The sequence below is a fragment of the Morus notabilis genome, unplaced genomic scaffold (genome assembly GCF_000414095.1).
Source record: "Morus notabilis unplaced genomic scaffold, ASM41409v2 Scaffold286, whole genome shotgun sequence".
NCBI lineage: Eukaryota > Viridiplantae > Streptophyta > Magnoliopsida > Rosales > Moraceae > Morus > Morus notabilis.
Window position 1 is genome coordinate 109,712 of NW_010365008.1, and position 71,212 is coordinate 180,923.

The 71,212-nt window shown below is 37.4% G+C and overlaps 7 protein-coding genes across 8 annotated transcripts; 5 read left to right on the forward strand and 2 right to left on the reverse strand.

The window, feature by feature from the left end:
* Positions 1–525: 525 nt before the first annotated feature.
* On the reverse strand, positions 526–1,802 carry LOC21393554 (peamaclein). Its single transcript, XM_010107173.2, has 2 exons — positions 1,627–1,802; positions 526–1,180 (listed from the first exon to the last, which is right to left on the reverse strand). Exons 1-2 carry the CDS (start codon positions 1,703–1,705, stop codon positions 996–998), a joined length of 264 nt encoding a protein of 87 aa, XP_010105475.1. The 5' UTR covers positions 1,706–1,802; the 3' UTR covers positions 526–995.
* Positions 1,803–16,808: 15,006 nt separating this feature from the next.
* Positions 16,809–20,266, forward strand: LOC112093365. Its single transcript, XM_024171595.1, has 3 exons — positions 16,809–17,615; positions 18,641–18,988; positions 19,088–20,266. Exons 1-3 carry the CDS (start codon positions 17,172–17,174, stop codon positions 19,709–19,711), a joined length of 1,416 nt encoding a protein of 471 aa, XP_024027363.1. The 5' UTR covers positions 16,809–17,171; the 3' UTR covers positions 19,712–20,266.
* An 8,850-nt stretch (positions 20,267–29,116) lies between these two features.
* Positions 29,117–31,483, forward strand: LOC21393555. Its single transcript, XM_010107174.2, has 2 exons — positions 29,117–30,928; positions 31,181–31,483. Exons 1-2 carry the CDS (start codon positions 29,119–29,121, stop codon positions 31,282–31,284), a joined length of 1,914 nt encoding a protein of 637 aa, XP_010105476.2. The 5' UTR covers positions 29,117–29,118; the 3' UTR covers positions 31,285–31,483.
* A 3,103-nt stretch (positions 31,484–34,586) lies between these two features.
* On the forward strand, positions 34,587–36,158 carry LOC112093364 (3-oxo-Delta(4,5)-steroid 5-beta-reductase-like). 2 transcript variants are annotated; one of them, XM_024171594.1, is made up of 2 exons: positions 34,587–34,779; positions 34,885–36,158. In XM_024171594.1, exons 1-2 carry the CDS (start codon positions 34,741–34,743, stop codon positions 36,013–36,015), a joined length of 1,170 nt encoding a protein of 389 aa, XP_024027362.1. In that variant the 5' UTR covers positions 34,587–34,740; the 3' UTR covers positions 36,016–36,158. The 2 variants fall into 2 exon arrangements, with proteins under 2 accessions (XP_024027362.1, XP_024027361.1); XM_024171593.1 differs by having other exon boundaries at positions 34,588–34,779; positions 34,882–36,158.
* A 12,913-nt stretch (positions 36,159–49,071) lies between these two features.
* Positions 49,072–56,556, forward strand: LOC112093367 (protein TRIGALACTOSYLDIACYLGLYCEROL 5, chloroplastic). The gene is made up of 4 exons (XM_024171600.1): positions 49,072–49,228; positions 49,358–49,402; positions 55,996–56,028; positions 56,147–56,556. The coding sequence occupies exons 1-4, from the start codon at positions 49,189–49,191 to the stop codon at positions 56,323–56,325; spliced, it is 297 nt and encodes a 98-aa protein (XP_024027368.1). The 5' UTR covers positions 49,072–49,188; the 3' UTR covers positions 56,326–56,556.
* A 1,732-nt stretch (positions 56,557–58,288) lies between these two features.
* On the reverse strand, positions 58,289–61,478 carry LOC112093366. Its single transcript, XM_024171599.1, has 5 exons — positions 61,103–61,478; positions 60,553–60,667; positions 59,780–60,433; positions 59,496–59,679; positions 58,289–58,770 (listed from the first exon to the last, which is right to left on the reverse strand). Exons 1-5 carry the CDS (start codon positions 61,177–61,179, stop codon positions 58,745–58,747), a joined length of 1,056 nt encoding a protein of 351 aa, XP_024027367.1. The 5' UTR covers positions 61,180–61,478; the 3' UTR covers positions 58,289–58,744.
* Positions 61,479–63,180: 1,702 nt separating this feature from the next.
* LOC112093363 lies at positions 63,181–65,309 on the forward strand. The gene is made up of 2 exons (XM_024171590.1): positions 63,181–63,226; positions 63,292–65,309. Exons 1-2 carry the CDS (start codon positions 63,181–63,183, stop codon positions 65,307–65,309), a joined length of 2,064 nt encoding a protein of 687 aa, XP_024027358.1.
* The last annotated feature ends 5,903 nt before the right edge of the window (positions 65,310–71,212 follow it).

Genomic DNA, 71,212 nt, shown 5'->3' on the forward strand with positions numbered 1-71,212 from the left:
TAATAATAGTTTTATTGTATTATATTAAATATAATAATCAATATACATTATATTGTAATTATATATATTATATTATAGTATAATATAATATAATATAATTGTTATTTTTAATTTTTTAGTTATTATTTTAATAATATTATTATATTCTATATTATAATTATATAATATATTATATAATAATAGTTTTTTTGTATTATATTAAAAAAAATAAATATATATTATATTGTAATTATATATATTATATTATAGTATAATATAATATAGTCGTAATTTTTAACTATCTACAGTAATTTAACTTCATAATTTACCAAACGCTATTACACTGATTTTGAAACTAACACAGCTACTATAATTATAGTTTACCAAACACTCAACTGCTTTTTATAACAACTATTTCTTTCTTCAGCACAGCTAAAAGTAATTTTTTCAAAGTCTACAGCACTACCAAACTAAGCCTACCAAACTAAGCCAGAGAGATAGAGAGTGAGGAAACGTTGTATCATGCGCTTTGAATTTGTTCAAATACCACAACGGCCGTGCCATCCACAAAAGTTTCATTTTTGGTTTTCTTTTACGTAAGATCATTCTGGATCCTGGTAGGTGTCACGCTAAAGAATCAAAGAGAAAGAGAGATCTATTGAAATACATCGCATAACATAGAATTTTAGTCGCGCCCAATATCACGTACATAAATTCATATCAGAATATTGATCATAATAATAATACAAACAAATAGGACCCCTTTATTCTCCCAATAGTATGTATTCTTTTTCATTTTGAGAATAATCTCTCTATATCCAATATTCTTGACCACAAAAAAAAAAAAAGAAAAAAAAAAGAAACACAATAATTTGGCAAACTACAACAGACAACATTTATTGTTGATACAACTTTTTAAATTGTATATAGGGTCCAATCCATTCTAGCTCCCAAACCAACATTATATATCAGCATATATATATATATATGAAGGAAGAATTAATGTAGAGATAGAATTAAGGGCACTTGGATTGGCCCTTGGAGTTCTTGAGGTCCCTGTAGCAAGGACACTCGTCCTTGTGTCCGTACGTCCCAGAAGGAACGCACTGACACTTGTTACAGCACAGCTTACAGTACTTCAAACAACGATCCTTTACTCCCGCCTTTGAACATCTTACTTCGCACTTGGAGTCACAGAAAGCTGCATATATTCCAACAATTTCTAACCAATATTATAACGTTCATCCAGCTAATCTTAAATATATAGCGCGATATTTATTTCACAAATTCAAATTTAAAATTCAAGTTTTACTACAGTAAAAAGCTCTTAAAATAATTACATTTACTTTTTTGCTATAATAAAAAACTCTTATATAAAATTAGATCTCAACTCGAATTAAAAACTCAAATCAGTGAACTAAACAGACTCTAAATATATTTATCAAACAGCAAAAAGAAAAAAAAATTGTCAAACTGCAAATTCAAGTAATATACATGGAATAATTTATGATGTAGGTTGCAAGTGTTCTACCATAATCAGTCCCAATGATCACCAGAATATAAGAACTTTGTTCTTCTTCCTGGTAAGCCAAATTACCAAGTACTATAAATATTAAATTAAGAAGTTAATACTATAAATATTATTACCTGAACCAGCCATTGTGGTCTCAACGAAAGAGGAGCTGAGGACAAGGCAAATAAGGAAAGCAGCGAAAACGAGCTTCATTTTTTGAAGGAACAAGTGTACAATTACAAGAACTGGCACAAAGGAGATGAATGTGTTGAAGATGATACAGGAAAAAAGGCAAGTTTTTGGATATCAAAGGAATTGATTTGGTGTGGGATACAAATGACTTCAAGTGGGGGGTATTTATAAGAAATGAAATGACGTAGGGTTGGTGAAACTTTGTAGATGTTTGGTAGAGGGATTCGTTCCCTGATTCAAATCATGATTTGTAGTTCGTTACAATATTTTCTCTCATAAAAAATATACGTAAATTGAAAATAGTTCTAATCACATAGTTCTAATCTATGAACTAAACGGATATTTTCTTTTTTGTTTTTTCATTTTTGCTGAACTCCTATTTATATTCCAGCGGATTACAGACTGTAAGTTGGTTTTTGCAATTTGACTGGATGATTCTCTATGAGGACTGTGAAAGACCAATCGGATTTTTCCTTTTCTTTTCTTTTGGTAGATTTTTCTTCTTCTTTTTTTTTTCCTTGAAGAGAGAGATCAATGGTGTTGCATCTTTTATGGTGACTACTTTGCTTTCGTGGCATCTAGTAATTGGACCTTCTTTGTAAATTAACAACGTTACGGGGAACAAAAAGAAAGCCGTTACGTGAAGCTAGATTTGTCTTATTTCAAAGCTGAAAGTTTGAAGGTTACGTGAAGTTTCCGAAGCTAATCTTATTGTTATCTAGAATAATTGTCCGCCAAACAAAAGTTCAAGTGGATTACCAGGACGAACATTATTCTCACAATTTTAGATCCCAACCTAACGTGCATTTGTATTCCTACCCACGTTAACCATTACGCTTTAGATACCGAGTTCCTCTTTTTTATTATTATTATTATTTTTCAATGCGTTTAATGGTATTCTATACGTATACGAGGTTTTTAGTAGGTTTTATCTTATTAACACCTACGAAATTAAAAATAATGCAATATGCATTAAGCAAATCGGAATTATAAATCATTCAATTTGCATGATTATTTCAATTTAATTTTAATTATTGACTTTTAAATTGCTCCAAACTTAACCGTGTTATCTCAATTTATTCATTTCCTCAATTAGATGTAAAAATCCATAAAAAGTTAGATGCTGAAAAAAGCACAAGGTATGAATGGACGGTTTTCTTTAAAAAATAAATAAATAAAAATAAGGATGGATGTTCCGTTTTTTTTATTTTTTGTAAAAATAAAGATTATTTAATATCAATATCATATATATTCCGTCATTCTTTTTTTTTTAACATCTAACTAAAAAAAGGGTTAAAAATAAAACAAAGTGATATATTTGAATTAAAATTAGCCAGAGACGTTTTAAAAAATTAGGAAAACAAATTGTAGAATTGAGGGTAAAAGTCCGAAGACCATTAGAGGATTAACCTAACTTCTAACATTACAAGACCTAGATGCTAGAAGGTTCCCGTTTTTGTCAATGAAACCAGAGGTTTCTTAATGTATTCCTATCTTCATTTATTTATTTTTTTTCCATTGCCACCAATCTTATCGCCAAACAATGATATATGCACAAAATAAATGTGTAGAGCTGGCCGGCTCCACGCGGCAAAACCAAATAAAGAGACCCATGATCTGTAAAGCCCCACTTCAAATATGCCTGACAACGTTATTGCATGAGCTATGATAGAAAGATGTTATACATCATCTTCTCTGTTTTTCATGAGTCCCAATTATGGTTTTGAGCTATTTCACATGTCTTGTAAAGTACTTCGTTAATGGCTTAGGTTGGTACACCTAAAACAAATAGATTACATTTTTCAAGTAATGGATTGGTTTAAGAACACTCTCGAAGAGGTAGAAAAGGAAAAAAAAAAAAAAAAAAAAGCAAGAAATAGATAAAAATAAGAAAAAAGAAAAAAGGGTTCATACATAATTTTAGTACATGCCATGAAATGTGGATGGTCGGCCCCGACTTTTGGTTTGCTACTTTTAAGTGTGCCTACTGCCGAGTCATGTGACATGTCGGTTCTCAAAATTGGCCTTACTGAATTAGACTTAGGATCAAATTTACTGACTCTCTTAGCCTTTACACTCTCTACTGTGCGGCTTCCTGGGGAGAAAGTGGTGGGAATAAATTTACTCAGCTTGCCACATTTTTGTGTGTTCGTACGTTTTGTTTTGTTGTTGAAGTATGTTAAATGTTTGGAATATTACACGGCTATAAGACTTCTTTAATTTTCTTACAACGTTGGAGACAGCTGCATATACATCAATTGTTTTGTCCCCATACTGTTGCTCAATAAATATCAAGCGCATGTGAGTATGATTACTTTTGATTTCTGATTTGGAGTTTTCTAGGGTACATACCATCGTTCGATAGTGCATATGCAATCTGATCAAAATAAACTTAAAAAAAAAAAAACAATTACAAAATCCCTTAAAAAATATGAAAAGGTTTATTTTCATACTACGTACTAGTACTCCTAGCTAATTTTATATTCGTTTACTTTTTTCTTTTCTTCTAACAAAACATTGGGTTTAGAAGAGACAAACTTGTTAATGAGCTATATAAATACATCCGTTCCGGCCGTAACTGAGGGATTTCAAATTTGAGAGCTCAAACGCTAGCTTTAGATGCACGGTGTTTATTTAATTGGTAAGTTTTGATTAACTAGTGCAATATTCTTTACTTTCTAGCCAAAAAAAAAAAAGTGCCCTAATTTTTACTTATTATATAGTTTTTTTTAGCCCTCATTATAATTAGTGCGTATGTATAAAGGAATTGTAATGGTTTAATAAGTTATAGGGGTTTGTTGCTTGAAACTTGAAAGAAACAGCTAGAAAGTTGTACAGAAAGAAATACAGGTAAGAATTAGTATCGATTTCATCAAAGTGGTTCCTATATTGGAATAAAATCAGAAAGTGACGCTAAAGAGTGCTTTCAGTACCCTTTTGTTTTTGTCCAGAATGCCGGGCCCGTTTCATTAATTGATTAGTACGGAGTTGTTTCTGCATGGTTTCTTTTTAGTACTATAATTAAAAATTTTCACATAAAATTATATCTCAATTCAAATAAAAAATTCGAATCGATAAACTGAAAAAGTTCTAATATTTCAAACACATAATGTGCTAGCTAGTATCTGCATTAATCCTAGCTAGATTAATGCATGGTATTAGTATACATAAATAAAGTCATACGATCGATAATTTATTTAATATAAGTAAATAAAAAGTATTCTTGTATGTTTCAAAAGATTTGTGTACTTTCAAAGCAAAATTAAAAAAGAAAGAAAAAAGATTTGTGTATTTGAGATGCATCCAACATTTGCTGGCTTGATCTGCAGGTTTACTAGATTTAAGTCCTTAGTTTATAATTTATATATACGCAAGCCTAGTAATTGGCAATAACTTTTGGATTATTTAATTGGTGGGTTCGTACCTTAATTCGAATCATAATTCATAATTTATTATAATATTTTTTTTCATAAAAAATATATATAAATTAAAAATAATTTTAAATTATAATTTAAAATTTATGAATTAAACATTCGCTTTGTGATTTCATAATACTGTACTTGATTATCTGAACCCATAGTTATCAAGCTCACTTGCGCCATTTCCAGTAAACATTCTCTTTTCTTCAAATGTTGTTCCCCAAAAAAGAATTATTAGCTCGTGGGCTATCAAATATTTAGCTATATAGTCTATACGCTAGCTGGCTACCTGGTCCATGCAAAACGTGTACGTACGACAACAAGTGTTTCTGTGATTCATAAGCTGAAAATTTTGTCTTCTTTATTACTGGAAAAATATTATTAGGATCTATTTGCCAGCTGGCGTTTCAGCTGATTATTAGAAAATATCTTTTAGTGAAAACTGTCGCCCAATAAAACTTAAGAATGTTTATGTTAAATCATTAAGAATTAATAAATTAATAAATAAAAATATATTTAAATTTATGATAATAAATTATTTTTTAGAGTTGTATGGTCTATTTTTATAGTAGTACGTTTTTCTAAAAAAAATTTTAGTTTTTTTATTGTTCTCTCTCTCATAATTAGATGTTAAAAAGAATAAAATGTCACATATAATATTAGGATTATAATCACTATATATAGATAATTTTTAATGTTATCTTTTGATATTTTTATTTTATTCTATAATAAAAATAAAAATTACTCTTAAATACTTACGCATTAAATGTTCACATCTTATTAAATACATTAAAATCTAAATAATTTTAATCTTAATTTATCACTTTTAAATGAATTTAATTTTAACATATAATTATTCATATATATATAAACTGAATGTTCTGATCTCTTGGGAAAATTTATTACCAAAGAAAAGATATTTTAAGCTTTTTTCCATTAGACTTTCAAGTTTCGGCTGAAGGTGACGATTGATCAGAACGGATATATATATATATATATATATATATATATATTCTTCTAATTTACTAAACACAGTACTTGACGAATAGCAGGATGAGGGGAAATGCGTTGGTCTTGTTATCATTTTTTTGTGAAGTGGAATAGTGGAGGGCCCACTGATATTAGTACTGAATCACAATCACAAGTCACTGTTCGACAATTATGTTTTTGAGTGAAAAATTTAAAAAAAAATAACTCGAGTTATAATTTTATTTGAGTTAATGTTCTTTTAAGTTTGAACTCGAGTTTAAATTTGAGTTCGAACTCGAGTTTAAAACTAAAACTCGAGTTCAAGTTTCCCCTTTAACTCGAGTTCAGAAACTCAAACTCAAATTAATGAACAGTATTTTTTCTATCTTTAAAAATGCTAAAACTTTTTTGTTTTAATTCTGATTGAGATGATTTTTTTTCTATGCGTTGACAACGAAAAGACGAATAAAACTATATCCATATACCCTATTAAAATTTTTCATCAGCATTGAGTTTTTATTAAAATATTATCTAAATACAAATTTAAGTTTTAACTTACTCAAACACAAACTCAAAAAGATTCTTATCTCAAATCATAACTCAAATGTACACAATCAAACGCAAACTCAAGTTACAACTTCAACTCAAGTTATAACTCAAACTCAACTCAAAAACTTAACTCAAAAATATTTGCAAAAGAACAAGCCCTAAAAATCATGTACTCTTTTCCAGTAGTCATATGAGAACTTGTTTATTCGAGTAGCACAAGTGTAGTTTGAGATTATAATATATCTTCGATAACTTACACTTATGTTAGTGATCTGGTTACAAAACAAGGTATATTCTTCAAGCCAATTCTCATTGTGCCGACATGAGTTAGTGGGAAATGGATACTCCAAGTATATAGTCAACTAAAAGTCAATCCCGTGTTTGCTTCTTTAAATAGTCTCTCTCTCTCTCTTTTTTTTTTTTTTTTTTTTTTTTTTCTTTTTTTGTTCTTTTTTTTAACTTGAATGATGTCAACATAAAAATAAAAAAATAAAGAGAGAGAGAGAGAGAAGAAAGAAGAGAGATAGAGAGAAGAAGAACGAGACCAACGGGCATTATCGACCCAAGATATATACAAATAAATACTAATTTGAGAACGTTAAAAAAATTAAAGAGCAAGCACCCTTGTTTTTGGTTGTGAAAGATGATTTTCCAACAACAACAGTGTCACCTCTTCATGAGGATCTTTGTAGTCGATCTACTTATGACTTTTGTGTGTTTGCTTCTATATGTTCTAAATAAAAAAAGAAAAAGAAAAAAAAAATCCCCACAGAAAATGAGGTGCATTTATGACATTTAAGTGCTCATAAGTTCCCTTCCAGTCATAATTTTCAGGATCATTTTAGATTCATTTATGGCAACGGTATTATCTCCTCATCTCTGTGTGCTGAAAAAAAAAAAAATATATATATATATATAACAACAACAACGGATCGTCTAATCTAATGAGGCTCTCAGTTGCTAATGTGACTAGTAACTCTGCTCTTAGTTGCTAATGTGACTAGTAACTCTTTTATTACAGAATTTACCTATGAGTTTAGATTTTTACCTCTTATTCTTGATAAATACACTTCTGTAATATAATTATTTGATTAAAAAAATTATAAATCAAGAGTAAAAAATAAAAATACTATTTTAAGAGGTATTTATTAAGATTATTCAACTGCAAAAAGGCTTGTTTTGGGCCTTAGTTCTGCCCTCCATCAAACCAGAGAAAACTGAAGTTCAAATTCTCGACCCAGGAATCGAATAATGTGTATTTGGATTTAAGATGGCCCAAAAGATGTGAATCAACAAATGTACTGCTCTTTTTTTTTTTCTTTTTTTTTTTTGGTACCCTTCTCGATACTAATTAATCAATAACTACTCGTATAAAACTCTTTCAATCTCTTTTTCAAAAAAAAAAAAAAAAAAAAAGGAACCTCTTTCGATCTTTACATATGTCTAGCTAAGAATGATTTGGCCAGCCTTGACTAAAACAAAAGTGGAAAAGCATTGGGGTTACGTTTTTTGAAGTCTAAAACTAGACAAATATTCAATTCTAAACTTTCTATATACGTTGTTGGCCACTCCTTTTGTACACCAAAAATCCTTTCGTATGACAAAGATGAGTCTCTGGCAGAGACTTTTTTTTTTTTTTTTTTTTTTTTTTTTTTTTTCTGGTAGAAATATGACTACATGGTTCCTTCAATATTAAGTGTGGTTAGGCAAGTCTTCAAAGGACAATTCAGGTATGCTAGCTAACTGAATCTCGTATATAATACTCTACCAGAACCGTAGTGCAAAACGTAGATTAGATTGGCGCATGACCTCCAAACGCCATTAGATTATTCGTCTCGTCATTGTTAATTATTTTTTTCTTTTTTGCCAACAAACAAAAGGATCGTTCATTTCATGCAGTTCCGTCGCGATCGTCTATGGAAGAAATTTATTTGACGTAATATTTATGTCTTTCTGAATGACCAAACAAGAACTTTGGGACTGTCAAAATTAGAACTTGATCATGACATATTCGGAGGAGAACATTTCGCCTTTGTTAGATTACTGATACCAATTTACGCCCGTCTTTCCTGCAAGCAGATCAACTCAACTTCAAAACATTAAGCATAGCCCAGAGTCATGCTAATTATGCATGTTAGTCAAGTCTGTTGCTCTAGTTTGTCCCTTTCCTTTATATATATATATATATATATATAATATTTCTTTATTTTATCTTTATATGAGAATTTCTTACTTTCTTTCACCCCATCTGATTGTGCATGATCTTTAACTGCACATAGATTCCGCTAATACTTCTTGAAAGAAAAATATTCCAGAAATATTAGCAGGCCAAAGATTGAAGTATATATATGAGTTATGCACACGGGTGGTATTATAATGGGCCCAATACCCAATTATAATAGCATGGTAACGAAGACTGGCCCGTACACCACTGATAAATGAGAGAATTAACGGAATTTTTCTTCTTAAACACAGTAGCTGTTTAGTTCGCAGATTTAAGTTTTTAATTTGAGTTGAGATATAATTTTATGTGAGAATTTTTTACTGTAGTAAAAAAGTTAGATGTGACTGTTTTTAAGAACTTTTTACTGTAGTAAAATTTGAATCGGTGAAATGAACGATGTCTAAGATTCATGACCAAAAGAAATTAGAAAATAGAAGCGTATCCAAAACTTCGGAATTAAGAAATTCAATCTTTAACCCAATTCAGAAGTTTACTCAATCTAATCTAATCCAAAAGTATTAGACTTGGGGGATTGGTTTGTACATATTTTGCGGAGTTGGCCTCTAAATTTAGGACTTGGATTTCTGCACTAAACTCCTAGAAACTACATTATAACATTACAACCATCAAACAAACGAACTTTAATAAAACAATAAGTACAGTCTTCATTATGAAAATTAATATATGTATACATAACAGAGATTTCAAGGATTGGGAATACTTAATTCAAAATTTTGGTTTGAGATTTTTTAACCTGTACTAATTCAAAAGTTCACCGACTCAATTCAAGTCATGCGAAGTGGTTTGATTATTATCATTATTATTATTTATTTATTTTTGCTAGGAAAAAGTGGTTTGATTTTAGTAGATTCAACATATGCACGAATGATAAGCGACGCTATTAAAAATTTACGTTCCTTCTTAAACATGTCTCCCTTTATGATCAAATCAACGGGGGCGTAATTTTTATAAGATGGTGCAAAACTAAAAACATTTCTCCCTTCATGATTATTGTTTTTTTATTAAGGAGAGAGAGAGAGAGAGAGAGAGAGAGAGAGAGAGAGAGAGAGAGAGAGAGAGAGAGAGAGAGAGAGAGAGGGCCAAAAGCATCATTTGTCCTCATCTGAGTTGCGTACGATCGTCCAATGCAACTGACAATCTGATGGCTAAGATCATATTGGAAAACCAATGAATCTCACCTCTTAATGCAATTTGTTTTCCTGCTTTAACCGAAGCCGCTTTGCGTGTAGCATGTGTTGGTGTATGAATCGAATCTCAAACATTTGCTGGCAAAATCGGCAACTGATGGATTTGCCATTGTATGAGACGTCCAATTTTGCCTTTTTCCTTTTACGTTTTGTTTTTTTCTTATATCTTTATACATTGTATTCTTCCATACAGACACAGGTCAGTTTCGATGCCATGTTGAATGTAACATTGCTTTTGTTAGTTGAGTGTTTGACTCGGACGTTAGATCTGTCATGTCATTTGAGTTAGATTACCGAGAGATTATAATTCCGTTCATTTCAGCGAGTCGAATTTATAATTCGAGTTTTGTTATAATAAAAAATTTTAAAAAACAGTCACATTAATTTTTTTATTATAATAAAAAATTCTCATATAAAGTTATATTTTAACTCAAATTAAAAATTATAATCAGTGAAGTAAACAGACTCAATAGATACTAACCTTAATTCTTTATTTATATATTGAAGTTTTTTACCTTGCCCTTTCTTATTTTTATTTTTATTTTTATTTGTTTGTTTCTCGTTCTTTTGCTGGGCCTAGGTTTGTAGGACTGCTACGAGTCCATGACTGATGACCCTCCCTAACTAACTTAGCGAGACTTGCGCTAGTTCCGAAAAAGAATCTTGTTAATTATTGCCCTTAAATTTGATACTCTGGTCGTTAATTAAGAAATTTGGAATCTTTACCTATTTCAGAAACTTCTTTAAGAGAGCAACAATCAAAGAAAAAACATAATTGAGTGAGTTTGCCTCTGACCGAAGGAAGTATATAAGGGTAGATACTTGATATGCTTTATTTGTTTGGATTCTCTATAACTTATTGCGATATAAGGTTCTGAGAATTAAGATTTCGGCTAAGAGATTTTTACTTGATTAATGAGGAATTATTTAATGCATTAAGGGCCCGTTTAGTTCGCTGATTCGAGTTTTTAATTCGAGTTGATATGTGATTTTATGTGAGAGCTTTTTACTGTAACAAAAAAGTTAGATGTGATTATTTGTGAGAGCTTTTTACTGTAGTAAAACTCGAATTCTAAACTCGAATTAGCAAAATGAACGGGGCCTAAGTGTATCATGTCATATTATTTATATACTATACATATCTAATGAGAATGTATAATTTAGACATTTTATTTATATTAGTTTTTTACTTTTATTTTTTTATTGTTGAGTCAAAAGCCTTTATTACTCAATTTCTTTATTTTAATACTTAACTTTAAATTATTATTTTATTCTTAAAATTACTGTAATCAAATTTCTCTGGAACGTCCCTTGCTGAACTTTTTTTTTTTAACTTAAGTTGCTAACATAAATTTTTTATATAAATGAGAAGAACAGAGCTACATTTCGTCATTTAAATAAATAAATAAAAAGACTTCTACGTACAGTCATGAGTCACAGATATTGTTCGAGCATAAATATTAATTGGACTGCATTATGTATACACAAGTACCACTCATGGTACCTTGTGTCAATATATATATATATATATATATTTATAACAGTATAGCTCTCTTCTTCTTATTTTAGAATATACGTTAGCAACTTAAGTTTAAAAAAAAATTAAAAAAAGAAAAGAAACAAAGTTAGAAGAGACGTTCCAGGGAAATTTGATTACAGTATTTTAAAAATAAAAATAATAATTTAAGGTTAAGTGATTAAAATACAAAAATTAGGTAGAAAAATAAGTGTTTTTGACTCAACAATTAATGCAAATACTTATTAGGAAAGAGAAAAATAAAAATAAAAAACTAACATAGATAAAATGTCTAAATAATACATTCTCATTGGATGAGTGTACCACATAAACGATCTGACGTAGTACACCCGGAGTACTGAATAATTCATTATTGATTAATATCATTTTAATTGATATAGTTATTTAATTAGAATGGATATTAATCAAGAGTAATGAGTAAAAATCCGATCTCATTCACTCTAAAAAGTATTTATCTCCTTTTTTTCTTTGGCCAAACTTCAAACTAATAGCCTCTTTTAATTTTTCTTTTTTAGGAGCTACAGAACGGAAAAAGTGTAATATTGTTAAGTAAAAGGGCAGTTAGATATGGAAATCCTCAATCCGCATCACTATCCAATGAATACAAGATTCATGCAGTTTCACATTTGAGGCAAATATTCTATAGGAGAGTATGAAAGAAAAATACTAATAGTAGCAATTTTATTTATACTTCTCAACCATAATTTCTTAGATATAAAAGTTTCTCCACCATAAACTTTTCTTTAGATTTTATTAAATTTGATCGATATTAAAATATTTGTGATATGAATTATTGCTTATTTAAAAAATTCACCATTTCTTCTTTTTTTTTGAAGAAATTCTCACCACTTTATGTTCCATTGAACACGACTATTTTTGTTCTCATCTCCTCTATAATACATGTTGCTTCTTACTTTCCCAGTTTTTCCATGTCCTGTGAGCCACAAGAAAAATCCAAATGGGAAAGACGAATTTAAAAAAGAATATTGCTTTTTAATATCGTTGGAAAATGCAATTGGTAGATAAACCTATCAACCCGTGATTGACGACGTGATTTAGAAGTAGTGCTGGCGGACCCAACCGTCTTTTGGTGCTTAGGTCGTTGGAAGGGTCAATGTTGTAATACACGCAAATAATATAAGATCTGTTTAGTTCGTTAATTTAAATTTTTAATTTGAGTTAAAATGTAATTTTATATGAAAATTTTTTACTGTAGCAGAAAAAAATTAAATTTAATTTTTTGTGAGATTTTTTTAACTATAATAAAATTGAAATAAAAAATTAAAGTTGATAAAATAAACGAGACTTAAATGTTTTCTGCGCTATCGTTTTTCTTTCTTTTTGTTTTTTGGTTTTCAAATGTTGTCTGCTCCAATAAACCTACCAACGACTTGGAACCTTAAAGCAGTGTAAGTCTTGAAAGATGAGTCAAATCTGTGCAAGTGGAGGCCCCCCTTCAGCTGGCGCTGGATATAACTGTTTGTCTAGCACATTTGAATAAACAATGATGTACATATATTTTATATGACATGCACATATTAATACAATAATACAGATATAAGTATTATGTTAAAATAAAACTAGTAATCTCTTGCACAAAGATTTCGTTTTGGCTTTGCACGATTCAATAATGTTCTTCACATGGCCAGAAAAGTCCACGAAGTGGCCCCACAAAATTGAAACACCAAGATTTCATTCCCTCACGCCGTCAAAAGTATGTAGTTCAACATGTAAAGCCGTTGGTTGGTGGCGCTTCTTCTCTGCACATGGGATGGACAGGGCAGCGGACTTGGCCACCTTAACTGAAATGAACACAACAAAAAAAAAAAAAAAAATAGATGTATATATTTGTTAAAAAAGAAATTTAACTACATTTGTAGCTTTTTTTTTTTTTTTTTTTAAATTTTAATGGCAGTTTGCTTATGACTTTTGAGAATGGGAAAAAACTAGATTGGAATTTAGCCATTCGAATTTTTAATTGCTTTAAAATATTCAACCATTCAATTTGGATAAACTCTTTGGCAAAGGATATATGGGCCTAAATTTGAGTTCTGTAGAAGCTTGAAAGCGTTTAAAATTATTTACAGGCTATCAATTCAATATTCATTAATTATTAAGATTTCGTTCATTTCACCGATTCGAGTTTTCAGTTTTAGGTTTCTACAGTAAAAAATTCTTAGAAAATGTCACATTTAATTTTTTTTTTGCTACAGTGAAAAGCTCTAAAAAAATATCACATCTCAACTCGAATCCGCGAAGTGAACGAGGGCTACTAAGATTGAGATGTTCTGTTGCCAGACACAATTGACCACATGTTTATAAAAGATAACTAAGAATATCGTCTCTTCTTATATTTCCGTCCATAAAAAAAAAATTTAATACTCTGTTGCAACCGTGTCGTCTTGCTTTGTTACACAGTTCCTCTAATTATTTTTAGTTAGCTTGCTCATCTTTTTTTTTTTTTTTTTAAATACCTTCGAAAATTCATCTTTCTTTGTAGTGAAGATTAATTGATGAAGGCAGGAATAGATAGAATGAAATCATACTTTTCTTTGTATTCATTTCACATACAATGTAGCTCATGATTTTCAATTATGGATCTTGTTTTACATGAATTAATTGCAAATACCTTTGCCCTCCTTTATTTTCCCTTTCCAATTATTTTTTTACTCAGAAATCTAAGTATTCTCTGGTGCGTGCTTAGCATGGTTATAATTGAGTATAAGACCCATCATAATGAAGTGTTTTTTTCTAATCATGTTCATACCCCGCGACCAAAAGACTAATTTATTCTTTTCCTTAAATAATATTAATTTTTATATGATTATTTTTATAAATGCCCTCAAACTATGTATCTTATGTCAAAACACCCATTGATTTTTCAAAATGCTTCAAAACACCTATTGATATGTAGAAAATAGATCAATATGCCCCCTCTATCCATTTTCGTGTATATTTAACATATTTTGCTGATATGGCATAAATATTAAAATATTAAAACTTAATTAAAGCCATTAAATCATATTTACATATGAAATGCAAAAAAAAAAAAAAAAAAAAACCTCATTTAATATGGGCCCTTGATCTAAGTCCACTGAATCTTAGCCATTATTTATATTAAGTTAAAAAAATGCTAGAAATTTATCTTTCCTTACCAGCCCCCCACCCATCATCTACGCCTCTAAGTTGAAGCTTTGTCGTTAGGGCCGGTAATATGAGTCACGATACGACAACACGACTCAAAAGTGACACGATTTTTATGGGTTAGGGTTGAGAAAAAAAGATGTTCGGGTCAGAATTGAGTCGGCCTGAAATTGACATGAAAAACACTGGTCAATTTCGGGTTGGACCCGCCTAACATGAACACGACACGAAACTCGTAAAAAACTTAAAATTACATATATTTTTCAGTACACATTTTTTATTTTATTATGAACTTGTGATATCATTATAGTTATACTCAAAATCTTATATTATTATTTGCTTAATTTCAATGGATGTTATTGTATTTTAGTGTGTTATGAATTTTAAGTTATTTCTAATATGTAAAAAACTAAATGAAATTATACAATTTTCGTGTCAATTTCGGGTTCACGGGTCAATTTCGTGTCATGGGTCATTTTCGTGTCGTGTCGTGCCAACTCGTAAAGTGGTCATGTTGTGTTCGTATTGCAGTTTTAAAAAATTTTGTGTCAGATCGTGTTTGGATTGACTGCAAATTTAGAAAGAAATGATCAAAACACAAAACGAACACAACACGTGACACGAATTGCCACTCCTATCTGTCGTTGCCAATTCTCAGTTACAATTTATCAGCGTTGAAGCACCGTGGTGAGTACCCCATCACACACCCCCACCCTTCGGCTCTACCCTCAATCGCATCTCTTTAACGCACCTCCTAGTTAGGAACTGAACTGCCGTCTTGCGCAATTCCTCGAACCCAGATCACCGCCCCTCAACCCTTCGATTCTGTCCCTCACCGAAGCCGGAGTAAGTGATGGTGGCGAAAAGCAAGTTGTCGAGTGGGAGGAGGGCTTACTAAATGTCGACAAGAGAATGGTGTGGAAGCTTTTGATCGCCATCTGAAGAAGGGATTGTCGACGTCAGGAGGAGAGGGTTGAGGGTTGGTTTGGTGTCTAGTTGTTGGGTGGTTTGAAAAATAATTTTAGAAAGTTTTTTCTTTTTTTTGTAAATCTTGTGTGGATTTTTGAAAAATAATTACATAAGGTCTCATCTGATATGATTTGAGGTTTTTTGGTCTTTACATCGCAACATAAATCAAGATTAGGAAGATAAAAGAATATTGAAATGCAAGGATGACATCCCCAGAAAATCTCGCTTGTTCAGGTTTTGAATGTGACAAATTTTTGTTGTTGTTGTAAATATAGCAAGAGAGAAGTTTTTTAATTTTTTTTATTGTTATTTTTTAATATGCAATCTTTTTTATATATAAAATTAGAACTTACTTGGTTTAGTTAATTTTTAATATATGCTACGTGAGCAAATCATTATTTAATGCCCTTAATTAATTTTTAACAACGTTTGAGGTCAGCAAATTCGTTAAAATTATACACAGAAGTGAATAGAAAAGGCATATTGATCTGTTTTTTTATATCATGGAGTATTTTAAAGCATTTTGAAACATCAGGAGGTGTTTTGACATTAGGTGTATAGTTTGGGGTATTTATAAAAATAATTCTTTTTGGATTAAAAAATTTGCCGTTTGACCGTACTTCGAGACCCTTGACCGTTGCTAACGGCGGTAAACACAGAGCTCTGGAGTCTGGCCTCTGCCATATCTTCTGGCTCCACGAGAAACGCTGCCGTTTCTACTTTCCGTCCAGAAATATAATAGAAAATTAAAAAAAGGAAAGCTAGAAATTTGTCTGAGTGGTGAATACAAATAAAAATAAAAAGGAGCCAAAAACACTCGAACCACCCAACCAACCAACCAAACATGCTCTTGTCCATCGGCCAAACCGCACCCAATAGAGCCCAATTTCCAATTACCAAACAGAGAAAAAGGGAATACCACACAACCACTAGTAGACAATTTCCTAATTTTTTATTATTATTAATTATAAATTATAGAAAAGAAGAAAAAACCTCATCAAAAAAGGGGAAAAAAAAAAAAACAGAAAAAACCAAAAAGGAGAAGAAGGAAAAAAGAAAAAGACTGAACTGAAAGAGAGAGGCTTCAGCGCATATATGTAACAACCGATTACTGTGCCGTAGCCAACAGTGTGGTGTGTCTCGCGGCAATATATCCCATTTGTTTAATCAAAATCACATATCACTCCATTGAAAATCCCATTTTCATTTCTTCTCTCCTCTCCTCTCCTCCTTTTGGTCTTTCCCTTATCGTTTTGGCTCTTATTTCAGTCGCTTTTTCAGTAAGTATAGTGGCCACTGTTTCACTCGCTTCAGTCGCTTCTTCTTCTCACACACCAATCCTCAGAGAGAGAGAGAGAGAGAGAGAGAGAGAGAGAGAGGCTTGGCCGAAGATCACTACAACACCAAACTAATCTTCTAGAAGCTTTCAGCTCAACGGAGAAGCCCACAGAGGAGCAGAGTTGTAAAAATGGAGAGAAAGCAGGGGTTCTTTTCGGCGCTGAAAGAGGAGGTGGTGAGGGGGCTGTCGCCGGGAAGGTCGAGGGCGAAAAGTCCGGCGAGTAGTGGGTCCCCCATGTCGAGCCTGCTCCGGCGGAGGAAGAACAGCGGCCACCACAACCACGTGGCGCCACCGGAGGTGTTGATCTCGAGATCCGGGAGTCTGAGGCCGGCGGAGGCGCTTTCGCCGCTCAAGGAAGGGCCCGACGGGACGGACGGCGGAGATTCAAAGATGGAGGGAAGGTGGGGCCACTGGATGAAGGGGCAGCTCTGTAGGGCCCCCTCCGTGTCGTGCTCCGCCTATAAGAGGTCCGATCTGAGGTTGCTGCTCGGCGTTCTCGGCGCGCCGCTCGCCCCGGTGCACGTTAGCACCACCGAGCCTTTGCCTCATCTGAGCATCAAAGATACCCCCATTGTTAGTAGTCCTTCTCTCTCTCTCTCTCTCTCTCTCTTAATATTTGTTGTGTTCTTCAATTTTTTGTGTCTCGATGGTATTATTGTCACTTAGTGCACAGCACTTTAATTAAGCTTCTCAATTACTAAGGATTAAGTGGTTCAATTGAGTTCTGAATTCTGATTTTTGCTTCAGCTAAAAGTCCTTCCTTTTTTTAAAGCGTTTTTAGTGTTGATTTGGGTTATGAAATACGGTTCGTCATGTTTTTTTTTGTTATGGGTCTAGTCTTGAAGATTTTTCTAAAATAAATAAATATTTTTCATGTTTAGCTGCAGCGCAGATAGAATAAACAAAAAGATGGAAAGGTGCATCGTGTATTCATGGGATTTCTTATGCATGTCGATTTCTTTTTATATTTTTATGAGAACATCTTCATGATTGCACAAGTCTTTATCAGAAAATACGTTACTTTAGTTTCACGCATGCTATCAATCTATGAGAACCAAAAAAAAAAAAAATGAAAAAGAAAAAAAGTTACGCGTGCTATCACTGCCTAAGAGGTGAGAAGACCCAAAAAAAAAAGGAAGGGAAAGTTCCTTGACTGCACCTTCCTCCCCTGCTCTCTATGATGTTTGCCACTGTTGCTTTGGCCTTTTATTTCTGTCGCTACACACTACATGAGAGGAGCGACTCTTCATTTTGTTAAACAATCAAGAAAGTCAAATAAAAATGGGCTTCTTTTGTATGTGTGATCGGGGTATAATAATGGTTTCTGAGTAGAATATCAAACATTTATTGTGCATGGCAGTTCCAAATTTCTTATATGAACATCTAATACCTACTGTATCTGCCATAGTGGTAATTTGGTAAATGCAGAACTACATGTTTTCTCAGAAATCACAAAAGTAGAGCTATCATTTTCATATACTTTTCAAGCAACAAAAAGATACCTCATTTTGGCTTGGTTCTAAAGGTTTCTTCTTTAATTCCAAATTCCAATCAACAACGAAGGCCTCTAAACAAAATCTTTTGGGATTCTTTTGCAGGAAACATCATCTGCTCAGTACATATTGCAGCAATACACGGCAGCATCAGGAGGACAAAAACTTCAAAATTCTATGCACAATGCTTATGCGATGGGAAAGGTGAGGATGATAGCATCCGAGTTCGAAACAGCTAATAGGGTTGTTAGGAGCCGGAATTCTTCCAAAGCAGCAGAATCCGGCGGCTTTGTTCTTTGGCAGATGAATCCAGACATGTGGTATGTTGAACTTGCACTTGGTGGCAGCAAGGTCCATGCTGGTTGCAACGGCAAGCTTGTGTGGAGGCACACCCCTTGGCTTGGTGCACATGCTGCGAAAGGACCTGTTAGACCTTTGCGCCGTGCCCTTCAGGTTAAACTGCTTTTCTGATGGACGGTTTTTCATGATTAATGGCGCTCTTGCCATGCACGGGATCTGTTTGCTAACTGGTTAGCTTTGTGATTGTCACAGGGACTTGATCCAAGAACAACAGCGAGCATGTTCACCAATGCCCGATGCATTGGCGAGAAAAAGATCAACGGGGAGGATTGTTTCATCCTCAAGCTCTGTGCTGATCCTGTGACGCTGAAGGCCCGGAGTGAAGGGCCTGCAGAGATCATCAGGCACGTTTTGTTTGGCTACTTCAGCCAAAAAACAGGGCTTCTTGTCCACTTGGAAGACTCCCATCTGACCCGCATTCAAAACAATGGAGGTGATGCTGTGTACTGGGAGACAACAATCAACTCATTCCTTGAGGATTATAGGCCTGTGGAAGGAATTATGATTGCTCACTCAGGGCGTTCGGTAGTAACCCTTTTCAGATTCGGAGAAACTGCAATGAGCCACACAAAGACTAGGATGGAAGAGGCTTGGACAATTGAGGAGGTGGCGTTCAATGTCCCTGGCTTGTCAATGGACTGTTTCATTCCTCCTGCTGAGTTAAGATTTGCGTCCATGAGTGAAGCCTGTGAGCTCCCTCAGGGCCCGACTGTTAAGACCACCGTGGCAGCAGCTGCATATCGAGCGAAAGTTGCTGCACTGGAGAAATCTCGAGACGGCAATGTCAATAATATCACGTGGAAGATGGATGTTTAGAGACACCACGCGGTCTATGGGTAGATTCTCTGCGTAAATTCTAGTTTTAAGAACTGACAAAGTCGAAAGTAGATTGGCAAAGTAGGACTATGGAATTTTTTTGCTTCCTCCTTTTCTACTTTTTTCTGGCAGAAATAATTCTGCATGGTTCAAATGTGTTTACAAACTTTGTACATAGAGCACAATCATTCATAGATTTTCTCGGGCCCGATCAAGTGTATTCAGCTTGTTCTCAGTCAGAAATCTACCGTGGATGCAGGCTCGGGGTTTTGATGGTGATTGAACTAACTGAGGTCTGTTCCCCATTACAACGCATAGACGTGAAATCAGGATTTTAAGGAGCTTTTCTCTCTCGAGATTCTTGTATACTTCATCTGTAAAAGGGTTTCAACCCCACATCTCAAGTCTTTAGATCAATATGTACTCATATGAATGACGTTTGTGGTGTTTCTTAGCAAATGCAAATTATGTCCTTAGACTTCTGTCAGTTCCAAGTTTTGGCGTTGTAGTTTTACATATGGTGTTTTATTAAAGAATTAAGTGAACTTGGCGAAATAGTTGGTTATAATCTTTTTTTTTTTTTCCCAAGTTGGGATAATACTTGTTAGAGGAAGTTGGAGAGTAGATGTTAATGCTGAGGTTTTCACAGGGAATTTCGTTATGTTTCTGACAGGTTGCGAAGTGTTCAGTGAGAAGTAATTAGTAGCGGGGTGTACTTGGGTTTGTTAAATAAGATTAAAGCTTGCATTGACTTCTTGTACTGTTTTGTCAAGTACGTTTTCACGCCCATAACTCGACTTTCTTTCAAATGCTGATAAGCTTTCAACTCTTTTTCGGCTCATTAATTGGAGTTGGCCAAAGCATTGAAGAACGAGAAATGCCCAGTTATTGTGTTCCTTCTCAATCATAATTGGTATCCCATGTGAGTTATACGGAAATATTTGTCTCGCCATTAACTATCTTTTAATACTTTTATGCCATGTGATGGAAAGAAAAGAGGAAAGAATGAAAAGTAAAATATTTGGATGAAAGAAATAAAATGGTAAGATTTAGGATTTTTTTCTCATGTTGTTTGATAGAAGAGAAAAAAAGTGAAAAAAATATTAAATTTAAAATATTTTACAATAATATTTCAATATAAATAAAAATATGATGAACGGTGAATGTTAAAATTGTTATGAAGTGTTTATTTGTTTGTTAAATTTTTTCTATCCTCTTTTTTTTTTTTTTTTTTTAAAGTTGGGAGGATTAAAAACTAATGGACCCATAAATTTTTATTTTCCTTTATTCTTTATTTTCTCTCTACCAAACAACCTAAAATTTTATTTTTATCTCCAAAATTCTTTCTCTATTTTTTTTTTCTCTCTTTTCCACCGTACCAAACATACTGTTAGAGAGAGAAACTCCACCACGGAGGAATTAGATTTCACTTTAGTTACCTTTTTCAAGTACAAAAGAGTTTCAGTCTAATTCTTTGGCACTAACTTCCTAAATAGAAGGGAAATCTATAAAATGAGAGCATTAAGATTTATACCATTTTTAAACACTAATATTTTTTTTTATCACCCTTTATTTTTTCAGGGAGGCAAATTTTTTTTTTTTTCTCTTAATTTAATTTACAATGCAGTTCACAAAAACAGGGGGTTATGAACTGGAGCACTTGAGCTGCGCAGCTTGTCATTTGGGTTGGGCTAACCTTGAAACTATGAATGTTTTGAACTGATTTTGGCCCTAACTTGATCTATGTTTTGGATCCTTAATACTGCAACTCTATTTGGACTTTTTTGCACGAATACTTCATCAACTTTATGTATTTGGTAAATTGGTCTCTCAATTTTTAATCTTGACAATTTACCCTTTAAACTTTAAAATTTGATGAAATTTGGCTCAAATTGAAAACTAAGTTGAAATTTTAAACGATTTCTTTCACGTGGACGTTTAATGAGATTAATTTTGATCTTTTATATTAAATTGGTCCTAATATGCACATCATGAGTGAAACATTCTTTGAAAATGAGGGTTACCATTTTTAGAGAAAATTTAGGGTTCCCCAATTTCAAAAATTTGTTTGCTCATCATCTGTAAATGGGGATCATTTCGATGCAAAAAGACCAGAATTAGCCTTATTAAATGTTTACGTGGAAGAAACCGTTCAAAATTTTAACTTTGTTTTCAATTTGGGCGAAATTGTAACACATTTCAAAGTCTAGGGGTAAATTATCAAGAATAAAAGTCGAGAGACCAATTTGCTAAACGCATAAAGTTGAGGGTGTCAATACAAAAAAGTCACTCTATTTGAGAAAATTGCTAAACTTATCTGAGAGGATCTGAATTTGTACCCTTACTATTGATAAGTATCATTTTCCCTATCATAGTTATTTGACTAAAAAAGATATTGATAAAAAATAAGAAGTAAAAATCCAGACCGACTCGAAGGGTATTCGCTCTTTTCTCCATTCTATTATCTTTGGGAAAAAACTAGCAATACCACCCAAGGTTAAGGGTACCTATTAAAAAGAATTATTTATGTCACTATATTGAAAAATAAACAATTGTCATTTAATTAATAAAAAAAATAAAAGGCTACAATTGCACGTAATTATTTAAAATAACATAATAGACTTATAGACAACCATGACAAACTCCCTAAAAAAGACAATGGTAAATATCATGTAGTTTTCTCAAATTTTTTTCCTTTTCTCTAACCAATTAGATTGGGTAATCTTGACAAATACCTCTTAAAAATGTATGAGTCATGATTTTTACTCTTTACTCTTGATTCATAACCTTTTTAGTCAAATAATTACATTAACAAAAAGGTATTTATCAAAAGTAAAAAGTAAAAGTTCAGATTCATATACTTTTAAGAATAAATTCTACGCCCACGGAACGACCCATGAAACAGCCCATTTCAAATGCTCTAGTGGGCCCTTCACGGGCCCAACGAGCGGCACGTGATGGGCCTCCCGTTTGGCCCATCACGTGCCTCCCGTTTGGCACGTGACGGGCCTCCCGTTAGGCCCGTCACTGGCCGCCCGGTAAGAATACGAAAATCCACCCAAAAATCCCCTATAAATACCCCTTAATTCCACCCTAAATCCCACACAACAATTCACTCTTAACTTCTCATCTCACTCTCATTTTGTCTCTCAACTTGTCTCTTTGATTTTGATTCTAAGCTTTTTTCTCGCGTTCATTCATTTTCTTGCTCTTTCATTTACAAAGTTCAATCAAGTTTTATCAATTTCTAGAAAATGGCCGCACCAAACTTCCCTGATTTCACTACTCTTCCTGAGCTTGGTGATGCAGCATTTTTTGAGGAAGAAATGATGCCTCCCAACCCCACCCCCACTGAACCAGAAAATGCTCCGGTGGATAATGCTTCAGTGCACAACGAGGAAGCTGGAGAATGCAGCAGGGGAAAAAGATCGCGAACTTCTCCGGCATGGCAACATTTCACCGAGGAGCCCCGACCAAATCTAAAAACAGGTGAGATGGAAATTTGTGCGGTATGTAAATATTGTAAAAAACACTTTTCTAATAAAAAGGGTGGGGGTACTGGTCATTTTGATAGACATTGGAAAGTATGTCTACCATTGCACCAAGGTGGGAGGGTGGACTCCCGCCAACAAACGCTATCACTCACATAACAGGGGTTACAAAATTTTACATACGATGCACAACGTGTTCATGAGGCACTAGCTAAATTTCTAGCTAGTGCCGAATTGCCTTTTTCTTTTACAGATGATGCGTTGTTCGAAGAATTCATCTAGACATCCTTTTGCCCACAATTTAAACGGGTAAGTAGGAACACAACTCATTCTGATTGCATGAAAGTGTTTTATGCAATGAGACAATCACTTGTTGATAATTTTAGGACTTTTAATGCTACTGTCTCTTGCACTTCTGATCTGTGAGAGGGGTGCAATAAAACTGGATATTTATGTGTCACAGCGCACTACGTTGATGGCGATTGGGTTTTACAAAAAAGAATAATTGGTTTTCGTTTATGTCCATATCCTCATAACGCATCATCTATTCTTAGTATAATAATAGAAATTTTTGAGTTTTATGGGATAGAAGATAAAGTTTTAACAATTACTTTTGATAACGCGTCAGCTAATACAGCTGCAATTAACATGTTTAAACGTAGTTTGAAACCAGCGTTTCGAGGGGAAATTTTTCATCACTAGTGTGCATGTCACATAATTAATTTAGTAGTTCAGGCAAGAATTGAACATATCTTAGCTAATCTTACAAATATTAGAGAATCATTATCATTCATATCTAGTTCTAGAGCTCGGCTCCAAGAATTCAAACAATATTACAGGAACAGTCATATGTGCCCAAGAAAGTTTCCAACTGACGTGAGACATAGGTGGAATTCAACATATTTAATGTTGAAGGCAGCAGTCTCATATTCACAGCTTATCACGAAATACGTAAACAGTAAGAACGATCAAATTTTAATTTTCGATCATGATTGGAAGATTGCTAAGTATTTTTTTAAATTTTTAGAAGTTTTTTACAATGCTACTGAATTACTTTCTGAAGTTTATTATCCTACTATAAATTTAGCTTTACATCAACTATTTAATATTTCAGAAACATTTTCTTATTATAGGGATACAAAACTTTGTGAAAATATAGTTAAGTTAATGGAAAATAAATTTAAAAGTTATTGATCAGGTTGTCCTATATTATATGCATTGGCAACCATTTTAGATTCTAGGTGTGGAGTAGATAGAACTAAATCATTGATGACTGCTACCGCAGAGAATTTAGAAATAGATATGCAACTAACTATTGCTGACGCTAAGAAAATGTTAGAAAATGTTTTTAGTTTGTATGAAGTAAAATACAACACAGGTAAAAAAGAATAGGGAACTTCATCGTCAACTACCAGCTCGGGGTCTAAAGGATCGTCGTGGAGCTTCTTGAAGAAGAAAGAGAAAATGACAGGATCGTCCTCAACATAAGCGTCTACCGAACTAGTAAAATATTTTGCAGTAAATTTTATAATCGATGATGATAAACTAGACACCTTACAGTGGTGGAAGAGCAAGACCAATCATTTTCCAACACTGTCCATAATAGCTCGTGACATTCTGACAACTCTAGTGTCAACGGTAGCATCGGAGCAAGCTTTTAGCGCAAGCATCCAAATTCTTGACGAGAAGAAAAATAGAATGCATCCAGATATCTTGGAGGGGCTAATGTGCATTAAAGACTGAAAAGATGCCAAAAGACGAAAACAACAATACACAGATGATTCAATGCAAGAATATTTTTCTAACTTAGAAATAACAGAATCTTCTGGAAGCACTTAGGTTTGTAATTTACTATTCCTAGCTACTGCACTCTTTTTTCCTTCGCTAAGGTTTTGTCTCGATCTCCCCACGTGTTTTACTTAACAAGGTTTTTAACGAGGCAGTCATTTATGTGTACTTATTCTTATTATGTCAATTCAATAAAATCACATCTTTTGGGGGCATATGATATATTTTTTTAATTAAATTTAAAAAAAATACAAGGGCCGGGTCCGGCCCGTGAAGGGCCTGGGCCCAGGCCCGGCCTTGCACTGTGCAGGGCCGTGCTAGGCCCGGCCCAGGCCCTTAATGGGCTTGGTGTTGGATGTGCCGTGCCGGCCTGGCACGGCACGTTTGACACCTAGGCTCACAAGGAAGCCCCGACGGACTATATTAACTGTTTCTAACTTTCTTGAGTAGCATGATAAACTGTATTATTTTTAGATTTCTTAAGTAACATGATAAGGTGCTCAAACAGCTCTCAACTTAAAAATATTATGTGTCTGCTACATATGCATTTTCTACCTCTATATAATATGGAGAAAAGATAATATTCTAAATGTGTTTGAATATTTAGCTAATGAAAAGTTGGATTTTTTTTAATATTATGAGTTCTATTGTTTTTTTTTAAATGTAAAATATAAGATAAAAACTATATATTATGAAGCAGGAAAATATTTATTTATATAGATAAATAGATTGGGTGGATTCGGGTTAAATGGGTTAAGAAAAATTCAACCCAAATCCACCCAATTAATGGTTGGGTCGGGTTGAACTCTTAGTCAAGTTGATCGGTTTTGGGTTAAAATGGGTTGGGTTGGGTGTGTTAATTGGGTTCGTCGGGTCATCGAGTTTTTTGTTCACCCTTAATTGAGGGCATATTAACTTTGCATCAAAGGGAAAGAGTGATTCTCTTTCCCATCTAATAATGTGTTTATTTACAAAATCAGCAATAGAGATTTAGTGAGCCTCACATAATATAGAGAATGAGAAAATGGAATATCAATACTTACACTTCCTTTAGTATTGATTCCTTGTCAAAGAGAATGTATGCTAAATTTACTTATCTACCCCTAATGAATTACTATATAATCGATAATTATTTAATTGTATAAAAAGACAATTTAATAATAATATTCATAATATTGCTATTTCTAATTTTAATAAACATAAGGAAAGAAATGAGATTATTTTCCATTACACCATCTAATAATTAAGTAAACATTTAAAAGGAAATCAATTACCCTTAATTCTATTATTTTACTTTTTATTCCAATCCCATTAACTTTCCCATTACTTTCCGTAACGGTTTGATAAATGCGCCTTGAATAACTAGTTTTAAAAGTGTTAATTTACACCTGAAAACGGAGGTAAAAGACATTAAACTATCTTTGGACCAGCGACCAAAGTCGTTTTATACTCACTAGCTAATTACAGCTTGTAAGTATTCTAAGCACTTATAATTCAAAGTTCATTTAGTGCTAAAATCTTAACGATTTATAAGTACAAAAAAACTCCTCCTAGAAACTTTGAATTATATACATTACTAGAAATTTTGTGTTTTATGTTAAAAATAATGTTGTTCATCGCTCATTTGGCTAGTAAAATCACGACCAAATCTAACAAACAAGTTTCTTTGTTAATCTTCTCAACTTAGAATAAAGCAGATTATTCTTTATCTTTATAGTTTACATGGGTATTGGTGCCCAAAACAGTTGAAGCTTCTTTTAAAAAATATTACTGGTTTAACAAATGCATAGATTTTAACTGCTTTAAACTAATCAGAACATTTTTTTTTTTACCCTAGGAACTGCAAAGATACGACAGAAACAATCAGGCCTTCTGTCATCCCTTCTCAGTTCTCACTCAATCCCGTATATATTGGTGTGTGTTTGGATTAATGTGCAAGAATATAATCTTTAATTACCATCATTAGCTTAGAGAAGTACATTGCAGAATACAGATATATTTTCACGCCGACTGGGCACGGACAATAATGAAAGAAAACCATATTATATATTCATCCCAATACCAATCAGAAGTCATGTAAGGCACAATATATACCACTTCTTTGCATTAAAAATTCGTTAGTACTGTCTATTTATACACAAGTTCTAGATCATAGTACAACATAATTACTTTTATGCTTTCCAATTTCCATCGACATACACTGATCAGTATCTAATAGTAGCCGCATGCATGTTCTTGAGACTTTCACCATTTGTACTAACAGTGTTTTTAATCCTTTTCTCTCTTCTAAATTCAGCTTTTGCTAGTTATGGAGTTCTATAGTTTATTGGAATGTTGCAGGTTGATCAGGAATATTTGTGAAGGGACCACATTCTCTTTCTGTATACACCGAATAGAGAATTGACGACCCATTTTTCATGTTGTGGTCCCTCACCGAATTATCTCTTCCTTTTTGGCAACAAGCATACACACACACACACATATGATCTGTATTCACACCCCATTTAGGATTATCATATTTCACAAGTGGAAGAATCTGATCAAGTAATATTTCTAGCTAGGCTTTGGAAAAGAATTAGCTTTTTTGGAGGAGTTGGAGTAGCATTAGTAGAGAGATTTAGAGGTGTTGACTAAGGTACTTGAACGAAAATCTAGGTTCTAGACAACATGATGACATGTGTGCATAGAAAACCAGGAAATTTTTGTCTCAATATGGTTTCATTCGTTTGTGTAATATCTACGGTAGATTTTCTATTTTAACTGTCGATTTGCAATCTTGTTTACGTGATCCCTTCGTCGCCTAAGACAAACCAGCTTTTGAGTTTTGAATCATGAGGGGGGAAAAAAAACAGTAAATATGTAAAAGTGGTGAGGTTGAAACTTAAGGAAAAAAAAAAAAATGAAAAAAAGCTAATCCCTATCTGGCTATACATACTTTAGTTTAATCAGAACTAATAATTTAAACTGCAAGGATGTAGTGGGGAGGTGAGGACCACTTCTTTCCTTAAGGCGAAGCATTTCGGATTTTCCATTGGAGATGAAAGAGAAAGACATTGATAAATAATCCACCAAGAGAATCGAAAAAAAAAAAAAAGCCCTTGTAATTAATTAATAAGAACATAGCGCAACTCCCTAGTCTTGTTTCATTTTGGTTACTTGACTTTTCAGGCAAAAAAAAAGAAAAAATGCTGGTCACTTTAAACATTTAGATATTGACTATATAATGTGTTAGGTAATATTTCACTTATGAATATGGTTTGTTTTACATGGCCTAAAAGGCGCAAATATGTCTTCACCTTCCGAGAGCTGACTCTTGCAGAAACCGTATATTTGTGGAGAGCCGTGGGTTATTAACCTTTCTCGAAATTAGGGGTGACAATTCGTTCCGGTGAGTCGTATTCGTGTCAATCTGTTTATTAATCGTGTCAAAAAATATTAATTTAAACACGATTTATTTATTAATCGTGTCAAAAAATATCAATCTAAACACAACATGTTTATTAAACGTGTCAAAATTATCCATATAACCCGTTTAAATTAATATATAAAATAAATAACTAATAGAAGAATGACTTATTTTACATGGTCATGACAGATTTAACATATTTATTGATCAATTTATCTTTTATTTTAAGAAAAATAAATAAATTTTACCAATAAATATTAAAATTCACATTATTTGTATTTAATATGTCATATAAACATTCATGTTATATATATCACATATCATTAGATTGCAAATGACACATATAGTTAATTATGTCAATTCATGTTATGAGTTCAACCTTAACCCAACCCATTTATTAATCGTACTAACCTAATTATGACCCAAACTCATTTATAGTAAACTTAAATCCACTAACTTCGTGTGGAATCTGAATCGTATCGTCGTGTCGCTATCCGAATTACCAGCATACTCAAAATTAAGTACTTTTACAAATTTAAAAGGAAAATACGCTTGAAAAGTTCTCACTTTGATATATAATAAATACATGCGCCGCTACAAAACTCGGCTAGTAGTACTCCACTTGCTACTCCAGCTTTTCTTTCCTCCATCTCTGTCTGATCTTTTTTCTCTCTATATAACTTAGCCCTAACCCTAGCTCTAAAACTCAACCTTTCCCTGCCATGGATTCCCTGAAGAAAAGGGAAAAAACCCTAAACTCATGCACAAGCCCGTTTTGTTTCTTTTGCACCATGAAAGAGCCGGATTCCCCACAAAGGAGAGCCGGATTAGCAAACTGCTTCAAGCAAATGCCTCTCCGAGACGACCAGGCAAACGTCCTCGTTTCGAGTGGTCTCTTTCACATCGCCATGACTCAGCCGGACGACCCGGAGTTCCCTTCCCTCGGGATTTTTGAGTGCATGGCAAGTCTAATTCACAAAATCAACGACGACAAGTGGCTTCATTGGGACCAAAACATATACATCCCTTACTATGCTGCTCATATCATTGGTTCTTATACCATGAACAAGGTCGAGTTTGCCGAGAAGGCGGTGGAATCAGGCATTATTCCGCCATTGATGGAGCTTCTAAGGGGAAAGAAGATGAGCTGGGTCGAACAACGAGTTGCGGTCAGAGCCCTCGGTCACCTCGCGAGCTACGAAAGAACGCTTGAAGCTCTATCGGCCTACGAAGAAGAGTTGGTAAGATTAGCCATGGATTTAGCTTCTACTTGTGTCGATGTCGTGTATGATAATTTTGTAGGAGTGAAGGATACGAGAAGGAGACCAAAATATCATTGCGATTTGCTCACAAGAGGGGTTGGAGGGGTGGAAATGGAGAATTGCAAGGCCGAGGAATGGACTAGCCAACTTCAATCCTGGTCTCTCTATCTCTTAAACTGCTTTGCTTACAAAGAGAGGTCTTTGAATCTTATTTGTGAGGAGGAGTTTTTGAAAAATCTGTGCGGGATGTGGGGTGGATTGGCTAACCACGTGTCACCAGCTGGGGTTGGACTCATTAGAATCTTGTGTTATAGTAAATATGGGAGGAAAAAAGTTGCTGAATTGAATGAGGTTTTAGAGAGTCTCTGTAATCTCTCAAGGTCTTCAGATGATTGGCAGTACATGGGAATTGATTGTCTTCTATTACTTCTCAAAGACCCAGATACCAGGTACAAAGTTATTGGCGTTGCTTTCTTTTTTCTCGTTGATTTGGTTGAGCTTAAAGACCTTGGAGAAAGGTCAAACTTGGGAGAAGCAATCACAAAAGTACTACTATTGGATCATGATCATAAGCAAATTAAAAAAGTGAAATTGATCAACGATAATAATATTAGTAGCAAAGTTCAAAAGGCGTTAGAAGAGTTGTGGGATTGGAAGGTTGAAAGGAGAAGAAAAGAAAAGGCATTGTCCGATGAAAAACTTGAGGAGAGAAGGGTTTTGGTTGGGTTGATCAAACAACAAGCTAACAGGTTATATTGTTTAGGAGAAATAGAAGAAGCCACAGAGAAGTACTCTGAAGCATTGGCTTTGTGCCCATTAAGGTTAAGGAAAGAGAGAATGGTGCTTTACAGCAATAGAGCTCAGTGCCAATTGTTGCTTGAAGACCCAGACTCCGCCATTAGAGACTCAACCCGAGCTCTTTGTCTCTCAACTCCGGCGAATTCTCATGGCAAAAGCCTGTGGAGAAGATCACAAGCTTATGACATGAAAGGATTGGCCAAAGAGAGTTTGATGGACTGCATAATGTTCATCAACGGCTGCATCAAGTCAGAGGATCATCAGATGATCACCACCAACACCAAGCGGAGTAATAATGTGAAGATTCCATACTACGCAGCACGCATGATCAGCAAACAGATGGACGCCACGTGGCTTTTCGCCGCTGCCCGGTCAAGGGTTAATATTGCAAGTAAGAAAGAGTCACACGATGACGAGGGGCAATATTACAAAGAGATTATGATGATGATGAGGAATATGATAGACAACAGAGGTACGTGAAGAAAATTTAACTTTAGGCATGATAGGGTACATGAGTAAAAAACTGATCACTAAACCATTTTTGAAATTCAAATTTAAATATTGCCTTATACATACATGTATATATATATATATATATGTATGTATTGACTATGATCCTCACTTATATTTTCTCTAACGTGGCGTGCCTAAGTTTATGAAGGTTTTTAGGTTCATCCGTGCAAGCGTCCATCACTTTATGTGTTTTTCGGTGTGAACTTTTCAGGTCTGTCAACCATTACAGAAGAACCTTTGAGGGTAAAGGAAGAGATCAATAGGAGAAAGCTGGAAAGGGCAAGAAGGATATCTAAAAGAGCTGTCGTGAAATGACCCACAAGTCAAATAGGGTTACCACATGTCGGAGCAGAGATAGATCCAGTGTGGTGGGCCTTAGCTTGAAGGATTCTCAAAATTTTCCCCATTAGAAATTAGATGATCTTATCACCTTTTTAGATGTTGTAACTGGAAAAATGTTGGATGATGTACTTCTTGCAAGCGAACTTATCAATACAATATTCTGATTCTCATCGGCAAGCCATATATAGGTGTCATATTTGAAAGGATATAGATGGAAAGTGAAATATTCGACCACATAATTAGCATATATACGAACATATGAATAACAGACGCAATTATTATCATGTGATAGTTGTTTTTTGGTATTATAATTTAATAATGAATTACGCTATAATGCACGGATATATATTTCCAAAAACAAACCCACATATCTTTGACTGCTTTTTTTTTTTTTTTCCTCCTTACTTCTATCTTTAGTAATAAATGTCCGGGGGGACCGTTTTAAGTTTAAAATGGAGGAACCATTGATTATGATCAGCAGCTGAAGCTTTCGGGCTCCCCTTAAAACCTAGAGTTGTACCAAATTTGAACTAGTACCCAAACCAAAAGATATGTTTTCTACGTATTAATTTGTACTTACCAATTAGATTTCATTTAGTTAGTTAGAACTCTTCCATAAACAACAATAAATACAATTTTTAATAAATTAAATGAGCATGCAACTAGCGCATCATAACTAGCTCATAACCCACTAGCAATTCAATTTTTAATCTTTCATCAAGCCCTTCACTCAACAATATTATTAAAAAAGGTTGGAAAAATTACAAGTGTGTAGTAATAAAAATGAACAACTGATCAATCTTTCAAAAGAAAAAAGAAATAAACAACTCAAAGCCTAAGGCATGCAGTCGAAAACCACCGGCATTGATCGTCAAAAACAAGCAGTAATTAGGTGATTAATCTTCCAATGGTTCAATTTATTATTTTTAACCCTCCACTTAAACCCCACCCCACCCGAACCTCTCAGTGCCACTGCCATTAGACTAAAAGGTCTTAGGCATGATTCAATTTATTTTATGTGCACATTTATAATTTGCTTTGCTTTCTGAAAGAAAAAAAAAATTGAAGTCTATATCATAATGATGTGTCAACTATGAAATTATTGTTAAATTATGTCTCTAATCATACTTCGCATCTTAACAATGAGAGTACGCACGAGATTTGTAGTTGAAGACAAAGTACTTTTGTGAACTCACTGGAAAATGCTCGATACTTTACTTCCGACTTAATTACGAGCTCTGAGACACGACTAAAAAGTAAAAGATGTTTAAACTTTCAAAGCGGGCTAACCTAATGGCTAATCTAAGTTTTTGCCTCCAGGTTTGGTAGATCTTCGCTTACAGACGGAATAAAGACAAAAACTTAGAACATTTCATTATCATTTTAAGTTAGGTTAGCTTTACATTTATGACTTTTTAGTGTTCTTAATTCAAACTTTACGTACATATATCAATTATGGAGCTCACAGTGGGCAGCTCGTACATTGTTACATCTGGCGCCGCCTACAATCAAACAAGCACTCAACGTGTTCTAAGGAAACGAAAAGTAAACGACAAAAAATATCCCAAAGAGTTGTTTTTTCCTTTTAACTTTAAAAAAAAAAAAAAAGATATTTTCTTCTTCTCTTCCATTTTTAAAAAACTTAAAAGAGATCTCTTCCATTTTTAAGAAGAAACTCTGAAAGTAGCTGGTTGAACTTGGACATCTCAAATTCTCTCTTAGGGGGGGGGAAGGAAAAAAAAAAAAAAAACTATCTCAAATTCCATTTTTAGTCTTTCGTGAGGTTCTGACTCTTATTTATTCTTGAGCCATAAAAAGAAAAGAAAAATCCATATATATTCATTTAAAAACAAAAGTCTTATAGGATATTTCTCTTCAAAAAAAGATTCTTATAGGATTTTTCTTTATCCTCCATACCTATTGCGCAAGTTTAATATCCCATTTATTTATTATTCCCCCACTTAAAAGACGTCTTATATTTATATTAAACCTTTAAATATTTACATTTTTATACCGTATATTTTAAGTTTATTCAAGATGTATACTTTTAATTTTTAATCTCATTAAATATATATCTTTAAATTAAATTTAATAAACGAATCTATACCTTATTTCAGTCAATAATTAATTTTAATCTTTAAAATGAAAAAATTATCCCAAAAAAAAAAGTGAGAAAAGAAACTTTCCAACACTACAAACAATAAAAATTTAAAACACAAAAAAAATCCATTTCAATTGTATTTTGTATATTTTTAAGGTCAAAATTATAAGTTAAGGTTTTTTTAGTTTTTTTTTCTTTTTTTTATTCAAGGGTATTATAGGTATTTCTAAGGTTAAAATTAAGGGTTGGTGTGGAAATGTATAAATTTAGGTATTAAATATAATTTAAAGATATACATTTTATGAGATCAAAAACTTAAAGTATAATTTTTGAATAAATTCAAAAACACAAGATATTAATGGCTTGTTCAAAAACACAAGATATTAATGGCTTGTTCATTTGCAATCAAACTGAAAAAAGTTTGAACTCAAGTTACAACTTTATTCAAGTGCATGTTTTTTTTTGTAAAACTTGAGTTTGAACTTGAGTTTGAACTTGAGTTTTAACTTGAGTTTGAGGCTAAAATCTAAGTTCAAGTTCCTCCTTCAACTCAAATTTCTAAACTCAAACTCAAATTAATGAACAATATTTTTTCTATTCTTAAAAACGCCATAGCTTTTTCGTTTTGATTCCAATTGAGATGATTTTTTTCTATGCATTCACAACGAAAAAATAAATAAAACCCCACTCATATACCCTATTAAAATTTTCCATCACCATAGAGTTTTTATTAAAATACTATATAAATATAAATACAAGTTTTGACCCACCCATATACAAACTCAAATAGATTCTCAATTTAAATTATAACTCAAAATATGAAAATCTAAACACAAACTCAAATTAGAGTCTCAATTCAAACTATATTCAAATATATTTTAACTTAAATCAAGATCTGAACTTAAATAATCATAACTAAAAAAATGTAAATGATTCTAAACCCATGGAAATCTCATGCGCAAGACTCTAGAGGGAGAAACTCGGAACCCAACAGATCAAGAAAGCTCATATATCGAAGTGGGCCATAAATGATTGGGCCTAGTCTAAGATAGGGAGACGTCACGGCTCGTGTCATGGCGCGAGAATTGAATACCAACATGGACCCGTCTCCTTCTGGAACGAACTTGAAACCAAAGCCTCTCACCATCACTCATTTGGACCCATCTCCTTCTAACTACTTTTTTGTTTTTTTTTTTTTTCACCTTTCATATTTTCTAGCTCTGCCTTAAGACCCTAGCTCAGAGCTTTGTATCAGAAACCACAATTCACTCAAGTCTCTGTTCTGTGTTCTGTACCACCGCTCACTTCTCCGTCGTCCCAACTCAAAAATGAGCTGGTGGTGGGCTGGAGCCATCGCGGCTGCCAAGGCAAGAACTAACTCCCTCTTCTTATTTTCATTCCAAATTCCTAAACATACTAAAATCATAACAAATTATTGTTTTTTTGTCTTTTTGTTTTTGTTTTTGTAGAAGAAATTAGAAGAAGATGAACCATCCGGAACCATCCAGAGCGTGGGGCTGGTAGTCGGCGTGACCGGAATCGTGGGGAACAGCCTCGCCGAAATCCTGCCTCTCTCGGACACCCCCGGCGGTCCATGGAAAGTGTACGGCGTGGCGCGTCGGCCCCAGCCGGCCTGGAACGCCGACCACCCAATCGAGTACATCCAGTGCGACATCTCCGACCCAGACGACGCCCAGGCCAAGCTCTCCCCCTTAACCGACGTCACCCACGTGTTCTACGTCACGTGGACCAACCGCCAGTCGGAATCCGAGAATTGCGCTGCCAACGGCGCCATGCTCCGGAACGTCCTCGGCGCGTTGATGCCTAGCGCCCCCAACCTCCGCCACATCTGCCTCCAGACGGGGGCCAAGCACTACATGGGCCCTTTCGAGTCCATGGGCCAGATCCAGGCTCACGAACCGCCATTCACCGAGGACATGCCGAGGCTCAACGTCCCCAACTTCTACTATACCCTCGAAGACATTCTCTTCGAGGAGGTCGAGAAAAAGGAAGGCCTCACCTGGTCCGTCCACCGACCCAACCACATATTCGGTTTTTCTCCTCACAGCTTGATGAACGTGATCGGAGCTCTCTGTGTCTACGCCGCCATATGCAAGCACGAGGGAACTCCATTGAAGTTCCCCGGAGTTAAAGGCACATGGGAGGGCTACGCCGTGGCTTCCGACGCCGATTTGATAGCGGAGCAGCATATATGGGCGGCGGTGGACCCGTACGCGAGAAACGAGGCGTTTAACATCAACAATGGCGATCTGTTTAGGTGGAAGCATCTGTGGAAGGTTTTGGCGGAGCAGTTTGGGATTGAGGAGTATGGGTTTGATGGTGAGGGAGAGAGGTTGAAGTTGACGGAGATTATGAAGGATAAAGGGGGTGTTTGGGAGGAGATTGTGAGGGAAAATCAGTTGCTGCCGACGAAGCTTGAGGAGGTGGCTGTGTGGTGGTTTGCGGATTTCGTGTTGGGTTTGGATCCTCTGATAGATAGTATGAATAAGAGCAAAGAACATGGGTTCTTGGGGTTTAGGAACTCCAAGAATTCCTTCATCACTTGGATTGATAAGATGAAGGGTTACAAGCTTGTGCCTTGATGCACCTTTGTATTACTAATCTGGTGTTACAAGGTATATTTGCATATGTCTATTATGTTCCTTTTCTGTTCCTTTTGTATGTTTCTTGTAATTTGAAGAAAAAATAAAGAAATTTAGCAATAAAAAGAACCTTTCAATCCAAAGCTATAGGTTTTAATATTTTCTCAGCTTGCTTATAAGATAAATAGCAATCAAAACGAGCCGTTAAGTTGCAAAAGATTAATCTTGAAAGGAGTACAAAGTTATAGTGAACCGAACAAACCAGGTACAAAATGATCACGAAGTTTGTCATATGCAGGCTCTAGCCCGAAACAAGAGTTTAGAAGTTCAGGTGTACTCAGGAATGCTACTAAGGTTTTCAATTGTGCAAAACAGAGTCAAATTCGAAGCTTCTTTGAACCAGCTACAAACCTGCGGCTAACTTAAAGAATCTCAAATGGGTTAAAAATGCATAAAAAATATAAAGTCGTAGATTTACATTCATTAAATACAAAAGATAAAAGCAAACATTAACAAGCGTACAATGTGGGCAATTACCTCGCATCAAATTAACCCTTTTTAGGGTCGTCCTCTAAGATGCATTGTTCCAAAAGCTCTAAAGGAAGAAAATATAGAAAATAAGAAAGTAACCAATCAGTTAAAAAACAAGGGAAGAGAAAATTTAAAAAAAGAATAAATGAAATTGCATATTGTATCGTACCAAATTCAATTTCTTCATATCTGTCCCAATCATCAATATACTCCCGGAAAACCAGAGGAGCAGGTGTAGATGTTAACCAACTTTGGGTACATAGCAAGGCCTCCAGTGCCATCGGAGAACACGTACTGAATGCGCTACGGTAAGTGTCAAGAAACCGACCTTCAATGTTGAAAGCAGACTCAGAGCCTATGGTAGATATCGGAAAAGCTAAAACATCCTGTGCAATCTCCGACAGTTTTGGACATTTGCGAGAATTTGATTTCCACCACGCTAATAAATCGAATTCATCATCAGTCAGATCCTCTCTAGGATCCAATAAGTATCTATCAACCTCAGTTTCAATATTCAGGCGTTCCCTCTCTTTAAACCACTCCGTCCTCTTTAACTTTCCAAATGCATATCCATCCTGCTTGATGTCTGACTGTCATTGGAACTTTGAGTCTTATAATTCTCATGCAAAAGCTTCAGAGTATCTTCAACGCTTTTTGTCATCTCTGCTGCCGAATCATCATAACATAGATTTAAACGATGCTTCAGGAACTCCATCTTGTATCGTGGGTCAAGCACAAGCGAAATGAACAGCAAGGGGTTGATATTGTTAGTTTAGGCCAAATACTGGTCATAGTTTACCTTCATGTTGCCAGCTATGTTGCTCAATGTAGAATCTTCGTTTTGACTCCACTCATTCAGATGATATCGGATTTCACAGAGTTCTCCAAAATAGTGTTGGATGTATCATGAAATGAAGCATTGAACTTCAAAGAGGCACCATCGAGTAACTTCAAAAGCCTTAACGTTGTTCCTGTCCTCCAAGGAAGGGGGCTCGATCCTTTTCTCCCCATCTTCGTCAACCGTAAAGTAGCTCAAAAATTGTCCATCCTCCTCTGCCAACCTCTCAAAAGCTTTTTAAAATCTAATTGCATTTCCCAACAAAAACTAGGTGGTATTCCACCAGGTAGGCACATCTAGAACTACAAGATCCTTGCATCGAATTTTCTCCATCTTTATGAATTCCTTAAATTTTTGTAGCCTCGCAGATGAAGATCTAACATACTTAACAGCATGGCCAATGCTAGCAATAGAATCATGAAGATCATTCAACCCCTCTTTCACAATCAAGTTTATAATATAGCTCAACATTGCATGTGTAAGAACTCACCATCCAACACACAACCATTCCAATCTCGAAGCCTTGTTTTTACATAGCTAATGACTTCATTATTGGAATTTGCATTATCAATTGTTAACGTGTGAACTTTTTTAATGCCCCAATTAAGTAAACAAACTTCGAGTGTCTTACCAATTGTTTTCTATTTGCAATCCGGAACTTGACAAAGCTCAATATCTTCTTTTGAAGCTTCCACTCACTGTCAATGAAATGAGCCGTGAGACACATATAATTATATTGTGTGAGGAAGTCCATATGTCTGTGGTAAGGGAAACCCTTTGTGAATTACTGGATAATAAACTCCGCAAATTTTTCTTCTCATCCAAATACAACTTCATGACATCTCTAGCAACTTCTGCTCGAGACGGGAGTTCAAAATCTGGAGCCAGAAAACTACAGTACCTTTTGAACCCTTTTCCCTCCACAAATCTAAATGGCAGTGCGTCTATAATATCATTTGAGCCAATGCTGCTCTAAGTCCTTGTTGTCTTGCTCTATATTTTGCTTCTGCTTCAAACTCATCCACTTCAATGTTACGGCTAATTGCGTCCTCAATGCTATCCTCATCGCTATCTTCATCAGAAAAATTCTTCCTTTTGTCCTCCAATCTATAAGGGTATTCTTGACATTGAATATTCAGATGGGTCCACAAAGTATCAATTTTCACCATTACAGTTAGATCTACTAGAACCACCTCCTCCAGTACCTGTGAAAAGATCCCATGTCATTAGTTGTGCTGCAATTGGGTTTCTCATAACAGCAGCAGGTTTGGTCAGTTTGCTGGTTTTCCAGTGGTAGAATGAACGCAATTATCACCAGCAGATTCCTAATCCGATAAAGTAAATCAAACAAAAAGTCAGCATACTCAGCACAACACAAACTGAGAAGGTATTTAAACATATAACAAGCGCAACTTCAGCACAGAAAGCGGCAGTTTCGAGTTCATCACAGAAAAAGGAAATAACATACATATACATATATGTATTAGCAAATCAAGTCTGAAATGTAACTCATCTTTTAACACTTTTCCTAAACTACTTTATATTGAAAAGAAAAAAAAAAGAAAAAAAAAAGGAGCAAACTTTAGATCTTACATTTTCTCTCTCCCTCAATCCCTCTCTCCAACCATTGCTTAAACAAAAAATTCAGACAAAAGGAAATTACCACAGAACCTTTACAAGATTGCAGTTGAGGCAACCGGCTTCACTATCTTCTGCTTCATTTTTTTCCCTCCAATTTTTTTTCCTCTTCTTTTTCTAATTAGAACCTATGAAAATCGTGTGAAACTATAAAAATGTGCATAATCCATAATCAATTGCAATATATTGAGTGGTCACAACTGGACGGTTCAGTTTTCAACCAAATGTATCCAGGTTTCTATGTCTAAACTTGAGTTTTACAATGTAACTTCATCTAACTTTATGTAAACTAAATAAAATAAAATAAAAATCAAGCCTTTTGGTGCCAGCTGGCATACATAAAGCAAGCAAGAACTATACATATGAAGATGCTGCTAAATGCTGAATGTAGACAGAAAGACTATAAACAAACAGAACAAAAACCATACGAAAATAAAATAAATAAAAGATAAACCACCAAAGTAGAAATGATTTGGTGAGACAAATATGTTACATATTAGGGTTCTAACTGATCCATATAAGCGACGACGATGACTACACCGATAATCCCCAAAAATCAAAATGAAAATCAGAAACAACCAACAGAAAATGCTTTAATAATAATAAAAAAAAAGACCTGCAATTTGAACAAAAAAGAAAAGAAGGAAAAACCTGATAGAATCAGAAACAACCAACAGAAAATGCTTTATTGTTGTTTGATATGTCACTGCCGTTTTCAAAGTTATTGTCGTTTAAAAGAATATGTCGTTTTACGACGGTATCCATCATCGAAGTTTTATGAGCCATTTGTCGTTTTTCATTAGATTCCATTTCAAGTCATGATAATACGTCATCTTTTCAATGTTGTTATCGTTGGTGAGTAATTGTCATTTATCTTGTTATTGTCGTTTTCAATGGGATGTCATTTCAGACTCTACAGTCATTCTAAGATGTCGCTTTATCATGCTGTTGTCGTTCACATATGATTGTTGTTTTCCTGCTATTTTTGTTTCCATTTGATGTCTTTTTCTGAGTCGTTGTCGTCTTTCATGTGACGTCGTTGCCAAGCTCATTGCCATTTTATATGTGATCTGTTTTGATAGAAAGTCATTCACAGATGCTTAAAGATGGCTTTTTGTCGTTGTTTTGGGGTATTTCCTGTATAATGGGGATGGAATGAAAATTCAGAGAACAATTTTATGGGATGTGATACGGTAGGATTGGATGTAATATGGCCTTTTAGGAGTCAGATCGGTGAACACTTTATCCGTAACATCAAACACTTCATATTACTAACTAGCCATGTAAAATACTTGTGTTAACCCATAGTACAATGGTGTTATGTGGAATATTGTTCTGCTACATAATACAATCATGCCTAACAAGCTTTGCAAGCACTAGGATTGCATTATAATACACCAACGAAGGGTGAAAATAAAGTTATTTAGCTTATAGAAAAGTTATAGTATAGTATTATAGGATGAGGATAGTAAAAGGCACTTCTAATTCACTACAGTTAAGAGTGGTAAAACAATATAAGAAGAAAAGTAGTATTATGTAACTCATAATCTTTAGCTATACCAAATAGTGAGAGAGGAGCGTAAAATATAACAACCTTTTGAATGGTTAGAGAGTAGAGTATATAACAACTATTTTAATGACGAGAGGTAAAATAATTGGTTGGCAATTATGGTGTTTAGAAAACTATAAATAGAAGGGAAGACATGTGTTTACGGTGAAAATTCGTCAACAGAAATATAACAATTTTTAAAACGGTTTGCGCAAAGTCAATGATCTAAAACATAATTAAAAACAATCAAATAGTAAAAACACGCGAGAATTATAGTGGTTCACCCTTGATTCAAGAGCTACGTCCACTGTAGGGAGGAGAGAATTCACTTATTTTTCAGAGAGAATTACACACTCTAATTACTCTAAATGAGATTTAAAGTTACAGATAATCTACGGAAGCCCGTAGGGCGGGGCGTTACATGTCCATCCAACCCATGAAATTCCACTCTATGTTCTGTCACGCCCCCCCAAACGGGGTGGGTGACGTGGAGCCCGATTTGAGATTAATAAAGCAGATTCCCAACCGGCCCCACACTTAACTGCATTAAAATATAAATAAATTGCATAATCCAGGAGCCTCTGACGCACAGGGCTCTACCCCACAGGACATACAGTATCGTACATACATACTCATGTAAATAATCATTACAACAGACATCAACCACAATCTAGTAAATCTAAATATTAAATAAGTTTACATAATCTTCATCAAATTCCTTACACTTTGTATCAGAGGATGAACTCAATCCTCGCTTGATCCAACGGTAGCAATCTCCAGCTACCCTGCACCACTCCTCGAGTCTCCTGGGAGGGGTTTAACATTTAAAACATAAAACGTGAGCGAAAGGCCCAGTAGGATATAATTTGAAATACTTAAAATAAACGAATAAATAAATGAATAAGTAAGTAAACAAGACATTCAGCCCCGACAGAACAGCCGGAACCTTACATCCTTTTTCTCAGAGGAAATATAACTGAAAATAATCATATTACAGGCTTCAGCAAGTAATTAGTACAAATTACTCCCCTCCCCAAGTGCCTCGCCTACCCGGACCGGGTTTCGGGTTCTGCCCCCGAGGATGCACTCTCCGCATCCTATCTAGGCTTACAGCAATAGACTCTATTACCAGTTCACAAGAGCTCTTATCTTAAGAAATCATCCATTTAACATTAAGAAATCATTCATATGCCCCCACGAACTACTCAAGCCGCGGGCCCCATGACTGGATAAGCCATGAGGTTCCATGACTAGACAAGCTATGGATTCCATGGACAGGACAAGCCAAGGATTTCCATAAACTAACAAGCCATGGTTTTTAAAATATTTTTCTTTCGCAAACCAATCCCTTTCTTTAAAACATTTTTAAGGCCAAAATCTTTTTTGAAAACATGCTCACAAGGAAAAAGGATAGAAATCCTACCTCGCACAATCAAACCTGGGACTAGCGTTGCCTTTTCCGGCTTCCGCTTCCTCAAGTCCCCTTCAGTCTGAATCCTCAGTGATCACTGATGCAAAACAACACTTTAGGATCAATTCTCATTCCTAAAGCAATCCAATCTCACTTATGTACCAAGATTTTCAATTAGTGTGCCCTAATCCATTTTCATGTTTCAAATTCCATCCCAAGGGTTTTAATATCAAATCAGGGATTAAAGATGCTAATCCTTTCATCCCAAGTCCCCAAATGAAGCTAATTTGGGTTCTCCCCGAAAACAGGGGTCAAAACAACACTTTTCAGGCCAAACAGGGTCAAACCCGTGTGCACCGGTCGACCGGTAACAGAGCAGTGCACCACTACCGGTCGACCGGACAGGTCGACTGGTCAGCCTGTAATCCGGTCAACCGCATAGGTCGACCGATTTCCATGTGATCCGGTCGACCGCACTGGTCGACCGGGGGAATCAACTGCGCGAGAGAAGCTCGCGGAAATCAATCCAAAACCTGCAAATCCAGTCCCAAATCGAGATTTTTCAAAGGGAAACCACTAGATCTGGGTTTTAGGTCCTAAAACAAGTCCAAAGAACCCAAGATCTCCAATTTTTACTCTAGTTTTACTCAAAAACCATCAAAATTCAGTTGGAACCAAAAATGGGTTTTGAAATCTGAAAACGTAAGATTCAAGAGAAGTTCTTTCAATAATCTTACCTCGAATCCTTCTCTTGACGTTGAAAACTTCTTTAAATCTTTACTTGGTTCAAGATCTATTTGATTTGGGACAAAAATGAGAGAGAGAGAGAGAAAGTGAGAGAGCACGGGAGAGTGAGAGTGAAGGAGAGAGAGAGTGCACGGGAAAGGAAAGAGAAAGGAAAGAAAAAGGAAAAGGAAAAAGAAAAGAAAAGGAAAAAGGAAAGGAAAAGGGCATGTGTACAATATTTTAAAAGAACAGTCCAGAAATGCGCCCATACACACTTCTGGGTTAAAATAAATTACTGAGAATAATTTAAATATCTTGGAACTATTTAAACTCACACGTGTCAGAAACATTTATTAATTAAACTCAGTTAATAATCCAGATTAGGCACACTAATAATCTTAATTACCTTAATTAATCTTAATTAATTCTTCAGGGTGTTACATGTTCACTAACAGGAAATCAAAGATATTTAAAGTTATAGATTCTCTAAGGTCTTAATTTCATATGATGACCAATGATCACTCACGTAGTACCCAGTTACTGGAAGTTTCAGAACCTTGTCTCTGACATTATTCCCATCCCTCGGGAACAATTCTGGTTACAACTACTTGAGTACAAGACGTCATTGGTTGGTCTGTAAATCGAAAAAGATGAGGTCCGGATTTGTTTAATGAAGGATTGGGGAGATAAACTCCTATTTTCCGTATGATCGCTAAAGTACCTAAAGGACGAGAAGTGGTGAACCTCTATTCACCTTTAGGTACTTAGTTGCTATACTGGACCGACGTCGGCTCCATACGGTAAGAAAAAAAGGTTTGGTTGGACAATAATTCGCTGTACTTTTTGGTAGGCCCTTATTCCATTCCTTCGGAATGGCGGGCCGAAAACACTTTTTTCTTTTTAGAAGGTCGGCCCTTATCCCATTCCTTTAGAATGGTGGGCCGTTAATTCTTTATATGTAGGCCCTTTATTCCATTCCTTCGGAATGGCGGGCCTTAAACGCTTTACTTATTTGTAGGCCCTTTATTCCATTCCTTCGGAATGGCGGGCCTTTAATAGAAGGAATGTCGTCCTTTTATTCCATTCCTTCGGAATGACGGGACGAGGAGGAAGGTAAGGTCGTCCCGTCACTCGACCTACAATTCCTTATTTATACCGTTCACCATTGTGCATGATGGTTTTCTTATTTAATTTGGGGATATTTCCCTCAACTTTTGGGACAGTTTTCCAAAAGATGGAGATTACAATCAATAAGAACGATTTCATTACTTAAATTTCGTATATTTGAATTACAAATAGCAAATCCCGGAGCAAATCTAGCATATCTCTCAACTTGCGTAGACTCGACTTTATAAGCGCTCTCAGAACCATCTTCGCCTACAATTGTTGATGCGGTCGACCTCATGTTGTCCTTTGCATCTCCTCATAGCAAGCGATCTCCTATATATGCCACACCCTTAACTAGCAGTTTGCTCCTAAAAGAGTTACCATCCAACGTGACGGTTAAGACTGAGTTGTCCCCGAACATTTAATGCCCTCACTTATGGAACACGTGGGCCCCATTCAATGCCTGATTTAGGGTTCAGAATTTTACCCTACAACATTTGTCTCCCAGGTCGAGGCTTTCCTCTGAATTGCTTCGAGCTTTGACCATGTAGGGTTTACGCCTTAACTCTCCTCTCCTGAGTTGGCTTGCTTGCGAAGGATTCTAGTCCTAAGGCTTTCTAGGCAATAATAGTTCTGACGCGGAAGATGCTTTTTGAGCAGGGCAACAGTCGCATTGATCAATTCAACCTGCCAGACGTCACTTCTTTATTTTGAATGGATGAATCTAGGCCGTTGAATCGCATCTCTTTAGTTTTCTGCTTATGCCCTCACCGTTAGATCACAACTTTAGTTTTTGAAAATTTATGGAACTAGCTCTACAAGGCTTGTTTAAGTCCATATAATGACTTGTGGAGTTGACATACCATAGGTGTCTCCCCTGTCGATGAAAACTAGGAGGCATCTGCATATAGACTTCTTCAAGCAAATCACCATGAAGGAAAGCATTCTGGACATCCATTTGGTGAAGTGGCCAATTACGAACAACAACGACAGCTAGTAAACAACAAACTATAGTTAACTTGGCCACAGGTGCAAACATTTTCTTATAATCAATCCTTTCCCGTTGAGTCCTTTACCACCAATCAGGCTTTGTATCGATCAATTATCCCATATGAGTTATGTTTAATCTTGTAAACCCATTTGCAGCCGATTGGAAGTGGGGTGAGCATCCAAGTATTTTTTTGTTCAAGAGCAGTCAATTCTGCATCCATAGGTTCCTTCCATTTCGGATCTAACACTTCTTGTTCATAAGTCACAGGTTCCACAATCGTAGTAATAACATAAGCAAAATTATGATATTTAGGTGAGAGTTGTGCATAAGAAACAAATCGGGATAAAGGGTGACGCGTTCCGGACAAGGAAGAAGATTGGCTAGGGGCAACTGTGGCATTGTGGTAGAGATGATAATTTCAGAGCTTGACACTTGGTTGTTTTATGCGATCAGAACGGCGTATGGTAGGAGGTGGGCTGGTCTGGAAGTGTCAGAGTTAGGTATAGTCTCATTTGTGGAAGGCACTGGCGAGCATAAAGAAGGATATTTGGTTTGTGGGGTGCTTGTTGTTGTGATGGTTGGTTCTTCTAAGATGTGAGGCAAGGGAAGTACCACCTCATCATTTTGTTCTTCTTGTGGATTATCATGGAATGGAAAAATATGTTCATGAAATACGTCGTCACGAGAAGAAAAGAATTTGTTTATTTCTAGATCATAAACTCGATAACACTTTTTATCAAATGGATAACCGATAAATATGCGGCGGAGGGCTCTTTGATCAAATTTATGTGTGGGTTGAAGATTAGTAGCATAGTAAAGACATCCAAAAGTCTGAAAATGATTGTGTGTGTGTGGTTTGTTATGAAGTAGTTGATATGAAGATTTATGAGAAATAAGAGGTGTGGGTAAACGATTTATTAAATAGCAAGCTGTTTGAACACTTTCTTCCCAAAATTTTAATGGCAAGTTTTCTTGAAAACAAAGAGCCCTTCCCACATTTAAAAGATGGCGATGTTTCCTGTCAACGACTCCATTTTGTTGTGGAGTTAAAGTACATGAGGTGTGATAATTGATGTCTTTACTATCAAAGTAGTCTTTCATAGAAAAAATTTCAATGCCATTGTTGGTTTGAAGAGTTTTGATTCTATGATTAAATTGTGTTTCCACCCAAGAACTAAAGGACTATAGGATTCCTTGGCTTTCAGACTTAAAACTCATGAGATGTATCCAGGTATATCGAGTATAATCATCAACAATTGTCAAAAAGAAATGAGCCCGAGAATGAGATTTTATTCGATGTGGTCCCAAAATGTCACAATGTATCAATTCAAAAGGTGATTGAGAAGAAATTGAACTAGACGGAAAAGATAAACGTGTTTGTTTAGCAAGAGGAAAAATTTCACAAACATGCTTAGAATCAAAATAAATTATAGGATTGGTCTTGCTAAGAACTTGAAGAGGACAAGATGATGGATGCCCAAGACGTTAGTGCTAAAGATTGGAATGTTTGCAGATAACATTGGCAAAGGCTGGATTGTGGTCTTGTCATAGATAGTAGAATCCATCATGATACTTGCCTAGGCCAATAATCTTCCTCATAGCAGCGTCCTGCACAACACAAACATTGGAAAAGAAGATTACTGTGCAATTCAATACTTGTGTTAATTTACTAACTGATAGCAAATTAACTTGAAATTGCAGAACTTTGAGGACTTCATCGAGTTTAATTTGAGATGTAATATGTAATGAACCAATTGATTCTATATATGTCTGACCATAATATGGCAAACTGATATTGTTGTGTTCGGTAATTCTTTTGTATTTAGCAATTTAAATGAGGAAGTCACATGATCTGTGGCTCCACTATCAATAATCCAACAAAAATTTGAGTGTGGTGCAACCGGAGAAATTTAATATGATGGTGTGATAATACCTGTGGTGTTTGCAAAATGTTGAGTGTTACCATCATTGTTTTTTTGAATCATTGCCATCAATTGGTTGTATTCTTCGGTTATGAGCCTTGGTTCGTCGTTTGTTGGAAGAGATTTTGCTCCTTTATCCAATGTCTTGTTTGGTTCCATCTTCAAATTGTTAGCCCGTTGATTAGGAGGCTTCACATTCTTTCCATGGAGCTTATGTCCTACGGGAAAGCCATGTAGATAATTGCATTTTTCAATGCTATGGTAATCACGATCACAATAAGAGCAGTGTAGTGGCGCCTTTTACCTTTGAACCTGATTTACTTGACTTGTCTTGGTGTTTTGATCTGCAAGCATGGCATGTTGATTCATATTTCCACGGTTGAGAGAGACTTCAGCTTGCTTTTCTTGTTGAAGAATAAGAGAATAAGCTTGATGTGTATTGGGTAGGGGCTGCATCAATAGGATTTGGCCACGAACAACGTCATAGCTCTCGTTTAACCCTATGAAAAATTGCATAACCCTCTCATTCTCATCCCTTTTTCTTGAGTTGCTCCAATCCGCCACATGAGCAGGTTAGGGGCTCATGATAGGATGAGAGTTAATCCCAAAAAGTTTTGAGTTGTGTGTAATAAACTGAGACTGATTGTTGCCCTTGCTATGTCCCACAATGTCTTGTTTAATCTGAAAATTCTTGAATCGTTTCCTTGCGAGAAATGCTCTTATAGATATGCCCAGATTTCCGCTGTAGTTTTGGTATAAATTACGTTGCTCGCTATGTTTGGATGAATGGAATTCAACAACCATGAGATCACCATGTTGTTGCATTGTTGCCAGGCAGAAAAATTATCATTCGTTGAAGGTGGTTGTTTGATTGAACCTGTAATAAATCCAATCTTGTTCTTGGCATTCAGACTAATTCTTATAGCCCGATTCCATGTATTGTAGTTGTCTCCTTCAAGCATCTTGGAGAGGAGAATCATGCCTAGATGGTTCAAGTGATGTAGAGAGTAAGCGTTTGAGGCTTCTACAATAGCCTTAGACGATGTTGATCTTGTTTCGTCATTGCCTTTGTCCGTTATGGCAGCGGCTCTAACAAAAGATCAGTAAAGCGGAAGTGTTTGAAGAATTCCATTGTCACCAGGTTCGGCTCTCTTATACCATGAAGAGAAAACTGAATATTATAAATTTTGTCTGTATATTGAATTGAATAATTACAAAGGAGAAGGCATATACATATGTAGGAAATCAGCTTAGCCTATACTAGAAAACTATGTATGGTCAAACGATTACAATCAATCAAACATGAATGGCAAATATTCTATCTTAATATCAGAAAATCTCATTCTATAATTATGGGATTCTTTAATCATTCCCGTAATAAAGTAGAATAAATTCCATCTTCAAGACAAAAAAAAAGCAATCATTATCTATCTCAACAAACCAACTTAGGACTAAAATTCATCATTGAACAACATAAAGAAATCATGTTTAATAAATATGTAACGCAAAATCGAAAATGCTAGACCTAAAATCGAGACGAAGAAAAGTGAGTTAGAAGTATAATCTAATGGGAATGAGAGATAGTCGATGGAGATGAGAGGGAGATACCGCCACAAATATGGTGAGATAAGTTTGCGACAGAAGAAGTCTCTCACGATGGTCAGTGAAAGTAAAGTAAAAGATGAGAGATATGAAGCACTGATTGATTTGGGGGCGAGAACAGAGATACACCTTAGAGAGTCTTGGTCGAGATCTAAACATGACTTAAAACGAAAAATGGCGGTTCAGTTTCGGTTATACAGGGACTACGAATCAATTTTTAAATGTGAAAATAACACATAATATTATATATCTTTAAAAAATAAAAATAAATAAAAAAATACTAATCGTTGAACGCCTAAAAAAAAAAAAAATTAGCTAAATGAATATTTTTTATCACCTTTTTTCTTTTAAATGGCTGAACTTTTTCATTTTACGAAATTAGTGTTTTGTTTAGTGATTGACCCCTGACTCACCGTTAATAAGTGATTAATTGATTTATTATTAATAAATTATCACTAATAATTTGTAATTTACTAATGAAAATAATTAATTACTAATTAATTTACGTTAATTATTAACGCCCAACTTAAAATCAGTGAAACTAAAATTAATTATCAATAGATCTTTAAATCAATTAATAATTGACTATTGAATTAATCAGTTGAGTTAATCAGTACCGTTAATCAATCAATAATTAATTACTAAATAAATAAAAACGGCCAACTTTTATTGTTTTGCAAAACTTGTGTCGTTTTTAAAAAAAAAAAAATCCTTCAACAAGTCATTCGTGCTGAAATTCAAAAAAAAAAAAAAAAAAAACGTAGGGAATTGGCAACCATCGCCTACTCCTCTCCCGTCATCACTAGAGTCTAGTCTACTGCTTCCTCCGTCTACTCTGTCTGTTCGATCACGAAGGTAATGACGCTGACAAATTTCAACGGCGCTGGCGTTGGATTTGGTACGGATTTTGATTTCTCGTTCCGATTTTGGAACTCCTTTTCTTCTTTTTTTTTTTTTGCTTTAAATTTTGGAACTTTGGTGTTGTTTGTGATTATTACTCATTTTGTTTGAGAATGATTTGCTCTAGGTTTCGGCGTCGGTTGCGGCTTCGGCGTTGGATGGGGCTTCGGAGGTCTGTTCTCTGCTTCTCCTTTTACTTCTTTCTTTACTTTTTGCGATTTCTGAAAAGCTTTTGATTTTGCAACATTTAGTTAATTAATTTTCTTGGTGTTGAAAGCTCTGATTTTTTGAAGTTACGGGGAGTCTCGGCCCTTAATTATTGTGTACTCGAACCGAAATATGGGTTTCTATTGAATGTATTTGTGTAACCTAGGTTGGAAAAGAAATTGAGAAATTGGGCGTTGCCTTGATTATGAGAAATCAAAGATGGATTTTTAAACTACGCAATTTCAATGCACACAGTCGTTTATGAAACTTCACTTTGAACATTTGCTAGAGACTATTTGGAGGTTGTATTGTTTAACAATATATGTCTGGAATAAATTTGATTTGTAGATGCTTTATTCTTGTTTCAGTTTGGCATGATCTGGTTGAGAAGCCCATGTTAAACAGGCATTATTTATTTATGTAATTGAGAGAACTATGGATTTATTTTTCTCCTGGACTCACAGTTAGGAACTATGATAGTGTCAAGTTATAAGTATCTGTCGAAGGAAACTCATAATCTTATTGTGTATTTGGTACTGGATAGCGAATCTGCTACCGGATAGGTCTTGAATATTTTTTTTTATTGTGTATTTGGGTTCACCAGTTATTGCTTGTAATTTGTATCCTCCAAGTTCAAGTACTTCTTTGCCAGAAGGAGATTGGGTTCTATTGGCGGGTCTGCTGGCATAATTTTGCAGCCTTGAATTTCTAAACGTTTTGTGGAAAACGCAATCTTATTGATTTTGTAAATAGGATATATTAGGAAAGTTTGAATTTTATATTTTGTATCCGTAGGATTAGAGTAATCAGTTAGTTTTCTGATATCTCATGAATAATGGGATAAGGTGTAATCTAGGAGATTCTATTTTTTGTGTATAAAAACATAAGAGGGCTGGTTGTATAGCATTATTCAAAAAATAAGAAACACTTTTTCTTCTCCTATTTTCCCACATGGTATCAGAGCGGGAGGTCCTGGGTTCAAACCCCCGTTATTGCACTCTTTATCCCCATTTAAAATTGTCATCATGTGATTGGTCTTTAATATATCTCGGGCTTAAATATTCACGTGTTGTGCTTTCTAATTAATTTACCCACACGATTGCCCATTGTCCAGCCCACACGTGAGGGGGAGTGTTAAAATACCTTAAGCCAAAAAATACTTCAGCCTCCCTAGCATATTTCTTAATCAAGCTGCATATTTCTTAGGCCTTCATTGCCGTTTCTTTCTTGGCTTTCATTGCCAAGCCTCATCACAGGCCTTCATTGCCCATATCCATTACGGACTATACAGAATTGTACGGACTGTACGAAATTGTGCGGATTTGTACGGGATTGTACGGACACACCGAAAACTGCCCCGTTGCTTCTGTTTGCTACTGTTGATTTCTGTTCGGCCTTCATTGCCGGGGTTGTTTCTTTGTTTGGCTTTCATCGTTGGAATCGCTTTCTTGTTCGGCCTTCATCGCCAGAGTTATCAAGTCGCTGTCTCAAGGGAAGGTTGCTGTCAATTATCACGGTTGCTGCCAGAAATTGTTCCAATCAAATCAGCCTTCATCGCTGGTGGAGTCTTCAGTGTAGGACCGGCCTTAATTGCCCTCAAAACTGCTTTGGAAGATGTCGGAGGTGGCAGAAACAACCGCTGCAACGTTGCTGGATGAGATAGAGAATGGACGGTCTCAGCAAGTTGGAGAACTGCAGAATATACAGGTTGCCTATAGGCTGAATGGAAAAAACTACCTTAAGTGGTCACAATTGGTTCGGACAGTGCTGAAAGGAAAAGGAAAAATCAGCCATCTTTTAGGGACTGGACCAAAACTGGAGGATCCCAAGTTTGAGGCATGGGATGAGGAGGATTCCCTGATTATGGCATGGCTGTGGAACTTTATAACCCCAGAAATCAGTGATACCTGTATGTTTTTGGCAACTGCCAAAGATATATGAGATGCAATTCAACAAACATACTCCAAGGCAAGAGATGCGGCTCAAGTTTATGAGGTTAAAGTGAAGACAATGGCGGCGAGACAAGGAGAAAGAACGGTCATTGAATATGCGAATCAAATGAAGGCCCTATGGCAAGAACTCGATCATTATAGGGTGATTAAAACCAAGTGTCCCGAAGATGATGCAGTTATCAAGGCCTTTATTAAGCAAGATAGATTCTATGATTTTCTTGTTGGACTCAATTCGGAGTTTGACTTGGTGAGAATTCAGATTCTTGGAAAGCAAGAGGTCCCATGTTTCAATGAGGCGGTGGCAATCATTCGGGGAGAAGAGAGTAGAAGAGAAATAATGCTTGAACCAAAGAACACTGATGGCTCGGCAATGTTGGCTAGGGGCGGTAGCAACCCAGCCATGACTGCAGAAAAGGCACCGACACCGGAGAATGTCAAGGCTGGTCAGCAGAAGACCCAAAACCGAGACTACAAAGATACTTTATGGTGTACTTATTGCAAGAAGGCATGCCATACCCGTGAGAAGTGTTGGAAGCTGCATGGGAAACCACCAAGCCGCGAGTGGGGGCAGAAAGGAGAGCAGCCGAAGAGTCGTGGACAAGCTCATGTTGCAGGGGGGCAGCAAAGTGAGGGAACACTGTAAGAGATCGGGAGTCTCAGCCAAGAGGAAATCGAACGAGTAAGATCCCTTATAGGCAATCTCGACAAACCCTCAGGTACTTGTTCATTGGCGTATTCAGGTAAGTCTTCATTTTCCATTGGATTAAATGTCTCAGATATAACCCTTACCGGTTCTTGGGTCATTGACTCTGGTGCTACCGACCATATGACCCACTCACCAAACATGTTTGCCTCATATGTCCCATGTTCAAGCAGTAGAAAAATAACTACAGCAGATGGATCATTAACTACTGTAGCAGGCATAGGAGATGTTAAAATAAGCCCGTCATTGACATTAAAAAATGTTCTTCATGTTCCTCGATTGACCACAAACCTTGTCTCTGTCTAAAAGCTTACCAAAGATTCACATTGCAGGGTGTTTTTTCACCATAGTTATTGTTTATTTCAGGACGCGGGTTCGGGGAGGACGATTGGACATGTTGGAGAACAGGATGGACTCTACCTTCTTGAAACACTTAGTCAATCAAGCATTACCAAGGGCACAACATCTCAATCTTTTGTCTCAGAAGTTCTCTCATCAAATAAAGGAAAATTTTGGCTTCACCACCACCGACTTGGCCACTCATCGTTTAGGATTATCAAAATTATGTTTCCTTCCTTATTTAGAGGTCTAGATATTGAACATTTTCATTGTGAAGTATGTGAACTGGCTAAACACAAACGTGTACATTTTCCAATCAGTAATAAAAGAACCTCTATTCATTTTTGTCTCATTCATACTGATATTTAGGGCCCTTCTAGTATTCCTAATGTGACAGGGGCAAAATGGTTTGTCTCATTTATTGATGATTGTACTCGAGTCACTTGGATTTTTTTGCTTAAACAGAAATCCGATGTCAGTAATGTCCTTCCAAATTTTTGCTCTATGGTAAAGACCCAATTTGGGGTCAATATCAAGAGATTCAAATCAGACAATGCTAGGGACTATTTCAATCAAGTCCTCACTCCATATTTCCAAAAGGAAGGAATCATCCATGAATCATCATGTGTCAATACTCCACAGCAAAATGGAGTGGCAGAAAGAAAAAATAGTCATCTTCTTGATTCCACTTGATCCTTTATGTTCCGGAAAAATGTGCCTAAATCTCTTTGGGGGGAAACCGTTCTTACATCTGCACATCTTATAAATCGTTTACCTTCTAGGATTTTGAGTTTCAAAGGTCCAATGGATGTACTTTCCTCATTCTATAAAAATCTACGCATTACGAATAATCTTGTTCCTAGGATATTCAGGTGTGTGGCATTTGTCCATATCCATACTCCAACAGAGGGAAATTAGATCCCAGGGCAGTCAAATGTGTTTTTGTGGGCTATTCTTCTACTCAAAAAGGATACAAGTGTTACCATCATCCCTCAAAAAGGTTCTATGTCTCGGTTGATGTTACTTTCCATGAAGACAAATCCTATTTCATTAATCCTTATCTTCAGGGGGAGAATTCAGTAGTGGAAGATAAAGATAGGGGGGTTTTCTATCTTTTGATCTTCATCCATCAAAACTCGAGTTTCCCCAGACTCACTCCACTGAACCCGAGTTTCCCCAGCCTCACTCTCCTGAACCCAAGACTCACTCCATTGAACCCGAACCTCCCGAGCCTCACTCCATTGAACCCGAGCCTGACAACCCAAATTATGCCCTTGAGAATGTAAGATTTGGCAAAGGCAAAGTGTTTTCAAGAAGGAAGAAGGCTATCTCAGAATCTGTGCAAGTTCAAGACTCTAACCCGAGTTCTGGAAATGGGATAACAATTTCTAATCCTTTTTCTGAAACCTATATAAATAATGATGATCAGGATCTTCCCATTGCCATTAGAAAAGGAGTTAGAGAATGTGTAAGTTGACCTCTATACCCACAACTTGCACAATTTCTTTCCTTTGAAAAATTCTCACCCTCCCATCAAGCCTTTCTTGTCAGCCTAAATACTATTGCCATCCCTACCAACTTGTCTGAGGCTTTAACTGATGAAAAATGGAGACAAGCTATGAATATGGAGATGGAAGTATTGGAGAAAAACAAGACTTAGGAGCTTGTGAAATTGCCTGAAGGGAAGAAACCAGTGGGATGTAAATGCGTTTACACCGTGAAATATAGGGCAGATGGTTCAATAGAGAGATACAAGGTGAGGTTGGTTGCTAAGGGGTATACCCAAACCTATGGGATTGATTACGAAGAGACATTCGCTCCGGTGGCTAAAATGAATACGATAAGAGTTTTGTTATCATTAGCAACCAATTATAATTGGGAGCTACAACAGTTTGATGTCAAGAATGCGTTTTTGCATGGAGAACTAGAGGAGGAAATCTACATGGAAGTTCCACTGAGTTATGGTCACAACTTAGCTGCACACACAGTATGTAGATTAAAGAAGGCCTCGTATGGACTTAAGCAATCGCCGCGAGCATGGTTTGGAAGATTTGCAAAGGTAATGACAACTATGGGATATCGGCAAAGTCAAGGAGACTATACACTGTTTGCCAAACACTCATCCTTATGGGGAGTTACAATCCTTATAGTGTATGTTGACGACATAATAGTGACGGGAGATGATGATGAGGAAAGGCAGCGTCTCAGTCGATGTTTAGCTAAAGAGTTTGAGATTAAGATGCTAGGGAGGCTGAAGTATTTTCTGGGAATCGAGGTGGCTCATTCCAATCAAGGTATTTTCATCTCACAGCAAAAACATGTTACAAATCTTCTCAAAGAAACTGGGAAGACCGCGTGCAAGCCGACAAGCACTCCAATAGATCCAAATTTGAAGCTCGGAGAAGCGGAAGAAGATGTCGTAGTGGATAGAGAGATGTATCAACGCTTGGTGGGGAGATTTATCTATCTATCTCATACTAGGCCAGATATAGCATACGCGGTAAGTGTGATTAGTCAATTCATGCATAATCCGAAGGAGGCAGAGGTATTTTGTTCAAAAAGAATGGAGGAGTAGTGCTTGAAGCATATACAGATGCAGACTATGCTGGGTCAGTGGTAGACAGACAGTTAACTTCTGGTTATTGCACTTTTATTGGTGGAAACCTTGTGACGTGGAGGAGTAAGAAACATAATGTTATAGCTCGTTCTAGTGTAGAGGCCGAATTCCGAGCGATGGCTCAGGGTGTGTGTGAATTGCTATGGTTGAAAGATTATTTTAGAAGACTTGAAGATTAAGTGGGATGGCCCAATGAGACTCTACTGTGACAACAAATTTGCAATCAGCATAGCTCACAACCCAGTACAGCACGATCGAACAAAGTACATTGAAATCGACAGACACTTCATCAAAGAGAAGCTAGACAGTGGCCTGATTTGTACACCTTATGTATCTACACAGGGTCAACTTGCTGATGTACTCACGAAAGGACTTAGTAGTTTAGTGTTTCAGAATTTTGTGTCCAAGCTGGGAATGGTGAACACCTATTCACCAACTTGAGGGGGAGTGTGGAAAACGCAATCTTATTGATTTTGTAAATAGGATATATTAGGAAAGTTTGAATTTTATATTTTGTAGCCCTAGGATTAGGGTAATCAGTTAGTTTCCTGATATCTCATGAATAATGGGATAAGGTGTAATCTAGGAGATTCTATTTTTTGTGTATAAAAACCAAAGAGGGCTGGCTGTATAACATTATTCAGATCTATTGAATTCTTTGTCCCTTGAGTTATCCTCACATATTCATGCGGTACGGTTGTAGTAGTTCTTTACTTTCCATCACATTCAAATCAACTGCTTAACTGTCTCTGTCCCCGACAAATCAGGCCTCGATGAAGCTTTAAGTCAGTTAAGATATTTTCATATTTATTTTTGAATAAGCTATTAGATCAGTTATACTCTGGATGTTTTCTGACATTATAGATTAAAGAGTAGCATCTGGGGTGTAAAAACTTCGTGTGCTGTTTCTGACCAGATCATCTATAACTATTGTTTGTTTTCTGCAGGAACGCCTTTGAATTTCTTGGGTCTTGGTGCCGGTAAATCATTCTTCAACTGATGATCTATTTACTCTTTATGCTGCTTTATAATGTAGAATCGTAACAAATCCGGTTTATCCTTTAAGTTAGTCATCCTCATGGATATTTTTCTTTGAAGGTGGTGGCTGTGGGATTGGAGTCGGCCTTGGATGGGGCTTTGGCACCGCATTTGGTAGTCAGTATCGGTCATCTAGGGTCACCTTCCATGGAATAGAATTTGATCAAAAGGAGCATGATAATGGTGGCGAGATAAAACCTTTGGAAAAAGGCACCCAGGAAGTTCGTGCTTCACAGTAGTTTTCACTTTGGTCGTTCCTATTTGGATCGACATAGTTATAGAAGGAAAAAAATCAGTTAAAACTTGTACGTACGTCTTTTCGCCCCTTTTTTCTAAGAGTTCCAGAATCAAGTTTAAGCATGTGGAGCTGAAACAATATTGGCAATAACATGTTTTACTTTTTGTTTCTTCATTATTTGACTGCCAGTTTGTAACGTTTCCTTGACAATAATAGCAATTTTTCTGTGTTATTATCCTTACCTTAATTACGTCTTATATTTTTCACCTGCTTCGTTATTGTGACGAGCTAATAGACAGTCAAAAATCAATCAGCCTCCAATCTTATCTACCTTGAGTTTCTTGCTTCTCTCTCGTTGGCTACGAAGGGAGGCGTGCATACCTACTCCCTTAGGAGGCAGCTTTCCTTCTAATGTCCAAAACGAAAGCATCAACTATGGTGGAACCAAAAGGTTTCACTCCCTTGCAGGTGGTTCAACACAAGTCCGAAAAGAATTGAACACACGAGATATTTGGATTACATTGGTGAACGATATCTTGTTTTGAAATAAAAAAACGACAATTAAACGACGTAATGCCCGCAAGAAAGACAGGACAGGACAAAATGTATGGATTAAACGACGTAATCGACACATACACTACAAGAAAACAGGACAGGACAAAATGTTTGGATTAAACGACGTAATCGACACATACATTACAAGAAAGACAGGACAAAATGTACTTCTGAAAAAAAAAAAAAAAAAAAAAAGTTCGAAATTCACATGCCTTCTACCCTTTGTTCTCGTGTTGTCTTATAATAATAGACTAATAGTGATGATGATGATGATAATGATGCATTCCCATGATGCATTTTCATTATTGACAGCAATAACGCAGGGCCAGTTTCAAGGTGACTCTAGACTTTAAGCGAAATTGTATAAAGAAGCTTTTGAAAAATTAATGCATTTTTATATTTAAAAAAAAAATATATATATATATATATATATATTTGTTTTGTTTTTTAAACTGCAAAATTATGATTAAATTTTTAGATTCAAGAGTTGCTAATATATATCTTGAATTTAGTAGATTAATTGACTAATCAATTTAACAATTTCTGTTATAGTGTGGATTTTAGGTATGATCTTAATTTATATTGTTAATATTTTTTTTTTCCTACGATCATCATACTCCTAATTCATATATTTCGGCTACTAAACTTAAACTTTGACTTATATTGGATATTTTCTATTGCTAGTTAGAAACTAATCAAGAACTTCTCTTTAGGATTTAATAAAATTTTTTGTTCTTTAAATTTTTCTCTTAAATTCCTTGTATGTTAGACAAATAACAAAATTTCTATTCAAACAAGACAATAGATAAAATATGATATGAATCTCAAAGACGAAATTAAGAATAATAAAACTAGTACAAAATTATTCAAATATTGAACTAAAAACCTTCAAATTGTACTGTTGGAATTTTTTTTTTAATAGCATTGGAATAAATGTTGAGAAGGAATGGGAAATCAGAAATGAAAAACTTGTATTATTAGAGGTTGTTTTTCTTTTGTGAGGAGAAGAAATCTGGGTGCTTAGAGCAAAATAAGAAATATCAATATTTCAAATGAAGAGAATTAAGTGGCAATAATAATAAAATATTAGTAGCAATTACTGATTTTTGAGATTATGCTCTATCTTGATTACAATCTTTTATTTCCCCAAAACGCGATTAAATTTTAAAAAATTCACTTGAATACACTAGAAAATATACACAATAAGATTATTTTCTGAAAGTACTACCAAAAAAAATGTAAGAAATAGAAAGATAGAGCCTCGGCTCATTGGGGGGCCTATGGCAATAGCCTTAGTGGCCTTACCCTTGAACCGCCCCTGCAATAACGATTCACAAAGCAAACATGCAATTTTAATGGAGAACGGTTTCACAACCATAAATAAGAGTAGCCTCAAGAATCAAAGTGAATTGCATAACGAAAATATTGCGCCATTTCCATACTGATTTACATACTTATACAGTAACAAAAGTTCTTTTTGGCAATAAATAAATAAATTTAAGGGAGATCTTAAGGGAAGATCTCAAATTCCGCACACTACAGTAATTCCAGTACTTGTACAGCAAATTGGTGTGATACTTTGCTTACAAGCGTTTCCCTGGTTTCTCTGCTACATCATCTATGACTAAAATGGTATTACCCTTGATCAAAGAAATTGGTATTGCACAAGGAAACAGGAGAAACAGTAAAAAGAAATAATCAATGAAGGCGGAAGCTTAACTCCCTATCAAGTGAGGACGTGCTAATAAATCCTACACGCAAGAAAAAGCATGAAAACACCAACCTATCTCTATCAAGAGATATCCTACTCCTGAAAATTCCGTGCCCGCATATCGCCTTGAACTAAACCAAGGATGACGCCTGCCTCACACTGCTCGCAACAAAACTAAAACTGCAGAGTAACCAAAATACGCACAAACCTTTTATGAACAAACAATGGAGTAAACTAAATTAGTAAAACGATAAATGACGTTTTTCAACAAAATTCCCATCTTGGGCTCAAAATTATGCGTAATTATAGTATAGTCAAAATTTATCTATAGCACAAATTATACAATTAAAATAGACCATACAGTATTAATCCTTATGTAACCATAGACCTGCATGTTGTCTATTCGTCCAAAGTACCAGAGACTGGTTAAGAGATGAGACGTATTTCGAGGTCACTGGGGAGAGGGAAAGTTTCCTTTTGTACCCAGCCCAAAATAAATAAAAACAAACAATTCTTTCATGATTCCAAGTCATGAGTACAACTAAACACCCGTCAATGCTAGAAAGAAATCTAATGATGAGCCATGAGTGAACCAAATTGAAACATCAAGCCAAACAAATGACGTAATGTAACTTAAAATATGCATGCCACATATGTGCAAAGTCAAGGAAAGCAAACAACTTTATGCGCGAAAGATCCTTTGGTGGAAAATTTTGCAACGTTTATAATGAAAAGAAACTTTGATACGCGATAGTTCAAGTTTAATGACAAGCAAGAATAGTTTCCAAGTGCGCCGTCTTTTCTAGTAACCAAAAAAAAAAAAAATACAAATACAAATACTGCATCCTACAGAGACACGTGAAAATACATGCAAAGAGTACGTGAGAAAGTTAAGAAAAGCTTACCAATCAAGCAAAGAAGAAGGATAACCCAAATGGCTATTTGAACAGGGCGGCTATATTGCATCTGATACTGAGATCTTTGAAGCTGTCTCTGAATAGCACCATACCAGCCATAAAGTTGTTTTTCATAGCAATCATCGCAACTATCCAAACAACTCTTGCTTCTTTCATAGCATGCATTAATGCCCTTTACGGAAAATAACAATCACAATCATTAGTGGGGAAAGGCATATGTAAAAGTTAAGCAAGAGGCTTTAAGCAGGCTGTGACTCTATTTGAATACACACCTTAGTCAACTGCGTAGGTCGTAGCAATTCAATATCAGCTTCCTGATGACTATCAGTTGCCTTCCACTTCCTGAAACCATTCTTTGAACACTTTAAACCGGATGCTGATTCCATGGAACTAAGGAACCCAGACAAACTTGGTATCTTCCGCACGGGTTGGTCACGTAGCTGGTTTGACGAACTAGGTGCGAAACTATCATCAAATACTTTAATTTTCCATGCACCAATGTCGGCACTAGCACTAGCCGTCCTCCTGTGCCCGTGCAACTTCTCGACCTCCAGTGACTTTTCCTCCCTAGTGTCCTGGGAACCCCTCTCAGCAGAGCGGGTTGAACTCTTCGAACACTCTAGTGCGGATTCTTTATCTAATGCTTGAAGTCTTTCATTGTCCCAGCCACAACTTTTAACAGGATTTTTGTCTGCAGCCTTCGGAGGACCTGAAAGAAACAGTGCCAGCTCATTTCGTTCTCCTTCATCCAAACGAACCCAAGGCAGAGGAGGCTTTCCCTGTAAGAGAGAATGTTCCTTTAACGAATTTTGAACGTTCGAAATCTGGTTCTCAATGGCAATAATAAACTCTCGGTGTCTGTCCTTTGCGTCATCATTTGAGCTTCTAACATAACTTGACCTAACTGCCCGTTCAAACTCCTCTAACTGCATCGACCAGACAAAAATGAATCACATACTCAAATCATTGAAACAACCATAACACCAAACAATTAAATTTCAAGCACAGGCCACACATTTCACATGGCAAGGGAAGGAGAGGTTACCTGCCATTTGGTAGTCCCAAGGGCAGTTCGGAGATCCCTGCGAAGTTCCTCAGCGTCCCACATACTAGAAGCGTCTTTCTTAGCGTGCATCCATGTTCTATATGTCGATTCCATCCTTCAATACCATAAAAACAAAATTTATCAACACACGACAATCATTCATTTATGTGACAAAGAAGTTGCAGAAACGAACGAAGAACCAAAATCACAACCCAAAGCATACCCCTTAGTCCATTATTCAGGTATTTAGGATATAAGGGGAAACAATTACAATGTCGAATTCTGAATCCGGAATTCTCCATTATTCCGGACCCATTTAAAAAACTATCAATAAATCGCTCCCACAAGGGTTTTTTTTTTTTTTTTTTTTTTTTTCAATAACATCTCAAACCAAACAAATATATATACATAATTATCTTCTAATCGTTTCCTGTCTTCGTCGCAATTATCTTGTCGACCAAACAAATTAGAGAAACAAATTTATAACTAATTTCACCAGAACACAAGCAAGAGTCCAGGAAGCCCTAGAGAGAGAAGAAAAAAAAAAAACCTGTCCGCGGATTCTTGAACTTCCTCAGCCGCAGAAAAGAAGGGATCCTTCTCCCACCGATCAAAACTCGTTGCCATTCTGAAACACCGCCGTGCTTGGGCTATTCAAAATGTTACTAACAAATTAACAAAAGCTAGTATGGAGGAGCGAGAAATAGATCCGATTTCGACACCCAAAAAGAGCAAAATTTCCAAATTTAGAGAGAAAAAAACGATTCCAATCTCGTCAAACGAAAATCTTCTCCGAGATTAACAGTTCATTTTGGAAAAATCTAGGCCTGTGAATGTAAGAAAATTAGAAAACAGAGAGATACATGGAGGTAAGAGAAGGAAAGGTTTCGGTTCGTCGACGACGATGGCCAATAAAGGCTGGGAAAGAAGCTGATGATGGCAACTGTGTATATTTTTTAGCCAAAAAGAAAAAAAGAAAATGTACAAGATAAGGACAAAAAGAGGGCTTTTTTCCACGGTCAGATGATTTTAAAAGGACAAAAATAAAACATATATTAAACGTCCGTGCTGTCGCCGAAATTAATTTTGCTGTCTATATTATCCAAACGATGTCGTTTGACACTGTAAAATAGTCAAAGGAGAAAACGAGTGTGAGTATGCAGTCAAAATAAGTGCCTTCCTCCCCTCGCCTCGTGTGCGAATTTTGACCTTTGGTAATCGGTCGTGTCGTCGTTTTTAGGTTGACCACTGCTTTCATGCAAATGGCATCACGAGATAACATGAATAAATTACCTTTTTATAGCAGTTTAGCTCCTCTTTGTTGTTAACGATGGCGTTTGTGAATAATAAAAACAACTTCCTTTACAATGAACACCTAACTTATACAGTTGAACCTATATGTTAGTGTCTTTGCTAGCTGGATGGTGCATGGATTCGTCTTGATATGCTGGCAAATTATTGGCTTCTTTCTTTCGGGAATGACTATAGTACCGTGTGTTGTTTTTACGCATTGATAATGTACACTATTTCAACCATGTGATCAAAATTCAACGGTTTGGACTAAAGGTATATACTTAGGCCCCGCTCATTTTATCGATTCGAGTTTAGAATTTGAGTTTTGCTACAGTAAAAAACTCAAAAAAATAATCACATATAATTTTTTTACTACAGTAAGAAGCTATCATGTAAAGTCAAATGTTGTGTGGGAAAATGTGATGGACACCTGGATCAATGACACCACGACACGTGGCCATAACTGCTCTCCGCTAGGCACACAACCCTCGGCGCCCACATTTTCTTCCTAATTAGCTGCAAAGCCCAAAGTTAAAGTCCGGATTAGGGCGACGATCCCTTGTGGCGCCGACGGATAATGCCGCTTGAATTAAGGTATGGATATTCCTCGGCTACAGAAAGGACCGCCAGAGAAGACGACTGGGGCTAAATGGCGCTGGCGACGAGGGGAACGTTCCTTTGAGACGTGACGGGTTGCGTGCATAAGTGGAAGACGTCTATCAGCATTAATTATAAATTCTCAAACCGCCCCACAGGGGACAGAAAAGCATTACGGAGAATCACAGAGCCGTAACAGAAGACTAATTGGCTGAGTGAACAGTGCTGATTAGTGGGCTACATCTGGGCCTACCAAGGTAGAACACTTGAGTGTTTCCACCGATCAAAGAAAACCACTGGGTGAAGGAAGCCCAGTATAAGAGGATGAAGACCCCCATCGAGAGAGGGGCCAGAGAATAAAAAACACAAGAGAAAAAGGGAGAGTGATAACTTGTAAATGGTTGCCCTCTCAAAAGAAAAATACAAAACTTACAGTGGATGTAGCTCTAATTTTAAAGAGTGAACCACTACAAAATTCCTTTTGTTCGTTTACATACAGCTCATTTAACAAACAAATACTCACATCCAACAAGTATCTACTCTTTCACTAAACACATAGGCCGGTAACCCGAAGGGAAACCTCAAGGTAAGACGGCCGGTTTTTTGTTGACGAAATTCAACCGTCAACAATTGGCGACTCCACTGGGGATCGAAGCGTTCGACCCCCGAAAATATAGTTACAGACCACCATCCACCCAGAGAAGAGCGGGATGGGAGAAGATTTGCACCTAGACGGAAATGGAGTCCCACCTCCAGACGCACCACGGCCGGATCCCATGCATATGTAAGCCCAAATAACCACTCTGACCGAGTTGGTACGTGGGCTGGTGACCGTGGTTGAGCGCTTAGATGGAAGGAACTCCATACCGCCACTAGAAGATGCCCCGAGGCCGCACGGACCTGCCGTGGTGGAAAATTTGAATCACGGTAACCACCCACATATCCAAGAGGGAATCGGGGAAAGCGAGAACCACCAAGGCCCTCCTAGGCCTCGACCCTCCTATTCCTCCGGCAGCCGATTAAGAGCCGCCGGACTCCGAGGTGTTGAGGAGCTGCCCCAAAATCCTGGAGGAAACCAGCCAGGAGACTCAGGGTCGGTACAGGCGGGCGGCCAGGCCAGGGGCGGACCCATTGCTCAAAGGACGGAAGTGCCGAGAGCTGCTGGCTCGGCCGTTTCAATAGAGGAAGCGCGAACCCTCATGGAACGCATGGTCAGCCTGGAAAGAAAACTGACGGGGGACGTGGCAGGTCTGAAAAAGAACATTGGACGGGTGGCCGAGGTGGTAAACGTCGACATTACGCCCAGTCGCACGCATGACCATCCATTCACCGCAGAAATAATGGCGCCTCCTCTCCCCGACAAATACAGGTCGCCGTCGATCCCACCATATGACGGGCGAGGAGATCCCGACGACCATTTGGAAATGTACACAGGGCATATGCTCTTGCATGGATACGCCGAGGAGATCATGTGCCGAGCCTTTCGGAACCACCTAACAGACTCTGCCCGAAGATGGTTCCGGACGCTAAAGCCAAACTCTATCTCCAGCTGGGATGAGCTGAAGGAAGCATTCTCCCTCCAGTTTATAGGAGTTAAAAAATACGTACCCCCGAAGCAGAATTTAACGACGATATACCAAAAGCCAAATGAAACGTTAAGAGAGTGGCTTGCCAGATACGGCGAGGCTGTCACCGCTACAATGGATATAACGGACAGAGAAGCCTTGATGGGGGCATTATCCAGCATGAAGAAAATAACTCCCTTCAAAAGGGAACTGAATCGAATACCCCCGTCCAGCTATAAGGAGTTCCTTGCACGAGCACAAGGATACATCAATGCTGAAGAAGCAGATGCTAACGACCCTGATCATAGGTCCAATAAGGGTAAAGGGGCCGAGCAGGGGTCGGCGCCATCAAAGCAGGACGAAAAGAAGCGTCGAGGAGGGGGAAGCGGAGACAAGCAACCAACCCCGACACAAGGAACACCAGAGGCCAAGAAGCCAAGGCAGGAGGATGCCCGCAGGCCTCGGTTGTTTCAGAAATATGACACCTACCATGAACTAATGGTAGGCGTCGAGGAGATCTACAACCAGGTCGGCCGCGGAAACTTGCTGCGCCGACCAGAACCAATAAAGTCGGATCCCAGCCGAAGGAACCCGAAGAAATTCTGTAGGTTCCATGGCGATGTCGGCCACCACACCAATGATTACGCTGACCTCAAGGATGAAATCGAAAGAATAATCCGCGAGGGAAGGCTGCAGGAATTCAGGGCCGAACGGAGACCCCGCAACGACGGCCATGGCGGGCAAAATGACGGCAGACGCCAAGAGGAGAACCATCGCCCAGAAGATCGGGAACCTGTTGGTGTCATACGAACGGTCCTCGGCGGCCCCTACATAGGAGGAGACATGCGGAGGTCACAGAAGGACTACGCCCACGAGGCCAAGGGGGTTTACCAGGAACGATTTTGGAGCGTCTCCGCCGCAAAAACCCCAAAGCACAGCCACACTGACGTGGCCTTCAACGAGGATAACGCCAGCGGAGTCCATTTCCCCCATAACGACGCGCTGGTGGTGGAAGCCATGATCGGGAACCACACCGTGTGTCGAATCTTGGTGGATAATGGGAGCTCAGTGGACCTCCTATATTCTGACTGCTTGGAAAAAATGGGGATCCACAAGGGGTGGTTGGAAAGGACATCCAGGCCACTATACGGGTTCACTGGAGACTCCGTCATCCCTCAAGGAACTATCCGGCTACTTATAACCGCGGGAGAAAAACCCCGACAGGCGACAACGATGGCCAACTTTGTGGTTATCAAAGGAGGCTCTCAATACAACGCAGTAATCGGGAGACCAACCCTCTAGGCATTAAGGGCGATAACCTCCATCTACCACCAGAAGGTCAAGTTCCCCACTCCAAACGACGTAGGGAAAATAAAGAGCAACCAGTACGAGGCTAGGGTCGCGTATTCCGACGCCCTGCGCGGATACGACCAGCCAGGAAGACAGGAAGCTAAAATGGTTCTCCAGACCCCCATCGAGGACCTAGATCCCAGGATCCAGGAAGAGATCACATGGTCTCAGCCCGTCGAGCAGTTGGAGGAAATCCAAGTCGATGAAAACAAGCCGACCAAAGTATTAAAAGTAGGATTAGGCTTAGCTCCGCCACATAAAGTCGAGATCGAAAACTTCCTAAAAAAGAACTTAGATGTCTTCGCGTGGAATCATTCCGACATGGAAGGGATCGACGCCGACGTGATATGTCACTCCTTAAACGTCGACCCCCCATTTCCCCCCAAGCGCCAGAAACGTCGATCGATGAACCTAGAAAGGTACGAAGCACTGAAAGAGGAAGTCGACAAACTGATCAAAAACGGGTTCATAAGGGAGGCCCATTATCCGCGTTGGGTGTCAAACCCCGTTCTAGTGGTCAAACCCAACGGGAGCTGGAGAACCTGCGTCGATTTCAGCGATCTCAACAAAGCCTGCCCAAAGGATGGCTTTCCGCTCCCGCGGATAGACCAAATGGTCGACGCCACAATAGGACATGAGATGCTGAGCTTCATGGATGCCTATTCCGGATACAACCAGATCCCCATGCATCCAGCCGACGAGGAACACACATCCTTCATAACCGATAGGGGTCTCTACTGCTACAAGGTGATGCCTTTCGGCCTAAAAAATGTAGGGGCTACCTACCAAAGGCTTGTGAATAAGATGTTCGCTCAACAGCTCGGCAAAACGATGGAGGTCTACGTCGACGACATGCTCGTAAAAAGCGCCAGGATCAGCCATCACATCGATCATTTGGGAGAAATGTTTAGTATATTAAGAAAATATCACATGAAACTTAATCCCCAGAAATGTGCCTTCGGAGTTGGGTCGGGGAAGTTCCTCAGCTTTATGGTTAGTAACCGTGGGATTGAGGCCAACCCCGAGAAAATCAAAGCCCTACAAGACAGACGGTCACCAACAAAGCCGAAAGAGGTGCAAAGGTTGACGGGTTGTGTCGCCGCCCTAAATAGGTTCATATCAAAAGCCACTGACAAATGCATCCCTTTCTTCGACGCTTTGAAAGGAAGCAAGTACTTTGAATGGACACCACAATGTGAGGATGCTTTCCAAAAATTGAAGGAGCATTTGGGCAAACCCCCAATTTTGTCAAAGCCAAACGTCGGCGAGGAGCTTAGCCTATACCTCTCTGTGTCCCAACACGCTGTGAGCTCCGTATTGCTAAGAAAAGAAGAAAAGGTGCAATTGTCGATCTACTATGTGAGCAAAAGGCTATTCGACGCCGAGTTAAGATACAACGAAATGGAGCGTCTAGCCCTTGCCCTGATGGTAGCTTCAAGGAAGCTTCGGCACTACTTCCAATCCCACACAATACGAGTTCTCACAAACCACCCGCTGAGACAAGCACTACAAAAGCCCGAAACATCCGCCCGACTCCTCAAATGGTCAGTAGAACTCAGCCAGTTCGACATAAAGTACGTGCCAAGAACCGCGATTAAGGGGCAAGCGCTCGCCGACTTTCTGGCTGAATTCTCTCATAGGCCGACACCCACCCCATCTGACGAAACCGAGATTACAAAATGGAAGCTTTACGTAGATGGGGCATTGAGCGAAAACAGATCAGGAGCCGGTGTTTTGTTAATCAGCCCCGAAGGCCACAAGATTACCTCGGCGGTACGATTTAAATTTAAGGCGTCAAACAATGAGGCGGAATATGAAGCCCTAATTGCCGGACTACGTTTAGCTAACCACCTGAAGGTCGAGAGGATAAGCATCTACAGCGACTCCTAGTTAGTCGTCGCGCAAGTAAAGGAAGAATACCAAGCACGCGACGAGAAGATGGGGCATATCTGAGAAAAGTAAAGGAGGAACTCGTTAAGTACAAAAACTACGAAATACTCCAGATTCCATGAGCCAAAAATGCAAACGCGGACGCCCTGGCAAAGCTCGCCTCATCAAGGTATTCCGACACATTAGGCGTCATTCCCATTGAAGAATTGGACCGGCCGACCATCGAGGAGCAAGCAAAGGCATTAAGTGTCCAAGAAGGTGAAAATTGGATGACGCCACTCACACGATACCTAATGGACGCACAGCTGCCGGATAATAAAGATGAAGCCCGGCGAGTCAGGTATAGAGCTGCTAGGTACTTATTATACGATGGCCTGCTATATCGACGAGGCTACTCAACACTTATACAGCGGTGCCTAGATGATGCCGAAGCCCAGAAGGTCCTCCAAGAAATCCATGAAGGGATCTGTGGCAATCATACCGGGGGGCAATCTCTAGCTCTAAAGGTTCTAAGGCAAGGATACTACTGGCCTACGCTAAAAAAGAACGCTTTTCAATACGCCTGACAATGCGACAAATGCCAAAGATATGCCACGATTCCTAGAGCACCCCCAGAAAAGCTAACTTCCATTCTCAGCCCATGGCCCTTTGCCAAATGGGGGGTTGACCTGATCGGGCTATTACATCCTGCGCCTGGGGGGTTTAAATTCGCGATCGTTGCGGTAGACTATTACACAAAGTGGGCTGAGGCCAAGGCCCTAGCTATAACCACGGAAGCAGCCTGCACCAAATTCATGTGGGATCACATCGTGTGCAGGTTTGAGGTTCCCCACTCAATAGTGTCTGACAACGGGAAACAGTTTGACAACGCCTCAACACGCAGGTTCTGCGACAGTTTGGCCATCTGAAAAGACTTATCGGCGCCAATCCATCCACAATCAAATGGGCAAGTCGAGGCGGTCAATAAAATATTGAAATACACCCTTAAAAGAAGACTCGACGACCTAAAAGGGAGATGGGCCGAGGAGCTTCCCAAGGTCTTATGGGCATACAGAATAACCAGCTGAACTACAATGGGTGAGACTCCTTTCTCCATGGCATATGGCGTCGAGGCAGTACTTCCCATAGAAATTGAAACGCCGACTCTAAGAACAGTTGTCCACAACGATGCTGACAACGCAGAGGGCATGAATGGAGAACTCAATTTGTTGGAAGAAAAATGACTCGACTCTCAACTACGTCTCGCCGCTTATCAGCAACGCACGACACGATACTACAACAAGAAAGTCCGGCAGAGAAGGTTCAACCTAGAAGACCTAGTATTAAAAAGGGTAACGCAGAGCACAAAACCCAAAAATACTGGTCCCCTGGGCCCAACTTGGGAAGGACCCTACCGCGTAAAGGAAATACTACGTCCTGGCACCTACATTTTGGAAAGCCTCGGCGGCAGAAGAGTTCAACACCCCTGGAACGCCGAACAGCTAAGGCTGTACTACCAATATCGTGTGAAATTCTTACGTATTTCAATTGTGCATTCTGATAAATTGAATACACTGATATATTTGCAGAAAAATATGAAGAAACCCCTTAATAACATGTATGCCTAAGAAACCAAGGTTATATTAAACGGACATGGGGGGATAGGGGTCCGCCCGCGGATCACTTAAAGACGAACACTTAGTGAAATTCTAAGGAATTTCCTAAGACGACGACCCCAAGGGGTAAATTCGACGTCAGATCCTCCAAGGAGAAAAGACGAACACTTAGTGAAATTCTAAGGAATTTCCTAAGACGACGACCCCAAAGGGTAAATTCGACGTCAGATCCTTCAAGGAGGAAAGACAAACACTTTGTGAAATTCTGAGGAATTTCCTAAGACGACGACCCCAAGGGGTAAATTCGACGTAAGATCCTCCAAGGAGGAAAGACAAACACTTAGTGAAATTCTAAGGAATTTCCTAAGACGACGACCCCAAGGGGTAAAAATCGACGTTAAGTCCTCAAACAAAAACAGGGGGAAGGACACACACTTAGAAAAATTTTAAGAAATTTTCTAAGAAGCGGCAAACGCGAATCAAGGTATAAACAAAACCTGTTGTCTTTATATATACAAAAATGCAGGTAAAATTGTCTGAAGCAGATATTAAGTTACAAAGATTCCCAAAAGAAAATAGAAAAAAGGGAAAAGCAAAGTGAGGATCTCTAAGCGTCACCACTAGTCGCTGGCTCCTCGCCGCCACCCAAGGAAGAAGCATTCCCTTCATCACCACCGGGAGGGGACACTCCGTCGTCGCCCACGGGAGTAGGAGAGTTATAAAGGAAGCCTAAGTCCCAATCAGGACGCTCCTTCTTGATTAGGTCAATAATTTGCTGACCCGCCGACTGGAAATCCTTGTTGCGGATATCCAGGAGCTCCTGAGAAGTCTTGAACTCCTCAATAATCTCCGCCCACTTAGCGTCGAAGATTGCGGCAGCCTCAGCCTCGGCGTCCTTCTTCCCCTCAGCCTTTCCCTCGGTAAAGCGCCTCTCGGCTGCCACGATCGCCTCGGCCAACTTCTTCTCAGACAAATCTGCCCGCTGAGTGAGGTCCTTAACTTTGGCCTTCAGCTCAGCCAAGTCGCCTTCCAAGCTTGTCAGTTTGGTCATGGCCACATCCCTCTCCTCGACGGCATCATCCCTATTCTTCTTAGCCTCATCAACGAGAGACCTACGCCTGGCCTCCAAATCATCCATCTCGCCCTTGCGCTCCTCGACCTTGATTAAGTCGAGGAGGTTAAGAAGGGAAAGGATGAGGCTCTGGAAAGGTTGCAAAATCAGGAAAGGTTAAAAAAAAAAACTAAAAAACTCGGCAAAATCTTACATAGATCTGGAAGGAGATCTGTTTGCGTTGGCGGTCGACCAAGGAAGATTGGGACGCAGCGATCCAATGAGGCTCGAGGAAAGACTCATAAAGAGCCTGGAAGACAAGAGAGAAGTGAGGGGGGAGTTTCAGCATCGCCCCAACCTCGGCATCAGAAATATCCGAGACCTGAAAATTCCCATCCATTATCTTTCCCCCCGGGATTAGTACGCGTTCTCTCGGCGCCGGGGGAGCGCTAACATCAGGGATGGGCACCACCGGTGTCCAGGCCTTGTCAGTCGACGCATGGTCAGTGGTTAACTTCTTATCGGTGCGCCTCTTCTTGTGAGCATGCCTGCCCCCGGTGTCGAAGGACCCTTGACCTTCTTGCCCTTCGGCGCAGGAGAAGAAGAGTTGGCTTTCTTTTTTTTACTTTGACGAGGGCTGTTGGCTCGGCGGGGATTGCGGGTCAGACGGAGGGTGTTGGCTCGGCCCCGACCGTTGGCCCCCAGGTAGCTGAATCCTCAACGACGCCATCTCTAGTGACGAAAAGAGGACATGATCAGCGTTAGGAAAACACGAACGATGATTTTAGAAGACGCCGAGAGAAGTAATTACCTTCGTCGCTTAAATGAAAGTACGCGCGGACGGCGTCTAAATCTGAAGGATTGGAGAGATTTAGGATTAGGCCGGTAGCGCGAAGATTCTCCTTGGTCAGAAGCGTGTCAATATGGCGAACCTCTAACGGATAGGAAAAAGCCTGCTCGACCCTCGCCAAACTATTACCGGAGAACTTCAGCCGATCCTGATTAACTGAAGGACAAGGGAATCCTCGTCAACATATGAAAAAAGAGCAAAGTCAGATAAAAAGAAAGTTGAGATGCTTACTCATATTTCCAAACGCCGCCTGCACCTGCCTTCGGCGGGGCCGGCGGTCATTAGGATGAAAGTTGAAAGGCCCGCGGATCATGAAGAACATGGGTTTCCACCCATGTGACGACGAGGGAATGCCCAGAACGAGCTTCCCAAACCTGGGCTGAGCTCTCCCGTGGCCACTCAGAAAGTACCACCCGTCACACTTGGCGACATGGCACAACTTATACATGAATCGGAACTCATCCAATGG

Coding starts and splice junctions, on each gene's coding strand:
- LOC21393554 (XM_010107173.2), bottom strand. CDS start 1,705: ATGAAGCTCGTTTTCGCTGCTTTCCTTATTTGCCTTGTCCTCAGCTCC. Junction 1,181..1,626: donor GACCACAATGGCTGGTTCAG/GTAATAATATTT, acceptor GAATATATGCAG/CTTTCTGTGACTCCAAGTGC.
- LOC112093365 (XM_024171595.1), top strand. CDS start 17,172: ATGGAGAGAAAGCAGGGGTTCTTTTCGGCGCTGAAAGAGGAGGTGGTG. Junction 17,616..18,640: donor GCATCAAAGATACCCCCATT/GTTAGTAGTCCT, acceptor ATTCTTTTGCAG/GAAACATCATCTGCTCAGTA. Junction 18,989..19,087: donor CTTTGCGCCGTGCCCTTCAG/GTTAAACTGCTT, acceptor TGATTGTCACAG/GGACTTGATCCAAGAACAAC.
- LOC21393555 (XM_010107174.2), top strand. CDS start 29,119: ATGGATTCCCTGAAGAAAAGGGAAAAAACCCTAAACTCATGCACAAGC. Junction 30,929..31,180: donor GAATATGATAGACAACAGAG/GTACGTGAAGAA, acceptor TGAACTTTTCAG/GTCTGTCAACCATTACAGAA.
- LOC112093364 (XM_024171593.1), top strand. CDS start 34,741: ATGAGCTGGTGGTGGGCTGGAGCCATCGCGGCTGCCAAG. Junction 34,780..34,881: donor GAGCCATCGCGGCTGCCAAG/GCAAGAACTAAC, acceptor TTGTTTTTGTAG/AAGAAATTAGAAGAAGATGA.
- LOC112093367 (XM_024171600.1), top strand. CDS start 49,189: ATGACGCTGACAAATTTCAACGGCGCTGGCGTTGGATTTG. Junction 49,403..55,995: donor CGTTGGATGGGGCTTCGGAG/GTCTGTTCTCTG, acceptor TGTTTTCTGCAG/GAACGCCTTTGAATTTCTTG. Junction 56,029..56,146: donor TTTCTTGGGTCTTGGTGCCG/GTAAATCATTCT, acceptor TTTTCTTTGAAG/GTGGTGGCTGTGGGATTGGA.
- LOC112093366 (XM_024171599.1), bottom strand. CDS start 61,179: ATGGCAACGAGTTTTGATCGGTGGGAGAAGGATCCCTTCTTTTCTGCG. Junction 59,680..59,779: donor GACCTACGCAGTTGACTAAG/GTGTGTATTCAA, acceptor TTTTCCGTAAAG/GGCATTAATGCATGCTATGA. Junction 58,771..59,495: donor CCTTCTTCTTTGCTTGATTG/GTAAGCTTTTCT, acceptor GTTACTCTGCAG/TTTTAGTTTTGTTGCGAGCA.
- LOC112093363 (XM_024171590.1), top strand. CDS start 63,181: ATGGAGTCCCACCTCCAGACGCACCACGGCCGGATCCCATGCATAT. Junction 63,227..63,291: donor CGGCCGGATCCCATGCATAT/GTAAGCCCAAAT, acceptor TTGAGCGCTTAG/ATGGAAGGAACTCCATACCG.